Source organism: Diceros bicornis, chromosome 20 (genome assembly GCF_020826845.1).
Source record: "Diceros bicornis minor isolate mBicDic1 chromosome 20, mDicBic1.mat.cur, whole genome shotgun sequence".
Classification (NCBI taxonomy): domain Eukaryota; kingdom Metazoa; phylum Chordata; class Mammalia; order Perissodactyla; family Rhinocerotidae; genus Diceros; species Diceros bicornis.
Genome location: NC_080759.1, coordinates 7,458,518 through 7,530,606, shown reverse-complemented (window position 1 = coordinate 7,530,606; position 72,089 = coordinate 7,458,518). Strand labels below are relative to the sequence as shown.

At 43.5% G+C, this 72,089-nt stretch overlaps 1 protein-coding gene across 1 annotated transcript; it reads left to right on the top strand.

Moving 5' to 3' along the window:
• The first annotated feature begins 55,814 nt into the window (after nt 1–55,814).
• LYPD8 (LY6/PLAUR domain containing 8) lies at nt 55,815–61,725 on the top strand. Its single transcript, XM_058563469.1, has 6 exons — nt 55,815–55,917; nt 56,305–56,415; nt 57,947–58,114; nt 59,449–59,586; nt 61,097–61,102; nt 61,344–61,725. The coding sequence occupies exons 1-6, from the start codon at nt 55,863–55,865 to the stop codon at nt 61,613–61,615; spliced, it is 750 nt and encodes a 249-aa protein (XP_058419452.1). The 5' UTR covers nt 55,815–55,862; the 3' UTR covers nt 61,616–61,725.
• Nucleotides 61,726–72,089: the final 10,364 nt, after the last annotated feature.

The window sequence follows — 72,089 nt, the reverse complement described above, 5'->3', positions numbered from 1 at the left end:
GCTTGCTGTTGGGTGGGGCCACTTCCTAGGGCGGGCTGCCTGCCCTGGCTGAGCTGGATTAAATCAGTGCTCTAGTGGGTGGGGCAGACCCTAGGCTAACAGGCCAGAGGAAGAACTCTAATGGTGTCTTCCAGCGTCTGTCATCACACGTGTACTAGGTCACAATAATGGCTGCTGCCAATGTTTCAGTCCTTGGAGAGCTCTCACCTCTCACCGAGATGCACCAAGAGCTTATCAGGTGAGTCTCTTTTTACCAAATGACTGTGCACCTTTCTGGTGATTTTAGGTTGCTTTCCAAAAAGGGGGAATTTGTGCATGGGCCGTTTAAGGGCTGGTTTTTTTCGCCTCACATCCAATAGCTTTTCTGAGGATATTCCCCATTAAAGTTAATAGCCAGCAAAGTCAGATCTCTGTTATGCTGAGTCCAAATGATGCTTATAGCAGTAATGCTCCCCTGCTCAGGTCCCCCACTCCTCCAGGGAAGGCTATGTACCTTAGGATTGCTCCTGGCTGGCCATGAGGCACTGTGGCTTGTGAAGGTGGCTTTTTTTCTCTCCAGAAAGGAATTTCTGCCTCGTCCACCTCAGTCAGGACTGTCCTTTGTTGTGGGGGTTCCTTTTATCCAGTTTCCAGTTCTTTCTTGGGGGAGTTGTTCCAAGAGTAGTTGTAAATTTGTTGTGTCCATGGGAGGATGTGATTTCTCAGTCTGTCTATGCCACCATCTTGACACCCTCCAGTCTACACTGCCTTTTCTCTCCCCACTTGCACTTATGGCCTCATGGGGAGTTCCCTATGATCAATTGATGAAAAGGAGACTTGAGCCTGGTTTACAGATTGTTCTGCACAATATTGTGCAGTGATGCACCATATGCACCACTCAGAAGCGGACAACTACAACACTATATCGTCTTTCTGGGACATCCCTGAAGGACAGTGGTGAAGAGAAATCCTTTTTGTAGGCAGAACTTTGGGCAGTGCACCTTGTTGTTCACTTTGCTTTGAAGGAAAAATTGCCAGACATGTGATTATACGGTGATTCATGGGCTTCAACCAATGGTTTGGTTGAATGGTCAGGGACTTGGAAGGAACATGACTAGAAAATTGGTGACAAGGAAGTCTGGGGAAGAGATATGTGGATAGACCTCTGAATGGACAAAAAACATGAAGATATTTGTGTCCCACATGAATGCTCACCAAAGGGTGCTCTCAGCAGTGGAGGATTTTAATAATCAAGTGGATAAGATAACCAGTTATATAGATATCAGTTAGCCTTGTTCCCTAGCCACTTCTGTCATTGCCCAGTGGACTCAGCAACAAGGACTTCCACTCACCAACGGTGACATGGCTATAGCCACTGCTGAGTGCCCAATCTGCCAGCAGCAGAGACCAACACCGAGCCCCGGATATGGCATCATTCCCCGGAGTGATCAGCCAGCTACTTGATGGCAAGTTGATTACATTGGACCACTTCCAACATGGAAGGGGCAGTGTTTTGTTCTTACTGGAATACGTGCTTACTCTGGATACAAACTTGCCTTCCCGGAATACAATGCTTTTGCCAAAACTACCACCCATTGGCTTACAGAATGTCTTAGCCACCATCAAGGTATTCCACACAGCATTCCTTCTCATCAAGGAACTCACTTCACAGCAAAAGAAGTGCTGCAAGGAGCCCATGCTCATTAAATTCACTGGTCTTACCGTGTTCCCCATTATCCTGCAGCAGCTGGTTTGATGGAACAATGGAATCACTCTTTGAAGACTCAGAGCCAGTGCCAGCTATGTGGCAATACCTTGTAGGGCTGGGCAAGGTTCTCCAGAAGACTGTATATGCTCTGAATCAGCATCCAATATATTGTGCTGTTTATCCCATAGCCAAGATTTACAGGTCCAGGAATCAAGGTGTGAAATGGGAGTGGCATCACTATTACCCCTAGTGACCCATTAGGAAAATTTTTGCTTACTCTCCTGGTGACCTTATGCTCTGCTGGCCTACAGGCCTTAGTTCCAGAGAGAGGAATGATTTGACCAGGAGATATAACAATGATTCCATTGAACTGAATGTTAAGACTGCCACCCTGCCTCTTTGGGTTCCTCATGCCTTTGAACCAATAGGCAAAGAAGGGAGTTACTGTGCTGGTTGAGGTATTTGATCCTAACTACCAAGGGGAAATTGGGTTACTATTCCATAATGGAGGTAAGAAAGTATCTTAGTTCAGGCTGCTATACCAGGATACTGTAGACTGGATCCTTTAAACAACAAACATTTATTTCTCTCAGTTCTGGAGCCCATAAATCTGAGATCAGGGTGCCAACGTGGTTGGGTTCTTGGTGAGGACCCTCTTCCTAGTTATATCATCACATGGCCGTCCTTGGTGCATGCATGCAGAGAGAGAGCTCGAGTCTCTTCCCCTTTTTATAAAGAGGGGCCATCATGATGGCCCCACCCTCATGACCTAATCTAATCTTAATTACTTCCCAAAGGCCCCACCTCCAAATACCATTACACTCGGGATTAGAGTTTTAACCTATGCATTTTGGAGGGACACAAACATTCAATCCATAGGGAAGACTATGTCTGGAGTACAGGAGAATGCTTAGGATGTCTCTTAGTATTAACATGCCCTGTGATTAAGGTCAGAGGAAAATACAACAACCCAAATGAGGCAGGACTACTAATGGCCCAGGACCTTCAGGAATGAAAGTTTGGGTGACTCCAGTAGGTAGAATCACAATCAGCTGAGGTGCCTGCTGAAAGCAAAGGGAACACTGAATGGGTAGTAGAAGAAAGTAGTTATAAATACCAGCTATGGCCATGTGACCAGTTACAGAACTAAGGACTGTAATTGGCATCAGTATCTCTTCTTTATTTTGTTGTAAATATGTTTTTATGTGTGTGTATGTATATGTATCTATATAAAGCAAATATCTTTGTTTTCTTCCCTATCTTTATTATCCCTTACCATGTAGAATAAGATGTATTGAGTTTATACCATAGTATTTAAGTATTGTTAACATTACATCATAGTATTTAAGTTATGGGATATCAAGGAGAAGAGTAAACATCACCTAAGGACTTTGCTTCCTCTTCTGGGGAAAGGCTTAGTGTGTTTTTGGTTGTATGTAGGATAGTTGTATCATGTCAGGTGGAAGTATGACCTTGCTATTGTCTTTGTTTGGAGATTTAATATGGTTTAAGGAGATACGTATGGGTGCCAACTTGACAAGGGTGGAAATGTGATGGTTTATTGTATATGTCAAGTTGGCTAGGCCATGGTACCCAGATATTTAGTCAAACATTCTAGGCGTTTCTGTGAAGGTATTTTTTAGATAGGATAAACATTTAAATCAGTAGACTGAATAAAGCAGATTACCTTCCATAATGTGAGTGGGTATCACACAGTCAGTTGAAGGCCTTAATAGAAAAAGGCAAACCTCCCAGGAAGATAGAGGGTTCTGCCAGCAGAATGCCTTTGGACTTGAACTGCAACTCTTTCCTGGATCTGCAGCTGGTGGCTTGCTCTGAAGATTTTGGACTTGCTGAGCCTCCACAATCACATGAGCCAATTCTTTAAAATAAATATGTCTCTCTATACATGCAACTTGTTGGTTATGCTTCTCTGGAGAATGTTGACTAATACATCACTCATACAGGCAATCTCTGGTGCCTGATTTTTCTTCAGTGTTTGGGTGATACCCTCTTGTTTCTTTGCATGTCTCATGATTTTTTTGGCAACAGCACATTGTTGGATAATATATGGGAGCAACTCTGGGTACTCCCCCCGACCCTAGGGGCTTGTTATTTGTTATTTGCATGCTTACTTGTGCAGTGACTTGCTGGATTATTTTCATGATGTCTATTCTCTCCCCTAACCTTCCCCACTCCTGCAGGGGAAAGCCTCTAATAATGGTCCCCAGAGGACATTATGTACTTGCCCCTTGTGTATGCCCACAGTCTCCCTGGGATGACAGTGGTTTTGGCAGGTCTTTATTTGACTATCTCTTTTCCTGACTATACCCAGCTGTAACACTACCCCAATTGCAGGCTGATTACTCTATTGTTTTCAATAATGCCCTAGGCATAAATTGCCTCATAGACTCATCTGACAAAATTTAGGCCCCTTTTGTGAGAGAACAGAGAGAAGAGGTGGAGAGAGGAGTGAAGATGCTAATACTTTTTTTTTATTTAAATTTTTTGTTTATTGCAGTAACATTGGTTTATAACAGTGTATAAATTTCAGGTGTACATAATTATACTTCTATTTCTGCATAGATTACATCATGTTCACCACCAAAATGCTAATTACAACCCATCACCACACACATGTGCCGAATTATCCCTTTCGCCCTCCCCCTACCCACTTCCCCTCTGGTAACCACCAATCCAATCTCTGTCTCTATGTGTTTGTTTATTGTTGTTATTATCTACTACTTAATGAAGGAAATCATATGGTATTTGACCTTCTCCCTCTGACTTATTTCGCTTTGCATAATACCCCAAATGTCCATCCATGTTGTCACAAATGGCTGGATTTCATCGTTTCTTATGGCTGAGTAGTATTCCATTGTGTATATATACCACATCTTCTTTATCCATTCGTCCCTTGATGGGCACTTAAGTTGCTTCCAAGTCTTGGTTATTGTGAATAACGCTGCAATGAACACAGGGGTGCATGTATCTTTATGCAATGGTGTTTTCAAGTTCTTTGGATAAATACCCAGCAGTGGAATAGCTGGATCATATCGTAGTTCTATCTTTGATTTTTTGAGGAATCTCCATACTGTTTTCCATAGTGGCTGCACCAGTTTGCACTCCCAGCAGCAGTGTATGAGTGTTCCCTTCTCTCCACATCCTCTCCAACACTTGTTGTTTCCTGTCTTGTTAATTGTAGCCATTCTGACGGGCTTGAGGTGATATCTCATTGTAGTTTTGAGTTGCATTTCCCTGATAGTTAATGATTTTGAACATCTTTTCTTGTGTCTGTTGGCCATCTGTATATCTTCTTTGGAGAAATGTCTGCTCAGGTCTTTTGTCTGTTTTTTAATTGGGTTGTTAGTTTTTTTGTTGTTGAGATGCATGAGTTCTTTATATATTTTGGAGATTAAGCCCTTATCAGATGTATGGTTTGCAGATATCTTCTCCCAATTGTTAGGTTGTCTTTTCGTTTTGTTGATGGTTTCCTTTGCTGTGCAGAAGCTTTTTAGTTTGATGTAGTCCCATTTGTTTATTTTTTCTATTGTTTCTCTTGCCCGGTCAGACATGATGCTTGAAAATATGTTGCTAAGACCGATGTCGAAGAGCGTACTGCCTATGTTTTCTTCTAGAAGTTTCATAGTTTCAGGTCTTACATTCAAGTCTTTAATCCATTTTGAGTTAATTTTTGTGTATGGTGTAAGGTAAGGGTCTACTTTCATTTTTTTGCATGTGGGTGTCCAGTTTTCCCAGCACCATTTGTTGAAGAGACTTTCTTTTCTCCATTGTATGTTCTTGGCTCCTTTGTCAAAGATTAGCTGTCCATAGATCTCTGCGTTTATTTCTGGGCTTTCGATTCTATTCCATTGATCTGTGTGTCTTTTTTTGTGCCAGTACCATGCTGTTTTGATTACTATAGCTTTGTAGTATATTTTGAAGTCAGGGAGTGTGATACCTACAGCTTTGTTCTTTTTTCTCAGGATTCCTTTAGCTATTCGGGGTCTTTTGTTGTTCCATATAAATTTTAGGATTCTTTGTTCTATTTCTGTGAAAAATGTTGTTGGAACTTTGATAGGGATTGCATTGAATCTATAGATGGCTTTAGGAAGTATGGACATCTTAACTATGTTAATTCTTCCAATCCAAGAGCATGGACTATCTTTCCATTTCTTTGTGTCTTCTTCAAATTGTTTCAGCAATGTTTTATAGTTTTCGGTGTACAGATCTTTCACCTCTTTGGTTAAGTTTATTCCTAGGTATTTTATTCTTTTTGTTGCAATTGTAAATGGGATGGTATTCTTCATTTCTCTTCCTGTTACTTCATTGTTAGTGTATAGAAAGACAACTGATTTTTGTATGTTGATTTTGTATCCTGCAACTTTACCATATTCGTTTATTACTTCTAAAAGTTTTCTGGTGGATTCTTTAGGGTTTTCTATATATAAAATCATGTCATCTGCAAATGTGACAGTTTCACTTCTTCCTTTCCAATTTGGATCCCTTTTATTTCTTTCTCTTGCCTGATTGCTCTGGATAGGACTTCCAGTACTATGTTAAATAGGAGTGGTGAGAGTGAGTATCCTTGTCTGGTTCCTGTTCTTAGAGGGATAGCTTTCAGTTTTTCACCATTGAGGATGATATTAGCTGTGGGTTTGGCATATATAGTCTTTATTATGTTGAGGTACTTTCCTTCTATATCCATTTTATTCAGAGTTTTTATCATAAATGTATGCTGTATCTTTTCAAATGCTTTCTCTGCATTATTGAGACGATCATGTGATTTTTATTCTTCATTTTATTAACGTGGTGTATCACGTTGATTGATTTGCGAATGTTAAACCATCCCTGCATACCTGGAATAAATCCCACTTGATCATGGTGTATAATCTTTTTAACGTATTGTTGTATGCGATTTGCTAGTATTTTGTTGAGGATTTTTGCATCGATGTTCATCAGTGATATTGGCCTGTAGTTTTCTTTTTTTGTGTTGTCTTTGTCTGGTTTTGGTATCAGGGTAATGTTGGCTTCGTAGAATGAGTTAGGGAGGTTCCCCCACTCCTCAATTTTTTGGAAGAGTTTGAGAAGGATAGGTATTAAGTCTTCTTTGTTTGGTAGAATTCACCAAGGAAGCCGTCTGGTACTGGAATTTTATTTTTGGGGAGATTTGTGATTACTGTTTCAATCTCCTTACTGGTGATTGGTCTATTCAAATTCTCTACTTCTTCTTGATCCATTTTTGGAAGGTTGTATGATTCTAAGAATTTATCCATTTCTTCCAGATTGTCGAATTGGTTGGCATATAGCTTTTCATAGTATTCTCTTATAATCTTTTGTATTTCTGAGGTGTCTGTTGTAATTTCTCCTTTTTCATTTCTGATTTTACTTATTTGTTCCTTCTCTCTTTTTTTCTTGGTGAGTCTAGCTAAAGGTTTGTCAATTTTGTTGATCTTTTCAAAGAACCAGCTCTTGGTTTTATTAATTTTTTCTATTGTTTTTTGGTCTCTATTTCATTTATTTCCACTCTGATTTTTATGATTTCCCTTCTTCTACTGATTTTGGGCTTTGTTTGTTCTTCTTTGTCCAGTTCCTTTAAGTGCATTGTTAGATTGTTTATTTGAGATTTTTCTTGTTTATTGAGATAGGCCTGTATTGCTATAAACTTCCCTCTTAGAACCACTTTTGCTGTATCCCATAAATTCTGGCATGTCATATTTTCATTTTCATTTGTCTCCAGGTATTTTTTGATTTCTTCTTTGATTTCTTCGTTGACCCAGATATTGTTCAGTAGCATTTTGTTTAATCTCCACGTATTTGTGGCTTTTCTGATTTTCTTCCTATAGTTGATTTCTAGTTTCATAACGTTGTGGTCAGAAAAGATACTTGATATTATTTCAATCTTCTTAAATTTATGGAGACTTGTTTTGTGGCGTAACATGTGATCAATCCTGGAGAATGTTCCATATGCATTTGAAAAGAACGTGTATCCTTCGGTTTTTGGATGGAATACTCTGTATATATCTACTAGGTCCATCTGTTCTAGTGTGTCATTTAAGGCCAATGTTTCCTTATTAATCTTCTGTTTGGATGATCTATCCATTGGTGTAAGTGGAGTGTTAAAGTCCTCTGCTATTATTGTGTTACTGTCTATTTCTGTTTTTATGTCTGTCAATAATTTCTTTATATATTTAGGTGCACCTACATTGAGTGAGTAGATATTTACAAGTGTTATATCCTCTTGTTGGATTGTTCCCTTGATCATTATGTAATGCCCTTCTTTGTCTCTTTTTACAGTTTTTGTTTTAAAGTCTATTTTGTCTGATATGAGTACTGCTACCCTAGCTTTCTTTTCATTGCCATTTGCAGGGAGTATCTTTTTCCATCCCTTCACTTTCAGTTTATGAGTGTCTTTAGGTGCCCAGGGAGGCCGAGTTATGCTCCTGGCCAGCTGTTGTAATGCTCAGCTGCTTGTAGTTGTTGTGGGCCCTTCAGTCTCTTTATCAGGTATGGGGAGCCCCAGCACAGTTGGCTGCAAGTTCTAATATTACATTTGTGTTGCAGTATTTCTTTTAAGTGAGTAGGCCCCCAGCGTGGCAGGTTGTTAGGCTCAGGGCCTTACAATTGCTATAAGCCTCCAGCCTTTAGGTCTCTTGTCAGCTCTCTGAGGATTGCAGCTGGGTAGGGCTGGCCTCAGGCACAGGAGCACCCAATTGTTTCAGGCTTTGGAAGGTGGAGCAAACCCCCTATGTGGGTGTTTGAGAAGCACACGTCTTCTGCAGCTGACAAGCCCTGCTGCCCACAGGTCCACACACACAGTAAACACAGTCCTGCCCCGTGTGCATGCCCCAACCTCCCAAAGTGGACCCAATCTCTCCACAGTGGGAGCCCCACACACTCCACCACCGCCCCACACTCTCCACCTGCTCCTTATGCACATCCTGCCCTGCTGAAGTCGGCTCAGTTGCCAGGCAGCAGAGAATCCAGTCACCAATCTATGCAGGCCCACATGTTGCCTGAGGGCTTGTTGTTGGGTGGGGCCTGTCTATAGGATGGGCTGCCTGCCCTGGCTGAGCTGGATTAAATCGGTGCTCTAGCGGGTGGGGCAGACCCCGGGCTAGCAGGCCTCAGGGAGAACTCCAATGGCATCTGTGTCAGCACGCCCACACCAGGCCACAACAATGGCTGCCGCCAATGTCCCAGTCCCTGGAGAGGTCTCACCCCTCACCGAGATGCACTCAGGGCCTATTAGGTGAGTCTCTTTTCACCGCAGCACTGTGCACCTTTCTTTCTGGTGATTTTAGGTTGCTTTCTGAAACGGGTGAGTTAGCGTGTGGGCCCTTTAAGAGCCAGTTTTAATTTCTTTGTGAACCAGCTTTTCTGGGGGTACTCCCCAATGTTTTAGTAGCAGGCAAAGTGAGATATTATGCCACTCATCTCGATTGTGCTGGGTCCACAAAATGCCCCTAGCGCGGGCGCTCCCCCGCTCAGGGCCCCTCTCCTCTAGGGAGGCTGTGTACCTGTGTGCTGCTCCCGGGCAGCTGTGAAGCACTATGGCTTCTAATGGCGGCATTTTTCCTCTCCAGAAGGGAGTTTCTGCCTCTTCCTCCTCAATTAGGATTTTCCGTTGTTGCAGGAGTTCCTCTTATCCAGTTTTCAGTTCTGTCTCAGGGGTAGTTTCTCCACGAGTAGTTGTAAATTGGCTGTGTCCGCAGCAGGAGGTGAGTTCAGAGTCTGCCTCTGCCGCCATCTAGACTTCCTCCGATGATACTTTTGCTTGCTTAGTGGGGAGCTAAGGGATATTGTCTATAGTTAGTGGAAAATTTAAGTTTGCTGATTATTACTGCAATTAGATGCAATTGAAACTAAAGCTAAAAATATTGATATAACTATATTGGGAGGTGATAGTAGTGGTAAAGGGACCTAAATCCTTATCTATCATAATAGGAAAATAAATAATATCTAAAGTTAGTCAAGAAATAGTGACTTAACTGAAAGATACAGAGGTGATCATAGAAGAACTGAAATCAGAACCAGTTAAAAGTGGCTACCTCCGAGGAGCAAGTCTAGAGGTGCAGAAGGTCATTTAGAGGCCTTCCTCCCTCCCTCTCTCTCTTCTTCCCTCCCTTTCTTTCTTCCTTGGTCCCTACATCCCTCCCTCTCTCTCCCTTTTCCTCTTTCTTTTCCTTCCTCTCTCTCTCTCATCAGCCTTCCTGTACTATTTTATATGTTAAACATGTGCATTTATTACTTTCATTAAAATTTAAAAATTTAAAGGTTTGCTAAGTAAATAAACATTAGACATTATGTCACTGAAGAGAACAAGAGTCTTTTTTTGAGTACTTGAAGGGCTTTCAATTATTAATAGTTTTATGCAACTTACACATCATTCTTATCTATTTGTTAAGGCATGTCCCTATATACCTGGTCTTAGGATATTCTTAATGTTAGTCATTATGGATCTTTGTCTGCCCCTGGAAATATTAAAATTACATTCCTCAAGAAGATCTCCCAAAAAACCCAACCCACCAAAAAACAACCCCTCCTGGCAAAACCAAATTCAGGATCCTTCGAAGAGATAGTTCCCAAAGTCAGTGTTTGAAATTTGTTCTGACCCCAGAAAAGCTCTTCACAGCTGTCTCTTTTTCTATTTCTTTTTGGCAAACTAGTTGGCTTACAATTTAGCCTGTATCTCCAATGAATCTATCAATTGCCTCCCAACTGTCTTTCACCATAACCTTCACTATTTTTAGAGCACCCTTGGGTTTAAACATTTCTACATTCTGTTGCAAAGTAAGTCAGTTCCTTTGGGGAGAACTTTTGGAGCTCTCTGTTCTATGGTCTGCTTCTCTCCCTGGGAAAAATCTCTGAACCATGGCTCTGGTGGGGATGGGGACAATGGGAAGCTTGTCTCTGAGTGACACTCCTGGGTTAGGAGCTGAGTGCTCAGTGGAGTGGCTGGCAGCAGCCTCTGAACTTCTCAGGTTGCCTCTCTTGGCATGGAAACCTGCCCCATGAACTGGGGAAGGGGTCTTCAAGGCCCTAGTATTTGCATTATTTGTAGTATTCTCAAAGTAGAGCCTCCATCCCATGAGTGCTGGCTGTACAGGAGAAGGGAGCCCCCATCTTTCAGCCACACTCCCCTGAAACTTAATATCCTGAGCAAGAAGAGAGTGGGGGCAGGATGAGAAATGCTGACTTCTATCTCTCCCAGTAAGACAACCCTCTGACTGGGAGCAGGGGTGAGAAGATGCCTTGTGTTCTGGGCTATACCAGTCAGGAGTGGAATTTCCATCTCATTGAGCTGGGAGAGGATTAGGGCATAGATCTTGGTTCAAATAATGTTTGAACTGTTTTTACTAAATTTTAGTAGATTTTCTTGAATAACTGTTTCTTCATTTACTGTATTCCCTTAGGACCATTTGTAGAGACAAATATTCAAAAAAAAATTTTTCACTAGTCTACTGGTCTGCAGAGTTTTTCACACTATTGTGCTAGAAGTAGAACGCTCACGTAGGTGCCACTTTAATTTGGTCTGAGGAGTACCCAGAGCCTGTTGGAGCCAGATTCAGAATTAAACCACCATTTTCCTGCTATGGTTATATATGTGGGGAAGGATGGTGTGTAGGGAGAGAGTCTTCCAACTGCCTGCTAGACCCAGAAGATGGCAGGTGACTCTCACACACATGTGCATGGTCTCCTCCTCAGCCACTCACACATTCATGATGACCTGTCCAGCCACACTGACTCACAGCAATCCCACTCTAGTCTGTCACCCAAGTCCAGTCCTAGTTGTCGCCACACACACCAGTTCTATGCTGGCCATAGTGAATGTGATCAAGTGTAAAGTTTCCAGTGAGGAGCCCACCTCCAGACTCCAAGAGAGAACTGAGATTCTCCATCCTGAGCCTTTCTCCCACTCTTGACTGGGTGGTGGTATGGAAAGGGTTACAGGTCTTAGGGTTCTTTCTATGGCTGTGATCCATTATACTGGCAGCTACCAGAGCAGATGAGGACCCAGCTCCCCATCTTCCAGGGGGATACATCCCTGGAAGTAAGTATCCTTGAGTGTTCAGGAATGGAGCACACAGTCTCTTTGAACTCAGATGTCCTTTTCCCCCTAATATGTTAGAAGGCAGCTAGGGACCAATCCTCCTTCATTCATTTCTTCCCAGAGAACCCAGTCTGAGTCCTAGATCATCTCTCAATTTCTGTTGAGAATACTGGCCTCACAGTACACAAACCCTGAGTCAGAGCCAGCCCTTAACACTCTCCTCAGTTACTTCTGAAACCTTCCATCTCCTGTTCAGCTCTACATATAAATAGCTTTTATAACAGAAGTGTGTCAAGGTCGTGAGATGTGGTAGAAAAAGAATGTGTCCAAGGTCATGAGGTAGAGGAGGTAAGTTCTTTCCAGACCTGCCCCTTCCAATTATGTATCCCTGGGCACAAAATAAGGTCTGTTTCTTTATCTTGAAAAGAAAATGGGTGGATAGGATGATTTCAGTGATCCTGCTGGGATAGAAAAACCTGTTATTTTATTCAGTACATATGTGCTTAATGTCTGCTTTGCCCAGGCACTGTGGCTAGGGCAGTAGACAAGACAGGTAAGAAACCCACATTATGGAGCTCACCGTTCCTGGGGGAAACATGGACACCCCGTTCCTTGCCATCCTCCTGCTTTTGCCTGCCCAACAGTCCATCTTCTCACGCCCTGAATCTGGGTTGTCCCCCCAGCTTACAGCCACCCCACTTTCAGCTGCACCAGGTTGTCCATGGACCAAAAGTTACAGGTACACTGTCTCCAGCCAGGTGACTGGACCAAGTGATAGCTCTCTTCCAGGAATGCCCACTTGCACCTCCAAGAGGGCTGGTCTGACTCTAGTCCTGACGGTTGAAGCCCTTCTTACTCTACCTCCTACCTATTGGATGCTGTGAATGGAATTCCAGAGTAGAGTAAAGGTGCCCTGAGCCCATATAGGCCACCTCTACCAGGAGTTCTTTACCTGGGTTCTACTGAACCCCAGTCTATGAATAGCATTCAGGAGTTGGTGAAAGTGGGTGGGAAAAAGTATTTATTTTCCCTAGACTTTATGAGAAATATAGTTTTCTCTTCCATGATGAACAGAGGTAACCAAACAGAAGGATTAAGAGGACCTGGGGATTGGTTACCAAGAGAAACTACAGATGATATCATGCCACAGTTGTTACAGACAACTCAAAATTTCATTTGTACCCATCGTGATTTCAAAATCACTGTGGCTGTTAGACTTTCTGTTAGGCTTATTCTGTAATGAGTTAATAAAGAAGTACATATATTATTTATACTGTATTTCAATATAATTGATTTCCTTTGTATCTTATTTTATGCATTTACAAACATACTTCTGAAAAGGGGTCTATAGGTTTCACCAAATAGCAAGAGGAGTCCATGGCCCAGAAAGGCACAGCTCTTTCCAGCATCTGTGTTGCTTTTCCCTCAGAGCCTCAGAGCATCATCTTTCAAATATGCTGCTGTCACTCACCTGGACCCCCGCTGGTGGTTTTATCTGAAGGCTTTCCTCTGAAAGGCTGTGGACTCAGGCTCTCTGTAGACAGCCCCACATCTTCCCTAGCTTGCTCAGACCACTATCCTTCTGAAATCTCCTCTTTTTCTCCATTTAGGCATCCCTAGTGCTCCAGCCCTGCCTCTCTTCTCCTCCTGCAGCTGAGAACCTTTGTTTCCCACGTGGAGTCACTGCAATAAGTCACACATATCTCTTATCCCTCAATTTAAGGCCACTGACTTCTCTCAGACACACAGAATAACTGGTTGCATTTCCCTCCAGTTTCCCAGCAGACATGTACCCAACCCTGCTATGTTCTAGCTCAGGATAGCAGTGTGGTACGGAGAAGGCAAGACAAGTGAATATTTTCTCCTCTCCACAGCTTCATCTGCCAAAGATGAAATAAAGTTTCCTCATATGTCCCATTCCTTAACCCTCTAAGGTAAAGTCTTCCCTAGAGGTAGAGGTTTGGGACAATTGGTGGAGAGCGCTCTGGCTGCCTGGTTGGGCTTGCATCTTGCACCAGGAGCTGCCTTGATAAGCCATCTTCTGGCAGGTACAGGGATGATGGCTGCCCTGGGGGAGCAGAATCACCTTCAGAAATCCCTGCTGCATAGAGGGATCCACCTGCTCCATGTGTTTCTGAGCACTTCTTATTTTATTCCACTGGGTCTGCAAGAGGTGAGAGGGAGGATCTTCCAGGCCCTTTGCTGATGTATCCACCATTCCAGCACCAACTATACACTCCACACACTCCACTCTGAAACCTTGTGGTTTCAGCATTTGCAGGACCACAGAGTCAAGACAGAACATTTAGATTCAGAACCTTAGGAGTCCTAAACTTTTGACTGTGTTACACAGAACAGAGCCCTCTCTGCTTTGCCATGTCTATCATAACATCCTTGGACTGGCTGATAGTGGGTGCCTTGCCACTGGTGGGGGTGCTATGGGGTGCCCTTGTAGGCTCAGAGAGTGCCATCAGGGATTAATGATGCAGTGATGTATTTATTCACATGCCTCACATTGGTCAGTCTGCTCCATCCCTGTAAAAACTCATAACCTATCAAAAGCAGAAGATAGCCATGTAGATATTACTAGTACCCACCCTTGTCTGGGTCTTATGTCCTTCTGGGGACTTCACTTTCAACCTCTTTTGCAGTACAGTGGAGCCACATAACTAGTTATGCCCAGTGGACTGAAAGGGGAAGTGATATTTGTTTCTTCAGGGTCAAAACATGGACCCAGAGCGGGTATGAGATTTCCATGAGCTCTTTTCCCTTCCTTTGCAACCATGAGGCCTCTTGTTCCAGAAGGCTCAGCTACAATGAGGTCTCCATCAACAAGTCTTCCTGAGTGATTTGGTGGAGCAAGCCTACCCCCAAACTCTACCCCCAACTAACTCTCATTTGATATGTACCTTGAGGAAGAAATAAATCATTATTTGTTAAGACAATGAAAGTTTGAGGTTTACTTCTTACCACAGCATACCTAGTCTATCCTAACTAATTAGAAGGCTATTAAAAGAGAGAGGGAGGAATAAGCTTATGTTAGTCTTGGGGTTTTATTAAGTCAGAGATGAGAAAACTTTTCCTTAAAGGCCTTTAAAATAAAAATATTTTAGGCTTGTGGGCCATACAGTCTGTGTCACAGCTACTCAACTCTACAGCTGTAGAGTGAAAGCAAGCCATAGACAATAAAAAAATGGATAAATATGTCTGTTCCCATAAAACCTTATTTACAAAAACAGGCACTGGCTATGGGCTGTAGTTTGCTGGCTTCTGATTGGCCAGCAGAGCCCTGGTTCTCTCCTGGGCTCTTAGTACCAATGGTTCTCCACCCAGACTGCCTGTGAATTTCTGAAGAAGAGTTAAAGAATAAGGATACTCTAGGGCCCCTCCACCCCTGGCCACTAGATCAGAATCTCTGAGGGTAACCTAGTCATGGGTTTAAAGTTTAAAGTTCTGGTCCTGTTTAAAGTTACCCAGATGGTTTAAATTCAGAGTGAGGGCTGATACCTACAGCTATGGCCCCTAACAATTAATTCCTAAAAATTCCTGCTTACATCAGGAGTGCCAGGGACATGTCTTGGAGCCTTCTGGATCCCCTAACACATGGCATCAAAAAACTAGTTTTTCTAAGAAGAGAGGGATTGCAGGTTGTTCAGAGAAGGCTGTCCAAACCTGCCTCGCAGATTTGAGAACCAACACAAACCTTTGCCCCTGGCTGTTCCTCAACCCCAAGGGGCCCACCCAGTGTGAATACCCTTTATTGACATACCCCTACCACTGCCATCCAGGCCGTGGGATTGATAGAGATTCCCAGAGCATACCACATGTTCCCTTTTTGGCTTACCCTTGCTTGAACTGATGTTCATAACTTGCAGCCAAAAGAATATTAACCAAGGCACTTAGCCAAACCATCCTCTTCTCTTGATTTCTCTGTGTCTGTCGAGGTATGAATATTCACTCAGTCACCTAGGCTCATAGCCTTGAATTGTTCACTGAGTTTTCCTGCTTATTTTCTCACAGCCTTCACCCTGAGTTATACCTGCTCACTTTAAAACCTAAGTCAATGTTGCCAAGATGGTCTCAGCAGAAATAAAAAATGTATCTGATAAAAATTTATCAATGATCATTAAAAATGGTGGCAGAGTGACATCAGCATAATGGCAGAGTGAGCTTTCCTGTAAACTCTTTCCCTGATAAGATACAACAAAAGGGACAGTCACAGACCAACAATGGACTCCTACACAACAAAAAGGAAGATCGGAAAGATCCACACTGCTGCACATCTGAGAGTGGACGTCCTGGGGCCCCCGGAGGAAGTGGGGAGAGGTAAGGAGAACTCCTCTCCCTCCCCATCAGATCAGCAATCCAGGTCTGTGCCACTCCCAGAGAGGGGGGAGGGGCAGCCCTCTGCAGGGAAACTGTAGCTCTTTGAGCTCTCTCAGCCAGTGGGAAACTCCCACACAGAAGACTCAGAACTGCTGCAGGGGTGCCATCAGCATCTGAGCACCCCAGGAGAGTGGATAACGAGGGGCAAGCGAGAAGCCAGCCACACCAGGGGCCCAGCAGGCAAAAGACAGAGCCCCGCCCCATGCCCAACACTGCAGCTCAGCCGACTCAACCAGACAGAGCAACCCAGCCGATCTCAGCAAGCAGCCGGGGCAGAGTGCAGGGGGCTCAGATTACACAGCCCTTAACCACCACATGGTGGCGGCAGGTGAAAACTGCAATCAGATACTTCCAGGATGAGGAAAAACAAAGCAAATACAGGAACCACAATGCAAAGGTATGTGAAATCACCAGACCAGAGGGAAAATGACAAGCACCCAGAAACCAACCCTGAAGGCACAGAAATCCATAACCTGAATGACAGAGATTTCAAAATAGCTATCATAAAAAAAAATCAACGAAATACAAGATAACACAGACAAACAATTCAATGAAATAAGGAGTTTCTTCACAAAAGAGATTGAAATCATAAAGAAAAACCAATCGGTACTGATGGAGATGAAGAACACAATGAAGGATATAAAGGAGAATCTGGAATCTTTAAAGAACAGAGCTGACAATATGGTGGAAAGAATGAGCATTATAGAGGATAGGAATACAGATATGCTCCAGATAGAGGAGGAGAGAGAACTAAGACTAAAAAGAAATCAAGAAAGTCTCCAAGAAATATCCGACTCTATTAGGAAATGTAACATAAGAATTATAGGTATTCCTGAGGTTCTCCCTGAGGGAAAAAGGAACGGAGAGCCTATTCAAGGAAAGAATAGCTGAGAACTTCCCAAATCTGGGGAAGGAGCAAGAAATACCAGTAAGTGAAGCCAATAGGTCACCTAAATATGTCAACAGGCAAAGGCCCACTCCATAGCATATAGTGGTAAGGCTGGCTAAAGTCAATGACAAAGCAACAATATTAAGGGCAGCTAGACAAAAACAAAAAATAACGTTCAAAGGAACTCCCATCAGACTCTCAGCAGATTTCTCAACAGAAACTTAATAGGCTAGAAGAGACTGGAATTATATATTCAAAATACTGAAAGACAAAATCTTTCAGCCAAGAATACTCTATCCAGCAAAAATATCCTTCAAATATGATGCAGAAATAGTAACTTTCCCAGATAAACCAAGGCTAAGGGAGTTCATGGCCAAGAGACCCCCACTACAAGAAATACTCAAGAAGGCCCTCAGGCCTGGAAAAAAGAAGAGAAAGGGAATACAAAGCTTGGAGCAAGGAGAAAAATAGGTAGACAAGATCAGAAAAATAATAGATCTTTACCGGAATAGGTTAGCAACCACTTAAATACCAAAATCAAAGATCAAAGGAAGGAAATCACCAAAAATAAATATAACCTCATCACTGTAAACACACACCCACAACACAAGATAGAATAAGTTGTAACAAGAATGACTTAGAAGGGGAAGAAGAAAGAGATTGAATTGACTTAGTATAAGGAAAAAAGAGGCCATCAGATAACAGACTATCTCATACACAAGAATTTTTATACAAACCTCAAGGTAACCACTAAACAAGTAATTGAAACAAAATCACATAGGATAAACAAAGAGAAAACTAGAAGAGTCATAAGACAGAACAACCAAACTGAATTGCCAGTCCAAAACAAATGGGACAAGAAACAAAGGAAATGCAAAAGAACCAGAAAATAAGTGACAAAACAGCAACGTCAATCCCTCATATATCAATAATTACCCTAAATGTAAATGGATTGAACTTTCCAATCAAAAGATGCAGAGTGGCAGGATGGATTAAAAAGCAAGACCCAACAATATGCTGCCTGCAGGAAACACATCTCAGCTCTAAAGACAAGCACAGGCTCAGAGTGAAAGGATGGAAGACAATACTCCAAGCTAATAGTAAACAAAAGAAAGGAGGTGTTGCCATACTCATATCAGACAAAGTAGACTTCAAGATAAAACAGGTTAGGGCCAGCGCCGTGGCTTAGCAGTTAAGTGCATGCGCTCCACTACTGGCGGCCCGGGTTCGGATTCCAGGCACGCACCGATGCACCACTTCTCCGGCCATGCTGAGGCCACGTCCCACATACAGCAACTAGACGGATGTGCAACTATGACATACAACTATCAACTCGGGCTTTGGGGAAAGAAAGAAAAAAAAGGAGGAAGATTGGCAATAGATGTTAGCTCAGAGCCGGTCTTCCTCAGCAGAAAGAAGAGGATTAGCATGGATGTTAGCTCAGGGCTGATCTTCCTCACATACACAAAAAAAGATGAAACAGGTTAAGAGAGACGAAGAAGGGCAATATATAATGATAAAAGGGACACTCCACCAAGAAGACATATCACTTATAAATATATATGCACCCAACATAGGAGCACCAAAGTACATAAAACAACTATTAACAAACTTAAAAGGAGATATTAGCAGCAACACAATAATATTAGGGGATCTTAATACCCCACTTACACCAATGGATAGATCATCCAGACAAGAAGTCAATAAAGAAAGAGTGGACTTCAATGAAAAACTGGACGAGATGGACCTAGTAGACATATACAGAGCACTCCATCCAAAAACAGCTGACTACACATTCTTCCCACGTGCACATGGAACGTTGTCAAGGATAGACCATATGTTGGGAAACAAAGCAAGCCTCAATAAATTTAAGAAGATTGAAATCATAACAAGCATCTTTTCAGACCATAATGCTATGAAACCGGAAATCAACCACAAGAAAAAAACTGGGAAAGTGACAAAAATGTGGAGATTAAACAACATGCTACTGAACAGATTATTGATGAAATTAAAGGAGAAATCAAAAAATACCTAGAAACAAACAAAAATGAAAATATGCCACACCAAATCATATGGGATGCAGCAAAAGCGGTCTTGAGAGGGAAACTCATAGCAATACAAGCCCACCTTAACAAACAGGAAAAAGCCCAAATAAGCAACCTTAAATTACACCTAACAGGACTAGAAACAGAAGAACAAACAAAGCCCAAAGTCAGCAGAAGGAGAGAAATAATAAAAATCAGAGCAGAAATAAATGAAATTGAGACCAAAAAAATAGTAGAAAGGATTAATGAAACAAAGAGTTGGTTCTTTGAGAAGATAAACAAAATTGACAAACCCTTAGCCAGACTTACTAAGAAAAAATGAGAAAAGGCTCAAATAAATAAAATTAGAAATGAAAGAGGAGAAATTACAATGGATACCATGGAAATACAAAGGATTATAAGAGAATACTATGAGAAATTATATGCCAACAAATTGGACAATCTAGATGAAATGGCTAAATTCTTAGACTCATACAACCTCCCAAAACTGAAACAAGAAGAAATGGAGAATCTGAATAGACAAATCACAAGTAAAGAGATTGAAATAGTAATCAAAAACCTCCCAAAAAATAAAAGTCCAGGACCAGATGGCTTCTCTGGTGAATTTTACTAAACATTCAAAGAAGATTTAATACCCATCCTTCTCAAACTATTCCAAAAAATAGAGCAAGATGGCACACTTCCTAATGCATTCTATGAGGCCAGCATCACCCTGATACCAAAGCCAGACAAAGACAATACAAAGAAGGAAAATTACAGGGCAATATCGCTGATGAACATAGATGCAAAAATCTTCAACAAAATGTTGGCAAACTGAATACAGCAATACATTCAAAAGATCATACACCATGATCAAGTGGGATTTATACCAGGGAGGCAGGGATGGTTCAACATCCTCAAATCAATCAACATGATATACCACATCAACAAAACAAAGAATAAAAACCACATTGTCATCTCAATAGATGCAGAGAAGGCATTTGACAGGATACAACATCCATTTATGATAAAAAACTCTCAACAAAATAGGTATAGAATGAAACTACCTCAACATAATAAAGGCTATCTATGACAAACCCACAGCCAACATCATACTTGACGGGGAAAGGCTGAAAGCCATTCCTCTGACAACAGGAATGAGACAAGGCTGCCCACTCTCACCACTCTTGTTCAACGTAGTACTGGAGGTTTTGGCTACAGCAATTAGGCAAGAAAAAGGAATAAAAGGAATCCAAATAGGCAACAAAGAAGTGAAACTCTCACTATTTGCAGATGACATGATTTTATACATAGAAAACCCTAAAGAATCCATTGGAAAACTATTAGAAATAATCAACAACTACAGCAAAATCACAGGGTACAAAATCAATCTACAAAAATCAGTTGCATTTCTGTATGTTAATAACGAACTAACAGAGAGAGAGCTCAGAAAGATAATACCATTTACAATTGCATCAAAAAGAATAAGATATCTGGAAGTAATCTTACCAAGAAGGTGAAAGAGCTATACAATGAAAATTACAAGACATTACTGAAGAAATTGATGACAACATAAAGAAATTGAAAGACATCCCGTGCACATGGATTGGAAGAATAAACATAGTTAAAATGTCTATATTACCTAAAGCAATCTACAGATTCAATGCAATCCCAATCAGAATCCCACTGACATTCTTCATGGAAATAGAAAAAAGAATACTGAAATTCACATGGGGCAACAAAAGACCTCAAATACCTAAAGCAATCCTAAGAAAAAATAACAAAGCTGGAGACATTACAATCCCTGACTTCAAAACATACTACAATGCAATAGTAACCAAAACAGCATGGTACCGGTACAAAAACGGACACACAGATCAATGGAACAGAACTGAAACCCAAAAATAAAACCACACATATACAGACAGCTAATTTTTGACAAAGGAGCTAGGAACATACAATGGAGAAAGGAAAATCTCTTCAATAAATGGTGTTGGGAAAACTGGACAGCCACATGCAAAAGAATGAAAGTGGACCATCTGATATCGCCATTCACAAAAATTAACTCAAAATTGGCCAAAGACCTGAAGATGAGACCTGAAACCATAAAATTCATAGAAGAAAATATAGGCAACACACTATTGGACATTGGTCATAGAGGAATCTGTTCATATGCCATGCCTACCCAGTCTAGGGAAACTAAGAAAAAATAAGCAAGTGGGACTTCATCAGATTAAAGAACTTCTACAAGACAAATGAAACCAGAATCAAAATGAACAGACAGCCCACCAGCTGGGAGAAAATATTTGCAAAACATATATCTGACAAGGGGTTAAGTTCTGTAATATATAAAGAACACACACAACTGAACAACAAAAAAACAATCAACCTAGTCAAAAAATGGTCAGAGGAAATGAACAGACACTTCTCCAAAGAAGATATACAGATGGCCAATAGGCACATGAAAAGATGTTCAACATCACTACTCATCAGGGAAATGCAAATCAAAACAACACTAGGATATCACCTCACACTCGTTAGAATGGCTATGATCACCAAGACAAAAAACAAATGTTGAAGAGGATGTGGAGAAACAGGAACTCTCGTACACAGCTGGTGGGGTTGCAAACTGGTGCAGCCTCTATGGAAAATGGTATGGAGATTCCTCAAAAAATTAAAAATAGAAATACCCTATGATCCAGCTATCCCACTACTGGGAATCTATCCAATGCACCTGAAATCAACAATCCAAAGAGGCTTATGCACCCCTATGTTCATTGCAGCATTGTTCACTATAACCAAGAACTGGAAGCAACCCAAGTGTCCCTTGACTGATGATTGGATCAAGAAGATGTGGTATACATATCCAATGGAATACTACTCAGCAATAAAAAAAGACAAAATTGTCCCATTTGCTACAACATGGATGGGCTTGAAGGGTATTATGTTAAGTGAAATAAGCCAGAAAGAGAAAGACAAACACTGTATGATCTCACTCATATGTGGAATATAAACCAACACATGGACAGAGAAAACTGTATTGTGGTTACCAGGGGCATTGGGGGTAGTGGGTGGGCACAAGAGGTGAAGGGACACATGTATATGGTGATGGAGAAACAAAAATGTACAACCAAAAATTTCACAGTTATAAACTATTAAAACATCAATTAAAAAAATTTATCAATGAGAAAAAATCAATTGTACTAGAAGTGACTATATATATATATTTTTTTTGGTTTTTTGTGGTAACATTAGTTTATAACATTGTATAAATTTCAGGTGTACATCATTATACTTCTATTTCTGCATGGATTACATCATGTTATCATGTTCACCACCCAAATACTAATTACAACCCATCACCACACACATGTGCCTAATTATCCCTTTCACCTTCCTCCCTCCCCCCTTCCCCTCTGGTAACCACCAATCCAATCTCTGTCTCTATGTGTGTGTTTGTTGTTATTATCTACTAGTTAATGAGTGAGATCATACGGTATTTGACATTCTGCCTCTGACTTATTTCACTTTGCATAATACCCTCAATGTCCATCCATGTTGTCACAAATGGCTGGATTTCATCGTTTCTTATGGTTGAGCAGTATTCCATTGTGTATAAATACCACATCTTCTTTATCCATTCTTCTCTTGATGGGCACTTAGGTTGCTTCGATGTCTTGGCTATTGTGAATAACGCTGCAATGAACAGAGGGGTGCATGTATCTTTATGCATCAGTGTTTTCACGTTCTTTGGATAAACACCTAGTAGTGGAATAGCTGGATCATATGGTAGTTCTATCCTTAATTTTTTGAGGAATCTCCATACCGTTTTCCATAGTGGCTGCACCAGTTTGCACTGCCACCTGCCATGTCTGAGAGTTCCCTTCTCTCCACATCCTCTCCAACACTTGTTGTTTATAGCCATTTTTTATTATCTTGTTAATTATAGCCATTCTGATGGGCGTGAGGTGATATCTCATTGTAGTTTTGATTTGCATTTCCCTGATAACTAATGATGCTGAACATCTTTTCATGTGCCTGTTGGCCATCTGTATATCTTCTTTGGAGAAATGTCTGCTCAGGTCTTTTGCCCGTTTTTTAATTGGGTTGTTAGTTTTTTTGTTGTTGAGATGCATGAGTTCTTTATATATTTTGGAGATTAAGTCCTTATCAGATGTATGGTTTGCACATATCTTCTCCCAATTGTTAGGTTGTCTTTTTGTCTTGTTGATGGTTTCCTTTGCTGTGCAGAAGCTTTTTAGTTTGCTGTAGTCCCATTTGTTTATTTTTTCTATCGTTTCTCTTGCCCGGTCAGACATGGTGCTTGGAAATATGTTGCTAAGACTGATGTCGAAGAGCGTACTGCCTATGTTTTATTCTATTAGTTTTATGGTTTCAGGTCTTACATTCAAGTCTTTAATCCATTTGGAGTTAATTGTTGTGTATGGTGTAAGGTAAGGGTCTACTTTCATTTTTTTGCATGTGGCTGTCCAGTTTTCCCAACATCATTTGTTGAAGAGACTTTCCTTTCTCCATTGTATGTTCTTGGCTCCTTTGTCGAAGATTAGCTGTCCATAAATGTGTGGGTTTATTTCTGGGTTTTTGATTCTGTTCCATTGATCTGTGTGTCTGTTTTTGTGCCAGTACCATGCTGTTTTGGTTACTATAGCTTTGTAGTATATTTTGAAGTCAGGGAGTGTGATACCTCCAGCTTTGTTCTTTTTTTCTCAGGATTCCTTTAGCTATTCGGGGTCTTTTTTTGTTCCATATAAATTTTAGGATTCTTTGTTCTATTTCTGTGAACAATATTGTTGGAACTCTGATAATGATTGCATTTAATCTATATCTTGCTTTTGGAAGTATGGACATTAGAAGTGGCTATATTTTATATTAATTTTTTTAGTTTTTATAAAGCAATTTTTCATTTTTGAAATTTATGACTAAATAAGTGAAAGATTAATTTACGAAAACACAGATGTCACTTAATTTCTTTGATTGCTTGGTCCATACATTACCCAAGTTGCACAATCATATCCACAGCTGTTTTTTTTAATTAATTAATTAATTTTTTATTGCCATAACATTAGTTTATAACATTGTATAAATTTCAGGTTTATGTCATTATACTTCTATTTTGCATAGATTTCATCATGTTCACCACCCAAATACTAATTATAATCCATCACCACACACATGTGCCTAATCATCTCTTTCACCCTCCTTCCTCAGCCCTTCCCCTCTGGTAACCACCAATCCAAACTCTTTCTCTATGTGTTTGTGTGTTGTTGTTTTTATCTTCTACTAATGAGTGAGATCATACGGCATTTGACTTTCTCTCTCTGACTTATTTCACTTAGCATACTACCTTCAATGTCCATCCACGTTGTCACAAATGGCTGGATTTCATCATTTCTTATGGCTTCTTTTTTTGACAAAGGAATTCAACACCTTGTTGAGGTAGGATTCATCCATTTGGAACCATGGGATTTTTGCTGAAAAAAACATCAGTGTTAGGAGATATGTAAAGGAACTGCTGGGCGATGTATTTTCCCATGAGAGCCACAACCACAGTCAAACGTCTTCACTGGGAGATGATTTCTCCCAACTGAACAAACTCAGAGCATCTGGAATTCAGGACAGCACTATTTTATAAGGAAACCTCTCGACCAAATCCACACTCAGGGTTTCCGAGGAACAGCTATTGACCATGTCAACCTGTAAATGGTCTTTCTGCAATGGGAATGCAATGTTTATTCCAACATTTATTATGTTTTTAAATAAAAGTTTGGAATTAAATAAATCTAAAAATTCTTCATTTGTGAAGACTGAGTTTATTGATAGAGTTGTAGAATGTTCCTTCCTTGAAAGAGCACATCAGTCAATATAGAAGAAAGATGCAGGACAACACCTACAGATGATGAGTTTAATAGAAAAATATTCATCAATGATATTTATAGTTTTGATGTTTTTCTGGTTCTGCTTTTTAGGCTAAAAGTGCAGACCCTGGACTTCCCAGTTCAGACAAATACCTGGCCACAGTAACCCGGAAGAGGGTTATGCCCACTCCCTCTTGCTTCTCCTATCTAGAATCTTCCTGAGACCTACTCATCTCACAACCTGTTACACCTCCTCTTTCCTCAGGCCACTCTCCTGTTCCAAAACCTAACACTGACCATATTAAGTTGATTTAATCTTTATTTAATTTGATGTTAACTGGATCATAACTTAATAATTTAATGTTAAGTCAATGATTAATGTTACTGTTAACACATTCCTTAGCTCAGTTTTGAGATCATGGGGCTAAATTTCTTTATTTTCTTTAAAATTTTTTAGACGCCCTGTCTGCCTTTTTAAATACCATGTTGGTGGATAAAAATTATTACAAAGAAGACGTGTTGCAAAAACCCAGACTGTTGAAGTATATAAACAAAAAGTAGAAGTTATCTTCCACCCCATTGGCTTCTACATCCTGTGGTTGGTCTCTGAGCTGGAATTTTCCAGGGTATAGCTTTCCTGGAGAAACAGCTGCTCATGTAGGCAGTAGGGAGGTAGTGGATCTACGATGGACCCAAGATCCATTCCTGGGTTCAAGTACCCACCACTTCTGCTACTGCTCTCCCAACTTGGATATGTTATTTCAGCAATCTGTGCCTCAGTTTCTTTATCTCTCAAATAGAGGACAATGATGATAGTGGTATCTATATCGTAGGGTTGTTGTGAGGATTAAATGATTTCACACACATAGTAAGTCTTGGCTCTTATTATTGTTATTATTATTTTGTATCTTTCTGCCTACTAGAGGTCTTAAGCCAAGGGGCAAGGAGATATTACAAGTTCAAGAATGAGAACTAACCAATGGAAAGACCAATAAGGATATGAGTGCTATCCCAGAGTTGTGGATGGAGCACTTTCTTTCTTTTTTTTTAAGTTAATAAATAAATAATTTTTTCCAGTTTTATAATGATTTGATATATGTATATACTGTGAAATACTGTGAAATGATTACCACAATGTTTAGTTAACACTCATCACTTCATATAGTTACAAAATTTTTTTTTCTTGTGATGAGAACTTTTAAGATCTACACTCTTAGCAAATTTCAAAATATACAATAGAGTATCGTTAACTACAGTCACCATGTTGTACATTACATCCTCAGAACTCATTTATCTTATAACTGGAAGTTTGACCCTTGAGATCAGCTTCACCTGTTTCACTCACCCCACGACTTCCACCTCTGGCAACCACCAATCTGTTCTCTGTTTCTATGAGTTTGGTTTTTTTAAATTCCACATATAAGTGAGATCATACAGTATTTGTCTTTCTCTGTCTGACTTATTGCACTTAGCATAATGCCCTCAAAGTCCACCCACGTTGTTGCTAATGGCAGGATTCCTTAGGTTGTTTTCATGTCTTGGCTATTGTGAATAATGTTGCCTTGAATGTGGGGTGTAGATATCTCTTTGAGATAGTGATTTCGTTTCCTTTGAATGTACATTCAGAAGTGGAATTTCTGGATCATATGGTAGTTATATTTTTGATTTTTTGAGGAACCTCCATACTGTTTTCCGTAGTGGCTGTATCAATTTACATTCCCAGATGGAGCACTTTTCTACAGGAATGGGTGTGTCCCCGGGAGAGCAGTGCTAGCTGCTTGGATGGGCACCTGAAAGGACAGAACTGGAGAGATCCAGGGAGGGGGACTGAAGCACAGAGAGTGCAGAACCCAGGGGCTCGTGTTCTTGTTATGGGTTGAACTGTGTCCTCCAAAAAAGATATATTGAAGTCCTAACCCCTGGTTCCTCAGAATATGCTCTTATTTAGAAATAGGGTGAATGTTGATGTTATTAGTCAACATGAGGTCATTCCAGAGTAGGGAGGACCCCAATCCAATATGACTAGTGTCCTTATAAGAAGAGGGGAGAGGGACACACAGGAAGAACTCCACGTGAAGACAGAGGTAGAGATTGGAGTGATGCATCTACAAGCCAAGGATTGCTGTAGCCACCAGATCCTGAGACAGGCATGGGATGGATTCTTCCTCAGAGCCTCCAGAAGGAATCAACACTGCCAATATTGTGGTTTCAGACTTCTAGTCTCCACAACTGTGACAGAATGCATTTTTGTTGTTTAAGCCACCCAGTTGGTGGCACTTTGTTATGGCAGCCCTGGGAAAGTAAGACAGTTACCTTCCTAGTTTGAACCCAAGACACCTTCCTGCTGCTCACCTTCACACACTCACCATTCTGTCCAAATTTGTTCATTCACAGCCCTGACGTGGACCTTTTATTTTTGACTTCTAGGCTTATTCCGCTATCTGGACAACTTCCACATCTCTGTCCTAACTCTCTTTCAAGTCACAATTAAAGCCCCCCCCCCCTTCTGCCCCTTACGTGTTTATATGGGAGCCAGAAAGCACTTTGGTTAGTGCTTAGTGAGTGGGGAAAAGTGCTTTGAAGCCAGTAGTGAGAAGCAGCTAGGATGACATTTTCTGTCCTTTACTGATCATCTCTCATGTCCTATGGCAGCTGGATCTACAGTCTCTACTCCCACCGAGGGATGGTCTCAGGGAAGCAGCCCAGTGGGGGCCCCAGGCTCCAGCCCAGACCTGCACTGTAACCTTGGTCTCCTTGGGTCTCTTCACAGATCTCCTCCTGCGCATCAGGCCCTGCAGCCCTGCTCATAGTTTCCAGACCCTCTGTTATACATCATTACTCTTACTAGCCCACTTCTTGGATGAGCAAAGGTGGGCCTCAGAACATCACCTCACTCCTGGCCCTCAAGCTGTGGCTTTTGATGAGTTCTTTCTCCGCCTCTTGAATTAACCCATAAAGCTTGGACTTGGGGTTGGGATCCTCATGCTTGGTCTGATGGTTTCTCCACACGTGACAGCTACCTGTTAATTTTCCCTCCAGGCCCCAGGAAGTGGGACTTCCACAGACTAAGGGCCCTTGGCCCCATCTGAATCTCACTTATCTTCCAAGTGCCAGGTTCAGACAAGCCCTGCACATCTTTGCTCCTGGATTAAGAGCATCACAGGAAGTGATGTGTGAGAGCATTGTAGCAGCAGCTACAGCTAAACCCTATTCAGACTTAGTCATGCAGGCACTGTTCTAGGTGCTTAAAGCTCAGGTGCTTTGGCTCCAGAGTCTGGATAAGAAATCTGTAAGCTTTTTTATTTCCCTTATGCCCAGGTTCTTACGAGGGGCATAATAGATATTGGTGGGTCCACCAGGGGCCAAAAGTCAAGGAAGAGCTGCCAAGTTGGTTGCCTCCTCCAGGGTGGGCTCCACCGTGGAAACCACTTGTGCTCAGCCTGACTCTCTCACCTCCAGGCCCTTTCCTGGATCCTTGCACTTTGAACCAAGTCATTTTACATGTTCAGGAAGAGTGGGATATTGATGAATTGGACAGCTGCCAGGTATATAAAATATATAAATGGGTGCCATAAAAAGGGATTGAGTGTGTTTGTGAGGCCTTTATTTCCTCCTCCACCTTCACATGACACAGGTCTGTCCTTGAAAGACATGCAAACACCATCTGTCCATTGTCAATGAGGGGCAGAGGCCTTGGATACTCCAAGACCCTGTTTTCCTGAGTGGCAGGCTGCCAGGGGTTGTGCAAGTGGTGGGCAGTCCCAGGCTGGGGCTGGATAACTTGACACCATCACATCTCTTTGGTCTGTGTCTACCGACATGTTATCAGCAGTGGGTAGCAATAAAACTGCCCAGGATGATGTCAGTGATTAAAGAACCTCTTTCCCCCTGACCTGTCTTCTCTTCCTCCTTGCCTTTCACTTTAGAATGAGGAAACTGAATGTGACACCTTTTATTACTCTAACCTGTCTTAAAATACTCCCTTCTGAAGACAATCTTCCCTCAATAGCCCTGCGGCTCAGGTCATTTGAACATGCCCCACACTGATGGATGTACCTGTTCAGTTGTATGCATTTGCCTTTGCTTTTCAGCTGTTTCTGTTCCTGGTCTGCATTCTGCATCTTGAGGTTTTAGAGGGTAGTAATAGTATCTTTCACTTTTGTACAAAGCAGATGCTCTAGCATGGAACCTTCGTGGTCTTTAGCAAGCAGAGTGGATAGCAAGTTGGAGACAATAGTGGTATTATCCTGTGTTTCAGCCAGGAGAGGCTAGGTACTGCTGCTCTAACAAAGGACACCAAGATGCCAGAAGCTACAACATCAAAGATTTATTTATTGCTCACACTGTCTGAGTCAGCTGTTTTTCTGCTCCATGTCCTCTTAACTTGGGACCAGGCTGATGGAGAAGACCTTATCTGAAGAATTGCTGGTTGTCATGGTGGAGGGAAAGAAACACACACTAGCTTATGCTGGAGAGTGACATAGATACTTGTGCTCACATTTCATTGGTCAGAGCAAGTCATATGACTGAGCCTACCATCAATGAGACAGGGGAGTATAATTTACCCCAGAGAGGGTTCATCCCGCAGCACCAGTTCTGCTTACGAAAAGTGGCCACTAGGAACTCATATTCCATTCCCAGCTCCACACCAGTTAGCTAGGCTTCTTACCCATTTAAAGTTGGAGAATAGGTTGAGATCAGTGAATCTCTGGAAATATTAATACTTCTCCCAGACCTCGCTTGGAAGCAAGAGCAAGCCGTTGGCTAACCCTCTCAGAACTGGGAAGGTGGGGCAGCAGCAGGGTAGAGCCAGGCCTTTGCTGGCTATCCTGATGTTGATGGCAATTAGTGGGGGCAACGGGCATTAGCAGGAATTAGGAGACCATGATCAGCTCTCATTCAGCTTCAGCCAAGTTTTGCATCTCCTCTGAGCCTCAGATTCCTCATCTGAAAAGGAGGAGATTGGATTAAACAAGTGCTGAGATTATGCCAGCTGCAGCTGATTACAACTACGTGGAGAGCCCAGATGCAATAGGGAAATGACTCATGGTGTGTCCTGAGATGGCTGAGCACAGTGTGAAATAGTGGGAACTCCTCTGCATTCCCTCACCAGCGCATGACCCCAGAATCTCCATCTCTTTCCATTCCTTGGCTTACTCTCCCCGCAGCTTGGTATTCCCTTTTCTTTCTTCTCTGCTTCCTCAAAACCTGTCTGTATTCCTCCACAGAAGAATTCCACTCTTTCATGGCAGGGAGAGTCTCTCACAGCTTTCTTGGTTAAGCACTCATGTTTCATCTTCCCAACTGCCCATAACCTTCTTGAAGATTACTTCTATGTCTTCTACTTCTTTTCTTCAGCCTCCTCCTACCCTGCTTCTTCCCCACTTCCTACCATACCTTTCACAGAGCTGGACTCAATTGCAGTTTTTAAAGCACCAACTAAGTTTTGCATACATTGCCTTATTTGGTTCTCACAGCATTACCATAAGGAAGATATTATTTCTCTCATGATAGCACCTGCCTTGTAGCTCTTCTGTCAATCCAGTGAAATGTAAAACGTTTAGTGCCATATTTGGCAAGTAGTAAATGATCGATAAGCAGCAGCTACTACTATTATTATTACTATTACTGATGAAAAAACAGGTTAAGAAAGGCCAAGTGATGAGCATATATTGCACAGTTAGTAAGTAGGGTCTGAGTTTGAATCTAGGTCTTTCTGATTCCAAAGCCCAGTGTGGTGGTTCTTAGAGCCACTCACTAAATATCTGTTTCTGGCCTTGTAGGTATATGTTGGATTGCCCTTCCCCATTATTTCTGTGTAGTAGTATGACCATGATGCTTGTTTTGGTAAGAAGTGATATTTGTCATGTTTAGGTGGAAGCTTTAGAAGCCAGTGATTCTGCACACTTCCTTCTTACTACAGCTGTGGAAGTGAGCTCGGGTGTTAAGATGAAGCCTCTGTCAGGCCTGGTGACTGAGGTGTAAGGATGAGCAGAGTGCTTCTGTCAATGCACGCCCGATATGCAACATGAGGGAGAAATAAACATTCATTGTGTTAGGCCACTGGGATTTGGGAGGTTGTCTGTTACTGTAGCATAACCTAATCCAAGTGACTGATAATTCACAAAGACATGCTTATGAAATTATTGACATACCTTTTGGGGCTCTGTTATATTGACACCCCTCCCACCCACCAATCAGAGCTGATGGTTGCTTTCTTGTTTATTCCAGTCCATACTTATCTTTCCATTAGCCATACCCTTTAGTGGTAGGCCAGTAGTTCTCAATAGGAAGGTACCATCCCTTGGAGAGTGTTTTGGAGATTTATGGAGGTGTTTTAGGATTGTTACAATAATTACTAGTGGCAGTGGTAGTTTGTAACATTTAGTGGGCAATAGGGATGCTGAACATCTTGTGACTTTTGGGACAGTCCTGAACAACAAAGATTTGTTACACATTCGTCATGACTCTAGAATGTCCAGGAGACACTCAGGTCACTCAGAAGTTTATGATTATTGGGGCCTAGGACTTAACTCAGTTTTACGTATAAATACAAAGCATCTAAGAATGCAACTGTCATGTATATATAGAGAGGATTGAACTTTTTGCTCAGAACTTTACCAAGAGCCATTCACTTTGAAAATCCCCATCATCCGTAGTAAAGACAATCGTGGTAATTTGAGGGGCCAAAACATCACAAATATCTGCCCCAGTAGGCTCTTGAATTCATTATGGCTCTATGTATATATACAACTATGCATGTTTAGCCCTTATTCCAAAATGTCAAAATACTATACTTCTCCTAAATTCAGTCTCTTAAATCCAGTCATTTGTCTTCTTTGTTACATCTTCTACTCTAGTTGTGCTCAAGCATTTCCACATTGAAACTTCAAATTTTTCAATTTGAAAAAAATGCAGTATCTGTGAAGTGCAATAAAACAAGGTATACTGTAGAGTATATTTGCAGTACTTCTCACATTTCAGCGTGCATAAGAGGCCCCTAAAGAGCCCATTAAAATGCTGATGGATGGGCCCACCTCCCACGATTCTGCTTCCTTAAGTCTGAGAGGGACCCCAAAACTTACATTTCTAACACATTCGCAGGTGATGCCGATGCTGCTGGTCTGCAGATCACACTTGGGGTAGCACAGTTAGAAGCCAATAGGGAAGATACTCCCATAATCTATGGAATAGAACAGTTATTTCCAAACATGGTTAGCTTTAGAATCATCACCTAATGAGCTTTTTACACAATCTAGATTTTACAAAATGTCTTTATTTTATTGTAAGCGACCTTCATATTGTTGGTCCATTATATAAAAGTTCAGGGCATTGATCTGTTTAAAATGATAATGTTTGTAGGTGGATGAATTTACCCATGAGCTGCATTTCCAGACAGTAATGGGGTGTTGCACAGTAATTGTTAGCGACAGGAGGCTTTAGGCCTGTGTGAGTTATGAGCCATAAGACCAGACCCTAGTGGTTTTACTGGTGTCTCCTGAGGCCTGCTAGACACAGAGGAAGGTAAGGTACCACTTCCAGGCAGGTGCTGATATTCTTTGCCTGAGATCTATGCCAAGGGTGGACAACACATGTGTCAGGACCACTGTAGGTTGTCCTGGGGACCCAAGCTGGGTCTGCCCGAAGTGTGCAGGCACAAGATGTGTGGTGAGGGCAGACAAGGAAACAGAAGTGTGGAGAAGGCATTAAGAGTCAGCACTGGGCAGCACAATGGGTGTTCCTCCACTCAACCTCCTTTCTGGGTCTCTTTCCTTAGCCTCCTCTGTTCTGCTGCCCCAGTGAAGCACATGGGCATTGCAGTTCTGAGAGTCGAAGGAGAAAGCATTAGTAATGAGTGCATCGCAGGGCTCAAGTAACACGAGCACTGTAATGTTTGTGCATTTATCGTTTCAGGAAGCTTTTCCATCCGCTCAACAATGGCAGTCTCTCCTGTCATCATTGTCATGGGACACACACTAAACTATTCCTCTTGCTTGCATGGCTCTGGCTCTTCACAGTTCATGAAGCACTTTGATGGACTTGCAGTATCTCTTTGCTCTGCACAAGCCTCCTGCAAAGGGCATGCTACTCACCACACAGCACCACTGAGTGCTGCTGCCTGGCCAGGTGAGGTAGTGTGTCTTAGGCTGTGGTCAGGGACTGGGGCCAAGAATGGAGACTCTGCCTTTCAGGGTGTTGGCCAGCCAGTGAATCTCAGGTGTGTCCACATCAGTCGCAGTGTAGTGCTGTGTGCTGGCCTGAATCAGTCTGCTCTGGAGGTGGGAGAGGGGAGTGCTTCCTCTTGAAAACCCCCAAGCTGGATGTCCACAGTGACAGGCGAACCCTCACACGTGCAAGTCCTTGGGGCCGGGAGCTCAGCGGCTCCCATTCAGAATGCTGGGAATGCAGATCTCAAACTGCTCCCAAGAGCAGTTTTGGTGGAAGAGAGAAGGTGAAGAGCTTCTATGGTATGGATGTCCATGTGGGTGCGGCCAGTGGAGAGGACCCTACTTGGGTGCAGATTATGGGATGCTTAAGCTGGAGGCCCCAGAGATAGGCTGTTTGATTCCACAGTGACACCCCTCCTGGACCAGCCTTCTTTCATGGACAGGTGCATGAAATTCTCTCACCTGGTTAGATCACAGTGGGTGCTCGCTGTGGACACTGCTGTCCTCTCCCTGATCTTCCAGGCTGGAGGCCCTAGTGGGTTACATGAGCACCCACTCCCTAGTGGGCGTAACTTGAGGGGAGTAACTGGCCAGTATGGGGGTTGTTGCTGCTCAACTAAGGAAGGCAGACAGAGTGGGGCGGAGGGGTGGAGAGGCTGCCATAGAGTGGTACATAAGCCTAGAAGAGAAGGACAGATATATGCTGGCCTCCTTTGGTTCTGGAAAAGAGCCTCTTTGAGCTTCTTCCTTCATAAAGAGATAAATCTCAATGGAAAGTAAAACTGTGGGCTGGTGAGCTAGCTTGGAGCTGTGTATGCCCCAGTTAAGATGCAAGAAGTATTAGTAGGAAAGGGAAGAATTTAAGATGACTCCTTGGTTTCTGGCTTGGTTGACTGGCTGGATTATGGTACCGTTACCTACAATGGGATGGGACATAGGAGAATAAGCAGGTTTGAGAAGCAAAACAAGGGAGGGGTTGAGCCTAGCTGGAGTGGTATTGAGCTTCAGTTCCCTGTCAATATCCTGGGGGAGACAGAGAAACAGGAATGGCACTCAGGAGAGAGAGAGGTCTGGGATGGAGGCACAGACCTGGGGAAGGAGTGATCTAGTCCCCTTCAATGGGGAGTTCTTCAGTTGTTATTTGTTAAAGGTTGCTTTGGACATACCTCACAGCTTATTGGAAACCTGTAGAAAACAACATGTTTCAGAGAGGCTGCCCTAGGAGAAGGCTCAGTTTCCTGGGCTGGATGTGTGTGTTTCTGTGATGTTGATTTTTTCCAGGTTATAGATATCAAAACCCAGCTGAGAGCAGCCCTCTCCTAATAGCAGTTAAGAGGACTGGCTTCCCCCACTCCGCCTTTGCATTCCTCCCACCCCTGCTGTGGTACCTCCCCTTGAGGAAGCTTCATTCCAACCCAGGGCTCCATAACCTGATTGCAATGTTGTTGCCAGGAATTCTCTGGAGGTGGCCTTCTATATGCTGAGACCACTGATTTTCACAGTAACTTCATTATCAATGTACAGGGAAATGCTATTAATGATTAACCTGCTCCTCTGCCCGCCCTTGACCTGTAAGCAGATGTCACCCATATAGAAATGGGAGGAGGGGGAAGAATTGGGGGTGCACCTGGTATGCTTCCTAAGATCCCTGGAGTGGCCTGAGATAGATGCCAAGGGTGGACAACACATGTGTCGGGACCACTAGAGAATGTCCTGGGGACCCAAGCTGGGTCTGCCCGAAGTGTGCAGGTGCAAGATGTGTGGTGGGGGCAGGGTGTGGCTGTGGTCTAGGCAAGGGTTGGAGTTGGAAGCTTTGATGTTGAGTCCCAGCTCTGCCCCTTCACAACTGTGGGCTCTGGAGGCTCCTCTTCTTTAAAGGGGTTAACTTTGTGCCTTTGCCTGTCTACAAGGAAATCTATGTTTTTCAGAGTAGTATTCTGGAGTATGTAGGGAAGAGAGGACATGATAACTTGGATTTGCTATAAGGTGATGTAGCCACAGCTGGAGACACCACCTAGGGTGGAGAGACAGAGGAGGAAATAATCTGGCTTCTCCCTTTGTCCCATCTCCAATATCCCACTGGAGCCTCCCGTTGGCCAAACCCAGCTTGAAGCCGGTGGGCAAAAGATCCCGGGAAATGCCATTTTCAGGGGAAGCCCCTTTTGGAGCAGGAGAAGAGCACAGAATGGATCTATGAGCAAGCAGGCTCTAGAGGATGAGCTTAAAGACTTGGTGATTCGGAGTGATGAATCTCCATAAAGATCTGTTGGAATTAGAACTGGTAACGATAACCTCGTGAAAGGGATGGAGAGGCTCCTGCCTGATTATAGACCATCGTCCCTCAGGGCTAACGGTTTAGAAAGTTGAAGCCAGGGGATTTGGCAACAGAAGACCATGGAGAGATTCACCGTGAATCCCGCCACCAGTCACAGACTGTCAGAATCCTCCTTCCCTAGACACCTGGAGAAGTTTGAGAGTTTCAGGAGAACTAAAAGGTACTGGACTTCCCCATACAGTATGATAATTTGTTTTTATGTCTCTTAATCTTTTGTTAAATTGATTAGATTTAGATTAAGGGATATGCATCCTTATCCTTGGGGCTCCCTAAATGAGTTCTGAACGAGGGGTAAAATTTCAGAACTTGTGTACCTGTCCCCCAGGCAGCTGGAATTGGACAGGTTGTTGGGATAATTGGGACAATGACATCATTTTATAGATGAGTTTGAAGTCCAGAGAGGACCACTTGTGGGTCGAAGGCCACACGGTGAGTCAGAGCCCAATTATGGGGGGAAATGCCCTTCCAGCCTGTAAATTACTGGAGGACAGTCCACAGTCAGCCTTCGAATGGAGTTCAGGGTGTGTGACATGGTGGAGAACAGCCAGGGCTTCCTCACACCAGACCTCAGTGCTGGAGATGGAGGACTGACCCTGAATGAAGGAGCAGAGGTGGGCAGGAGATGTGGCTGCTTTAACACCTCACTTCCAGGTGTTAAAGAGATAAAGGCAAAGACAGATAAAGAGACATTCTCAGAGACTGGATTCACCATAGCTAGGACTGGAAGTCAGCTTGGCTTTCTGGGGATATTGCTGCCCCCTGCCCAGCACTGCCCAGATCTCCCTACCACACCCCTACTCCCAGCCCACTGCCTGGCCCTTGAACTTGGATGGTGCCCCTGAAAGAACACACTATAAGAAGTTGCCAAGTGGGCATTAGAGTTAGGGGCGAGGAGGAGGGGCAGAACCCGGGACCTGTGAATCTCTCTCCACTTGCTCTGCCTAGAGAGAGAAACAAAAAAACCAGTGCTCCACCCTCCCGCCCTGCCCATGGAAGGAGGATCTGGTTCTGGGGCTCTCTCCTCCACCCAGCTGCACGCGCCATTGTCTGGGGGGGGGCTAAGCATAGATGAGCCTCCCCCCATCCCTTTTCCTCTGAACTCTGGAACTCCCTTCTTTCTGGCCCTTCTCTCTTCCTGAGAAGGAAAAAGTAAAGTAGTGTATCATACCTCACACCACTTAAGAGTTCATCATCAGAGAGGTTTCTGTAACACCCTAGGCCCAGCACATGCTATTTAATGCCCATGTCACTAATCTTATGCCATCAGACAGTGAAAATCTTTAACACAGTAAACAATCAACAGTCCTCTAAATCTGCACATTGGGTTTAGCAAATTAGATTTTCCCAAATGTACAGACATCAATTGGAAAATTAACAGGACACCTCCAGGGATGGAATTAGAACCACAGCCTGATGTGTCAGCTTCTTGTTAAGTACTTTAACCCCTTTAGTGCACTGAGAAGCAAGGGCAGCTTTACACGTGTCAACTTAGAAAAAAGAGGCAACTGCAAAACAAAAGGAGAGCATTTAATTGGGGTCTTAGAATTGCAATTCAGGGAACACAGATTCTGGCAGCAACCAGAAAAGTGTCCCCCTGAGGAGTAAAAGTCAGGAGTTTTTCTTAGCAACAAGGAGGTCCCAGAGCAATTACCTCAGTTGTTTGTTGGGGAGGGTCAATTCATGTTACAGTTCATTAGCTTACTCAAGGACACCTTGTTGCTACCAGAAAAAGTATATTTTTGCACAGTCCTTTCTCTGCAAATGACTCCCTTATGGCAAGTCAGCAAGGTCAGCACAGTTTCATATTTTTATCAAGATGGAGTCCAGGGTGCAAAATGGAGTCACTGTTGTCAACTCATTTCACACATGATCACAAAGCTCGCCAGCATGGAGACACCAGCGCTGCTTCTAGTTGCTCTAATGCCAGAGACTGACAATCATTTACTTTTTCTTAGGGTTTGCCTCCATCAGGTCTCAGGAATTTCACTTTTCTTACTCCTTCTCATGGTGCCATAATCCCCGGGGTCTGGGTAACTGAGCAGGTAGCTCTCGTCAGGTCCTGACATGGGTGTGTGGTCCCTGGTGGTTGAAAACTACCCCACTGCTCCTTTTCCTTAGGCGATCCCCACTAGACGTGTCAGTACAACTTTAAAGTCCACACTGTTCTTGTTGGTTGTTTGTCTGTCTGTTTTTTTACAACACAATTTCTTTCCCCCAGTTGGTGCTGCACTCAGCCAGCACTGTGTGTCCAAGAGCCTGATCAATATGATATGGAGACCTGACTGTTAGCAGAATTAAACACCCTGGAACCCTCCTCAATATTTTGTTATAATCAGTGGGGGCCCTGAATCCAATTCCCAGGAGGTGGATTTGTGAAAGATAAACAAAGCTGGACACTAGTTAAAGTGAGAAGGACAGATTTCAATTAGTAATATTCTATGCAACAGAGAAAAGAGTCTAGTGTGAACTGAACTCAACTTTAATTTGTACAGAGAAGACTGGGCATCTTGAAGGGAGAGTGAGGGAATACAGAGGGGGATAGGGAGGCTTAAACAGGGTAGGGAAGTGAAAAATTGCAAAAACAGGGAAGAGAGGTTTGGTCCATGTGAAACCCATCTGGGTTTGCTACCCGGTGCTTATGGAAGTTAGGTCCTCCCCTCACACAGAGGCTGGGAGACAGGGGCCTATCTTCAGGTGTTGGTTGGAACAAACAGTCCATTCTTTTGGCAGCCTTGAGTTTTCTCAGGCAAGCATTTTAAGGGAGTTCAAGTCATCCTAGGGATGCGGGCTTAAACTTTTAGAGATTATGTTGGTGTTTTGTTCAAGTCTTTATAGGCCAGGGATGAATAGTCCAGTGGAGAAGAGGGTTCAGAGAAGCCCAACTAAAGTTGGTTGGGTGAGAATTTTTGTCGGGGGCACTGAGTCTAGACGGTGGGCTTTCCTTTCCAAACTTGGCTCCTTCCTCCCTGTGTAACACACTCTTGAACTCATCTCCTCCTCCTGGTTCATCCTGTTTCATCTGCTGCTATTTGGCACATTAAGAGTTAGATCTTAATCTGACCCTCTCCTCCTGCTTACACAGAAAAACACATGTATTTAGTAGAAGAAACAAAATATCCATTTCCTATGAACATTTCCTTTATTAGCTTTCTGTGGCTGCAGTAACAAATTACCATACACTTGTGGCTCAAAACAACATGAATTTATTCCCTCACAGTTCTGGAGGCCAGCAGTCTGAAATCAGCTTCATTGAGCTGAAATCAAGGTGTCAGCAGGGTCATGTTCCCTCCAGAGGCTCTAGGGGAGAATCCATCCTTCGCCTCTTCCAGCTTCTCGTGGCTGCTGGCATCCTTTGATTTGTGGCTGCATCACTCTAATCTCTGCCTTCATGGTCACGTAGCCTTCTCTTCTCTTCTTTGTCACATCTCCTTCTGCCTCTCTCTTTTAAGGACACTTGTGATGGCATTTAGCACCCACCCACACAATCCAGGATAATCTCTCCAATGCAAGATCCTTAACTTGATCACATCTGCAAAGTCTTTGCTGTCTACAGTAACATTCATAAATTTCAGGGATTAGGAACTGATATCTTTGGGGGCTGTTATCCAGGCTACTACACTTCCCGACTTGGTAAAAATTGATAGAAATCAAACATATTACCTTCTCACTGGCTTTTATGCTATCATTAACTTTTTCCTTTTGAGTGTCATTGTGAGCTCTTGGTCTTTCAGAGTCTTACTGAAGTATTAATATTTGCTGCTCAGATTGTCACATTGTGGCCAGTGGGTCCTTATAGGTTGGCTCCTTTGTCCTTTTTATATGACCCTGGTATTTGTGAGAAAATTTCTGCTTTTTGGATGACAGGCGATCCCAGAGCCATTGTGAATTTTCCTGCCCAACACACAGAATGGCTACCCTCCATGGACTCCTGCTTCCTCGGAGTTGAGTCAACATTAGACTCCAATGCCTGGGCACTGGGGAGGGGGTGTGAGTTGGGAGGGTGCCGAGCACTGCTTTTGGGGCCAAGTGGCCACTTTCAGAAGTGTCAAAGATGGAAAAGATGCAACTTTTTAAGGTTCGCCTTCCCCCTGGTTTGTCTGTCATCACACGCAATGCTGCCAGGCCTTACTTTTCTCATAGAGTGAGGCTCCATCAACATCATGGCCTTCTGCATGATCTGACGTCAGCAGTGTTCCCTAGCAGCAGCGCCTGGAGGATGGCCCTCTTTGGCCCCTAGCCTTTTCCATTGTGATGAGGTACCCCTTTCCCTGGAAAAAAAAGTGAGAGCAGATTGCAACAGACCTCCCCTCCTCTGACTGTAGGCTCCCAATTCCCTGTCTCTAGCTCTAGTTAGCAGAAGAAGGAAATCTTACCACTGATGTGTCCCCATTTTATTTTATCATCAGGAGCAGCTTATTTTTCACTGATGCAGCCTCTTCATTCCAGAGCGGATTCCTTGTAGGCAAGCACTGAAAGATAGCAGATGGTCCTCAAGTGTCCCAGCAAGATGTGAGTCAGAGCCATGATGTGAGGGTGCGTACAGCCTAGTCCACTGACCGTGTGATGGGGTCCGGCTCTGCTGACTGCTTGCTCAGGGAACCTGCTCACACTGGCTGCAGGCACTTTCCTCCTTTGGTGCTGTGTGGCTGGGCAGCCTCTCCTGATCTGAAGCAGTCAGTCCAAGTTATAGTCTAGACTACGGTTTCTTAATTGCTGGCTCTGATTCATTACTGGGTCTTGACATCTATATAGTGAATCTTGACTAGCTTTGAAAAATTTTAATTATTATTGTTATGACAAACATGTAAACATCCCTCACTACCAAGATCAGTCTGAAGTGTTCTACATATATTTCCTCATTTAATCTTCACATCCACACTATGAGTGGGTGCTATTGTTATTCCCAGTATACAGAAGGGAAAGCTGAGGCACAGAGCCCTTAAATCACAAAGCTAGTACCTGGCAGAACAGGGATATTTATTTATTTATTTATATAGAAATATATTTGACATATAACATCGTGTAAATTTAAGGTGTATAACGTGTTAATTTGATACATTTATATATTGTAATGTGATTGCCATTGTATTGGTAATTATCATCTCTATCTCATTACATAATTATTGTTTCTTTTTAGTAGTTGGAATAATTAAGTTCTAGTGTCTTAGCAAGTTTGATGATTATAATACAATATTGCTATCTGTATTCACTGTATTATGCATTATACTTTAGGGCCTATTTACTACTCATTGTAAGTTTGTACCCTTAAACAACATCTGTCCTGTTTCCCCGTCCCCCATCTCCTGGTAACCACCATTTTAATCTCTGTTTTTACGAGTTTGGATTTATTTATTCATTTATTTATTTATTTATTTTGTGAGGAAGATCAGCCCTGAGCTAACATCCGATGCCAATCCTCCTCTTTTTTTGCTGAGGAAGATTGGCCCTGGGCTAACATCCGTGCCCATCTTCCTCTACTTTATACGGGACGTCACCACAGAATGGCTTGACAAGCGGTGCGTTGATGCACGCCCAGGATCTGAACCTGCGAACACTCGGGCTGCCGAAGCGGAGCATGTGCACTTAACCGCTGAGCCACTGGGCCAGCCCCAAGTTTGGATTTTTTTTTAATTCCACATATAAGTGATATCATACAGTACTTGTCTTTCTTTGTCTGACTTATCGAACTTAGCATAATGTGCACAGGTCCATCCATGTTGTCACAAATGGCAACATACCTCCTTCCTTTCTTGTGGATGAATAATATTCCATTGTATATATGTATATACAACATCTCCTTTATCCATTCATCTGTTGATGGACACAGGCTGTTTTCACATCTTAGCTATTGTGAATAATGCTGCAATAAACATGGGAGTGCATATGTTTCTTCAATATCCTGTTTTCATTTCCTTTGTGTATATATACAGAAGTAGAATTGCAGGATCACACATGGTAGACCTATTTTTAATTTTTTGAGGCATCTCCATATGGTTTTCTGCAGTGGGTGAACCAATTTACATTTCTACCAACAGTGGGATAACATATACCAACAGTGTATAAGCGTTCTTTTTTCTCCACATCCTTGTCAGCACTTATCTCTTGTCTTGATCATAGCCATTCTAAAAGGAATGAAGAGATATCTCATTGTGGTTTTGATTTGCATTTCCCTGATGATTAGTGATGTTGAGCATCTTTTCATGTACGTGTTGGCCATTTGGATGTCTTCTTTGTAAAAATGTCTATTTAGTTCTCCTGCGCACTTTTTAAATTGGATTGTTTGTTTTTTTGATTTTGAGTTGTATGAGTTCTTCATATTTTTTGGATATTATCCTCTTATCCTATATATGGTTTGCAAAAATTTTCTCTGATTCTATAGGTTGCCTTTTCATTTTGTTTATTGTTTATTTTGCTTTGCAAAAGTTTTAAAATTTGATCTAGTCCTATTTGTTGATTTTTGCTTTTGTTTTTTGTGCTTTTGGTGTCATATCCAAAAAAATCATTGCCAAGGCTAATGTTCAGGAGATGCTTTCCTACGTTTTCTTCTAGGAGATTTATGGTATCAGGTCTTACGTTTAAATCTTTGATCCATTTCGAGTTAATTTTTGTGAGTGGTGTAAGACAGGGGTCCACTGTCATTGTTCTGCATGTGTTTATTCAGTCTTCCCAACACCATTTGTTGAAGAGACTATCCTTTCCCCATTGGGTGCTCTTGGGTCCCTTGTCAAATATTACTTGACCATGTAAGCCAGAGTTTAATTCTGGGGTCTCTATTCGGTTCCATTGGTCTATGTGTCTATTTTTGTTCCAGAACCATACTGTTTTTATTACTGTAGCTTTGTAGTATAGTTTGAAATCAGGAAGTGTGATAACTTGGCTTTGTTTTTTGTTTTTTCTTAGGTTTGCTTTGGCTATTTGGGTTCTTTCATGGTTCCATACAAGTTTTAGGATTGCTTTTTCTATTTCTGTGAAGAATGCCGTTGGTATTTTGATGGGGATTGCATTCAATCTATAGATGGCTCTGGGTAGTATGGAATTTTTAACACTATTAATTCTTCCAACCCATGAACATCGGATGTTTTTCCATTTGTTTGTGACTTCTTTGATTTCTCTCAGCAAATTCTTGTAGTTTTTGGTGTACAAATCTTTCATTTTCTTGGTTAAATTTATTCCTAAGTATTTTCTTGTTTTTGATGTATTGTGAATGCAATAATTTTCTTTATTTATTTATCATATGTTTCATCCTTAGTGTATAGAAATTCAATTGATTTATGTATGTTGATTTTGTATCTTGCAACTTCAAAACTGGGGTTTGAACCTGGTTGCGCTGGCCCTAGAATTTGTGATCTTGGTTGCTATGCTTTCTGTCCTCTGTATAGGAAAAACAACAACAAAAACAGAAGAGGAAATAGAATAGAGTATCTCTGTTACATGTAGTAAGAGTTAAGAATTATCTTGTGAAATTTATTTCCATTGTGTCTGTGTATGTATTGGATCACAATGTGAATTGGCCCAAAAGATATTCTGTCTGATGTGAATTTACAAATATCTTGTTCAGTCCATTGCAGACTGAATTTATTATTTAACTCCCAGGGGGCAATATTGAACAGTAATACAATGGAACACAATGTTGTATGTTATACAGTGCTAGCAGCTAAAATTTATGAGGCACAGTGAGTGCTAAGCACTTTGATCACATCTTCATGAAGTCAAATGGGAATGGGAGGCTGAGATGAGGATGGAACAAGGGGCTAACCTCATCTGAACACCAGGGCCTGCCTTTTATGGGGCCTTCCTCACCAAGCTCATGATTTCGCTCCAGAGATGATTCAACATCTTAAAACTCTCTTGCAATTTCCTGGAAATTGACTTGACAGAAAAAAATGGCCATAAAGTAGATCATCTTAGTGGATAGGCTTTCAAAGTTCAGCATAATCAAATATGCCCTTATTGACTTACTCTCTTCCTCCTCTTCATGTTCTGGAAAACCCCTACCAGCCTTAGGAGAGGAGGTCTGGCATTTTTCATTTTCCTCCAGGATGCTGGCTCCTCCCCTCCAAGTTTACTGTCTCCTCTGCACCTTTATATCATTTACATTCATGCAAGTTACCTTACCTCTGTGAGCCCCAAGTTCATTTATCTTTACAATGGGGATGATGATAATGCTTACCCTAGAGTTTTGCTATGAGTATTTACTGAATATATATAATCTATGTACAGGCTCCCAGCTAACAAATGTGAACCGCCCTGGAGAAAAATAAGCACAAAAATACTGGTTATTATCAAAACACAAGATCTCTTCTGCCTGACCAAGCACCCTGAACATAAAGATGTTACTGAGAACATCGTTGATTTATTGATGTAAATCCTACTCTGACCATTTTGCTTTCCCATCAACAACTGAATGAGTTCCTGTTGCTCCATATCCTTGTCAGAATTTGGTGTTGTCAGTGTTTTGGATTTTAGCCATTCTAAGAGGTGTGTAGTGATATCTCATTGTTGTTTTAATTTGCAATTCTCTAATGACTTATGATGTTGAGTATATTTTCATTTTTGCCATCTGTATATCTTCTTTGGTGAGATGTCTTTTCATATCTTTTGCCCATTTTTAAATTGAGTGGTGCATTTTCTTATTGTGGAGTTTTAAGTGTTCTTTGTATATTTTAGATAACAGTCCTTTATCAGATACGTCTTTTGCAAATATTTTCTCCCAGTCTGTGGCTTGTCTTTTTATTCTCTTTACAATGTCTTTTTCAGAGCAGAAGTTTTTAATTTTAATGAAGTCCAGTTTATCCATTTTTATCTTTCATGGGTTGTGACTTTGGTGTCGTATCTAAAAAGTCATCACCAAACGCAAGGTCACCCAGATTTTCTCTTACGTTATTTTCTAGGAGTTTTAGAGCTTTGCATTTTACACTTAAGTCTATGATCCATTTTGAAATAACTTTTGTGCAAGGTGTAAGGTCTGAGTCTAGATTCATTTTTCTGTATGTGAATGTCCATGTTGTTGGTATTTTATCCTATTAATATGATGTATTACATAGATTGATTTGATTTTCCTATGTTGAAGCAACCTTACATTTCTGGAACAAATCCTGCCTGGTCATGGTCTGTAAGCCTTTTAACATGCTAACAGATATAGTTTTCTACAATTTTGTTGAAGGTTTGTTCCATCTATATTCATAAGCAATGTTGATCAGTAGCTTTTTTCTCCCTTTATGGTGTCTTTGGCTGTCATAGCAGGGTAATACTGGTCTCGTAGAATGAATTCGTAAGTTTTCCCTCTTTTTCTATCTTTTGGAGGAGTTTGAGGAGGATTGGTGTTAATTCTTTAAACATCTGGTAGAATTTACCAGTGAGCCATCCTGTCTTGGGCTTTTCTCTGTTGGAATTTTTTTGATTATTGACTCACTCTCTTTACTTGTTATAGGTCTATTCATATTTCTATTTCTTTTTAAATCAGTTTTGGTAGTTTGTGTGTTTTTAGGGACTTATACATTTTATCTAGGTTAACTAATTTGTTGGTATACAATTGTTCATAGTATTCTCTCTCAGAGAAATTGACATTCTTACAGAAAGAGAGAGAGATTTTAGGGAATGGGCTCATGTAATTGTGGAGGCTGGCAAGTTCAAAATGTGGGTAGGCCGTTAGGCTGGATACCTGGGGATGAGTTGATACTGACAGCCCAAATCTGACGGCAGTCTGCTGGCAGAATTCCCTTCTTCAGGGGATCAATCTTTTTCTATCAAGGCCTTCAACTAATTGAATGAGGCCCACTCACATTATGGAGAGTAATCTGCTTTACTCAAAGTCAGCTGATTTAAATGTTAATCTCATCTAAAAAGTACTTTCACAGGAACATCTAGAATAATGTTTGACCAAATATCTGTTACCATGCCCTAGCCAAGTTGCCACATAAGTAAACCACAGCTGTTTAGAATTGTATTGTTTAATTTCCACATATTTCTGAGTGTCTCACATTTCTTTGTTATTGATTTTTAAATTCATTCTATTGTGGTTGAAGAACTCACCTTATATAATAATATAGCATTTTATCATTTAAAATTTATCGACGGTTGTTTTGTGGCCTAGCATATGCTGTATCCTAGAGAATGTTCCACATGCACTTAAGCAGAAAGTATATTCTACTGTTGTAGGGTGGAGTGTTCTATAGATGTCTATTAGGTCTAGTTGGTTTCTAGAGTTGTTTAGGTCTTCTATTTCCCTGTTGATCTTCTGTCTAGTTTTTCTATCTATTATTGAAAGTGGGATATTTCTCTCTTCATTTTGTGAGTTTTTGCTTCATGTATTTTTTAGGTACAAATCTCTTCATAACTGTTATATCTCCCTGATGAATTGACCCTTTTATCGTTATAAAAGGCTCCATATATCTCCAGCAATATTTTTTTATTTTAAGTCTCTGTTGTCTGATACTGACATAGCCACACTCCAGCTTACTTGTGGTTGCTATTTGCATAATATATATTTTTTCTATCCTTTTACTTTCAACTTGTATTTTTGAATCTGATGTGTTTCTCCTTTAGACAACATATAGTTGGATGTGTTTTTATTAATCAAATCTGAAAATCTCTGCCTTTTGAATGGATTGGTTAATTAGTTCACATTTAATGTTACTCCTAATAATTGGTGCATAAGGGGAGGAAGGAAGCCCTTGATCTCTTAGCTGCACCTGCCTGGAATTTAGTCTTAGCAACATGTAACTGTGGGGAATGAGAAATGCTGGCAGCCTGCCCCTCTCAGGAAAACACCAGAGCCCTCAAATGAGACCTCGAGGGTAATAGAAACTCTGTGTTCTTGGTTGTACCCACCTGGAATGGAGTTTCCATCATGCCAAACTTGGGGTGGAGGGAGCAAGTGGGTTGTAGTTCAAATGCTGCAGACACCCACTGTTCTTATAGTTTTAGTAGATTTTCTTGAATAAATATTTTGTCATTTACTATATGCCCTTAGTACAATTTCTGAGATTTTATATATGTTTTTAAAATATTTTTTAATAATTTCAATTAAATTTTAAATAATCAATAAATCAATTTAATCTATTAATAAAATTTAATCTAGCAATTAATAATTTAATTATATTTATTAATAAAATTCAATTAATTAATAATTTGATTTAATAATAATTAAATTTTATAATTTTAATTAACATTTTTATAATTTTTAAAATAATTCTCACCAATTATGCTTATTTCATTAGGGAGTGGGTCCACAGAGGGACTAATGTTCCATTCCCAAAGTGGAACCTACTTTTTAAAATATGGGTTTTCCAAAAATAAACAAACACATAGAGATAGAGATTGGATTGGTGGTTACCAGAAGGGAAGTGGGGAGGGAGGAGCGTGAAAGGGGTGATTACACACATGTGTATGGTGATGGATTGCAATTAGTCTTTGAGTGGTGAACATGATGTAATCTACACAGAAATCGAAATATAATGATGTACACCCAAAATTTATATAACGTTATAAACCAATGTTACCACAATAAAAATAAAATAAAATATTTAAAAAATTGAGTTTTCTTTGACCAGGTATTCTTTCTTTTTTCTTTTTTTCCTTTGGTGAGGAAGATTGGCCCTGAGCTAACACCCACCCCCAATCCCCCTCTTCTTGCTTGAGGAAGACTGGCCCTGAGCTAACATCTGTGCCAGCCGTCCTCCACTTTGCATGTGGGACGCCTCCACAGCATGGCTTAACAAGTGGTGTGTAGGTCTCCGCCCAGGATCCAAACACACAAACCCCAGGCCACTGAAGCAGAGCACGACAGCCTAACCACTATGCCACTGGGCCAGCCTCCGGGTTTTCTTTTGACCAGGCGTTTTGTCTTTATTTTTCCCTTATGAACATTTTAAGCACATTGGAACCCATGAGATAATTTTAAAAGGCTTTGTTGATGGGTTCGCACATGTTCTACACTAGTTCCTGGTCGCCCAATCTCAATGACCATATTTGGACTCAGAAAGAGACTTGAAAGAGACAGAAGCATCAGAGCAGTTGGTTCTGTTAGAAACTAGACTGAATTCTGGGCTTATCCGTGTTTTTCCTGGAGTACAAGAGGGGGAAGGACTTTGGTCAAAGTCACACAGCCCATGAAAACCAGAAACAGAAACCACCCTATATTCCATATGCTCTTATTGACACCAGCATCAGTATAGGCCCTTCACAGTTTCACTCTTTAATGACTCATTTAGTATTATACTTAATACTAAATATTAGTATTTAATAACTCATTGAGTATTTCTGAAACAGCATGATACCCCCTAACGGAGCATGCCATTTGAGTAGGTCACAAAGGCATGGGAAGCCTGTACCTATATCCATGAGCAAACAGACACAGCCTAGAAGCAAGAAGCAGGACATAGCCTCATGCATTGCCTGTCTTCAGCTGTCCTTGTACTTCTTTTTTCATCCTTTAGTCCTGCCAGTCCTTCTTGATTTTTCCCAATTCTAGCTGCTGTCTTTAGGACAAACTGAGTAAAAGTATGAAGTGTATGCCCTAGGGGTTCCCAAGCAAATATTCGGAACTGCCATTGGGTTTCTAGATTCTATTTTGAAAAGTAAGTATTGTAAAAGAAAAACACAAACAAAAATAGCACTACCATCTGTCATCACCATCAGAGGGACTGGAGAGTGATTGTCGCACGCCTCTGAAGCAGGCCACTTTTGCGCACTGGTGGAGGTTCGCTGAGTGACAGGTCGGTGGACGCAGCAGAGCGATACATCCAGAAAGAGCCTGAGTCAACTCACTTCCATCCTGGATCTCACAGAGGAGGGACGGAGGGTCCTGGATGATCCTTCTTTCTTCTGAGTCTACCTCTCCTCACCCCTCCTCACCCCTCCCCAATTTCTCTCACTCTGTTTCCTTCTATGAAGCCTCCACTCTTGTCTCTGCTCTCCCTTCTTCCCACTTCCTAGGGAAACTCAACTTCACTACATCCCAAGCGGCACAGAAAACTCCATTTCTTGCTCCCTTCCGTAGTCTCACCAAAGCCATCACTGCAGGCTCTGGCCAGCTGCTAATGGAGGCTGTCCTCTGTTCAGGGTTGCTGATTCTGAAGTGTGGAAGGATGAGTTGGGGGGCAGGTAACTGGATCCAGTTCAGACTCCTCAACAGTGGAGACACTTGCAGGTTACCTCGCTCATTGCCCAAAAAGCAAAAGTGAGTTTTGATATTCTTCTCAAGACAATATAATTCAATCGTATAACAAGAAAGCACATTCTTCCTGCCCGCATGGCTTTGACTTTGCTCCACATGCACACAATAACTTTGGCATGACCTCTAAGGGATATTGGACTTATTCCTGAGACTGGCTCATCTACCACATTCGTTAGGAATGGTGGAACCCGTGGTAAATCGATTATTACCCATTCTATTTCATAGAGGATGGCAGGAAATCACCATCCATTTTCTCGCAGGTAGGTATTACTAATTTTACAATTTTATAGATAAGAAATTGTGATTCATGGATAAATTTTAATACACAGCTAGTAAATTGCAAAACTAGGTTTTGAACACCCATCTTCTGCCAGCAAGCCCAGTGCTCTTTGCACTTTGTCTAAGCTGCTTATGAAAAGAACCAACATAAAATGTTGAGATGAGCTCAAGAGGGTGTGAATATTGACCCCGTAATTCTTCAATAAACTAGTGCTCCTTTACTCAATTTCTTGAGCAAGGCGTGTTCTTCTTCACTGATGGGTCTTTTTTGCTCATGCTTCTTGTCCTCTTCTGGGAGATATCTGACCTCCTTCTTCCCTTGCCTGGTTCCTTGTCATCTCTCAGAGAGGTCGCTCCACCTCAACCCCATCTTTTCCTATCTCAGCAACCATCTTGTTTCCATCACAACTCTTCAATTTGCATTTATCTTGATTTGTCTGTTTACTTGTTTTTTTAAAAAAATCTGTTTCCTTGTTTGTTTGTAGTTGTTGTTATTAGCTTAAAATCTTAGGGAGGGCAAGGAACTCATCTGTCTTGTTAACTTTGTATCTCCACTGCCTGGTACCTGGCATAGAGAAAAGGCACAAACACACATCTGTTGAATAAAGAGGACATTAAGGCTCAACTCTCAGAGAAAGGATGGGGGAAGGAAGCAGCCATTCTAATTGAGTGCTGTTTGTGTGTCAGCCACTGTGTGAGCCGGTATCCATGAGAAATAGGCATCTCTATCCCTTTGTTATGATGGAGATACTGGGAATCTTAAACAAGGTTGCATGGCTAATACCTGGTGTAGACAGGTGTCAAGCCAGTCCTGTCTGTTGTTTTTTGTCCTTCCTTAGCAGCCCAGTGGAATCCACATTGGTAGATGGTGCAGGCAAACTGTTTTTCTAATGTTAGATGCAACAATTCTTCAAATATGTCTTATATTTAGAACCTGGAGTATTTTCTGAGATGAATACCTGATTTGACCCTAGACACGTTGTCTGCCACAAAGGAAGCCCAGGTAAACCATCAGTGACTGAGTTAATGATAATAATCCCAAAACTTCCCTGGGCCAAATTTATAATATTGTATGCTCTGTGCAAAGCGCACCATGTGTTTCTTCTTAATCTTTACAACAAGTTGGGTATTGTGGATGTCTCTTTCTCTCAGGTGAGGAAACTGAGTCTCAGAGAACATGTAACTAACTGTTCAAGCTCACTCAATTGGTCGGTAGCAGAAGTGCGCTCTGAGGCCAGCCCTCACCTTATCCCCTGCCCTGTGTGGCCTCATGTGTCCCCTCAGGCTGTGGTGTCACTGGTGCAAGGTCACGGAGCAGTGGCAGCAGTGGAGCCACCCTTTCTGGAGCCCCTACCACATGATAGGTGCATACTAAGTGTTTGCCCAAGTGAGCTCCTTTTAATCCTCAAAACAACTCTGAAGAAGTGGCAGGCATTGCTTTTCCCACTTGACAGATGGGGAACCCAAGACTCAGAGGATCATCATCTTGCACAGGGCATGGGTGTGGACTTTTGGGAAGGCTAATGTCTCAGGGCATGCACATTCTCCCTGCATGGGGTCTGAGGATCGGGAATGTTGGGGACAGGACTTGCATTATTTTTAGCCTGTTCTCCCATTTCCAAGCTGGAGGAACAAGCCAGTCAATGAAAGCTTCCTAAAGCAAACACAGATGGAGAGTAGGTGGAAAAGGGGTGGAGGTTCTTGACTGGACATTTTGCTGAGTTCTCAGCTTGGACCCCTGGTGGAGTTCCTGCTCTGACCATCCTGCCCCAACCCTGCTCACTTCTACATGTTTATTCCAAAACTAAGTGAACTCCTCTGGGAACTCACCTCCAAGCTTTGCTGATGATTGAGGAAAACTCTGAGAGAAGCCCATTTCCCACAGTGGTTCCAGTTTCATACCCCAGGATGACTCTTTGGAATCTGAGTGAGTCTCAGTTCCCCCCTGCTGAGTGGTCATGAGCAAAGCCAGCTTTGTCCTCTTCTAGGAGGATAAGGGAGCCAGGGTGCCTGAGGTGTGTCCAGTGTCCTTTAGTTTAAGAGCAAGAGTTGGGCTGTGTGTTGAGACTCTGCTTCTCTTGGGTCCCTGGACTTTTTGGCTAGTCAGAAGGAGAATCTGCTTTAGGGGGTGCTTTCTTATAATGCTTTGTGACTGATCCCAGCCCTTGGACCCTGGCAGCCCCATGCTGACCACAGAGAGGTGACTCCAGAACAGGGAGGAGGAAAGCTGGGTCAATGTTCCCAACCCTGTGGGCAGAGGCTGGTCCCACATGAATTGTGTTGGAATGGAAAAATTGTTGGTCCTGGTGTCTGTAGGCCTACAGGAGAGGCCTTTCTTGGGGTCAGTCTCCTCATCTGTCAAGGGGGATAAGGATATCCATCTGCACACTGTCTGGGCCTGAGGAAGGACAGAACCAGGACTGCTATAAGCAGCTGTGCACTGCCTATCTCAAGGGCTGCCATTACATCCCACATGGTCAAACCCCTCCGCAGCATTACTGTTAGATGACATTGGAAAAAACACAGTGGAATGGGGTGAGGATTCCAGAAGGAAAGAAATAACCAACAGGCATTGCTTCAGGGTCTGATGTTCCCGTTTTGCAGATGGGGAGCTCAGGCCCAGCAAGCCAGGTTAATAAGTAACTTACATGATGTGAGGCGCAAAGTCTGGATTCAGAACCAGACCTTCCTGGTTGCCATTGGCCCATTTGCCTTGGTATCTAGTGCCTTCTGAGAAGGATTAATGTCGCTTTTCCTGATTTTTCTGGCCGTTCTCAGCCTATCAGAGTGGCGCCTGGGACTGTTATCTCAAAGGCAGTGTATGTGGGCCCCTCAAGTCTTCCATTCTTGGCTGGGGGAGGCCACATGCAGGGGACCCTTCTCTCACCCACATCCCACCTTGGCTGCTCCTGCTCCCACCTCTCCCACTGGGCCTTGCCAGGAGGCTGGAGTGAAGACATAACAGGATTCTGTTAGGGAGGGAACTGCTTTTGTTTAGAAAAATGCTGTCATAGGCAGCCTGAGGGCAGAAGGGGAGGAGAGGAGAAAACAAGAGATGGCCAGAGTCTCTCCTTATAAAAATGGCCCAAATTTCACTTTCTCTATGAGACCAGTGCAGACCTCCCTGTTTAAAACTGAATCTTGTGCCTCCCAGCACAAGTCGATCCCTCACCCTTGGTCTTTGTCTTTTTGCCAGAGTAGTCACCACATTCTAATCTATCCTGTAACTTGCTCATTTATGACTTTATTTGTGTTGTCTGTCTCCCCCTCTAGACTACACTCCAGGAGGGCAAAGTCTCTGTCTCTTTGCTCAGACACCTCCCAAATGCCTGGAGCAGGCCTGATGAATGATGGATGCTCAAAAATATGTTTGTTGAATGAATGCGTGAGTTTGGGGAAGGGAGAGAGAGCTGAGCCACAGACCAGGGCAGAGTGGGCAGCAAATGGACAAGGGGTGTTTTTAAGAGCAGGGAATTTCAGGGTTTATCTTGCTGCTGGGGGTGTTGGTGTGAGGTGCACCCCCAACCCTTGCATTATAGGTCTTCACCACCCATCTGCCTGCGTGTGTGGTGTGTGTGTGAATGTGTGTGTGGTGTATGAGTGTGTGATGGGTGTACATGTGTCCCAGTGTGTGCATGAATGTGGGAGTGAGTTTGTGGTGTGTGTGTCTGAGGTGTCAGAGACAGCAGAAAGATGAAGAGGGCAGGGAACTCAAGTCCACACTCAAAGCCAGGAGCCCCTACCACACAATGTGAGCCCTCACCTGGGCCCTCACCAACAGTGGCTGCCCAGATAGCTAGGGTGGTTGAACCGCCTGGAGTGTGGGAGGTGACAGCAACCGTGGCTGTGGGCCCCTCACTGAGGTACGTAGAGCATGCTGCAGGCAGGATTTATGGCCCCTCCACCCTGTAAGTCTACACAGCAGGTTTACCCTCATCTTGGCTGGAGAACCCTGAGACTTAGTGAGGTTAAGACACTTGCCCCCGGGGACCTGAGCCCCCTTCCTGAGCTGCACGGACCCCATGTGGCCTGATTTTGAGTTCTGACTTTGCCCCAGGTGTGAAATCTTGGGCAAGTCTGTTAGATTTCTCTTCTGTGCCTTGGTTTTCTCATCTGAAAATGGGCTGATCAAGGTGACTGCTTTACCGGGTTGGTATAAGGCAAAGCTTGTGACTCACTATCAGGTCATGAAATCCATTCAGTGGGCCAGGCATGATGACATAGCATGATACCAGGGACACATCTTGCTCCCTATACATTTTGCCAAAAGCAGGCCTTGACCAAAGTTGCTCTCAATTCCTGGATGCCTCAGAGAGTTGAAAAATTGCACAGCTGCTAAAGGGTTAAGTCGCCTATGGTTCTTTGGTTGGGCAGGGCCCAGGCTGGCCGAGAAGCCCCTCCCCACAGTCAGCTGTGCTTTCTGGTTGTGTAGCCACCTGCTCTATAAAGCCCTTCACACATCTGCTCCAACACACCACCAGGATCCACCTGCTACAGGGAAGCCTCTGGGCCAGATCCAGAAGGTGAGGGGCTGGCATCAGGCTGCAAGGGGGGGTGCCTAGCCTGGGAGAAACTGAAGCCAGAGGAAGGGCATTCAGGGCTGGCTGGGGCCTGGAGCATTTTTGTGGCTCTTGCTCCTTTGGCAGTGCTCAGGAGAGGGAATGCTGGCATGGAGAGGTGCATGGTCTGGGGTTTGGTCTGTGAGTGTGTGGTACTGTGTCCTTCTCACAGCCTCTCTGAGCTCTGGCTTCCCTGAGTGTAAGATGACAGCAACGGTGGCAGGATTCTTCCAGACAGTTGAAAATATCCAATGATAGAACAAGTGGGAAGAACTTTGCAAAGGGAACACTTGTTCTCGTTTTCCATACAGGACCCCCTGCCCCGACTCCCACCTTGCCAGTCCCTCTCTTCCACAGTGGTGGTGAACAGGGAATCTGGTCCCACCACCCTGGCTCTGCCTCTCTACTGTGTGTCCTTGGGCTGGGTCCTGACCTCTCTGGTCCTCTGTTATTTCCCTCTGAAAATGAGGCCAATCATCAGGTCTACACCATAGGGCTGAGGTGATTTGTGCACTTAATTGACATGGCTACTGTGGCACATCCTTCTCTCCCTTCCCCTCCTCCTCTATACTCACAAGGCTTGAGAGGCCCTTCCCAGGAGGCCCAAACCCTGAACCTCTCTCCCTACTGGGGTTCTGGGCCTGGAGGGGTGACCAGGCATAGGGAGATGCAGGGTGCAATGCTCAGAGTATCTGCCACAAGCTCAAAACCAGACATACTTTATTTTTCTCCTTGGATCTCTAAGTGGTGTGGCCATTAGATCACAGAATCTGTCTGCTCTAATTGGACTAGTTTTTCTTTCTTTTCACTGACCCTTAATAAGTTAACCAGTGGGATGTGTGTGTGTGTGTGTGTGTGTTTGGTGTGTGTTGTGTGTTTGCTGTGTGGTGTGTGTGTGATATGTGTGGCATAACTACTGTGTGTGTTTGTGTGGTATGGTGTGTATGTGATGTGTGTATGTGTGTGAGGCATATGTGGTGTGTGTGTGTGATGTGTATGTGTTTGTGTGGTGTGTATGTGTCTGTGCTATGTGATGTGTGTGGTGTGGTGAAGTGGAAGGCAGGAGGGGTGCTTCAGCTCCCAGGTTAAGATCAGTTCTCCCTTAGTAAGTAGCAGCTATCACAGTGCAACTCAGCTTTGGAGCTGGAAGCACCCAGAATGGAGTCCCAGTTTGGGCCTTATGAGCTAAGTGAGGTTGGGCAGCTTTCATTATCCCTCCATCGGCAGGCTTCTCCCCTGTGGAGTGGGGCAACACCCTTTATAGCAGCACTGTGCCCTGGGACCTTCTGCAGTGAAGGAAATGTGTCATACTTGTCCTGGCCGGTACAGCAGCCACTGAGTCCTGGTACATGGCTGGTGACTGAGAAACAGAATGTTTCCTTTTCATTCTTTCAATGAATCTAAACTTAAGTAGCCACATGTGGCTTGTGGATGCTATTTATAGGATAAATGGGCTAACAATCAGGAAGGACTCAGTGAAGAGCCAGACACTTCCATCCGTGCTACTTTGATACACAGGCAAGTTGAAATTCTGGGAGCTCTAGTTCAGGATCCTAATGAATACAGCTAAACTTTACTGATCAGATGATTCGCAGGCATAGTGAGACTGGTGACACACCAGTCAGAGGTGTGCCGGGGCCTCTGATTCAGCCTTGCAGGTCAAGTGTGTCCAGGCCCAGGGGTCTGGGAGTTGCATCTGTTGGAGGCAGTGTAGAGTGGTAGTTAGGGGCTTGGACCAACCCCAGCTCTAACACCTCCCAGGAGTACACCTTGACTTTGAGTGCTTTATTTAACCTCTCTGGGGTTCGATTTCCCTTATGAAATGAGGGTGATGCTAACAATAGTACCTGCCTGCTAGGGTGGAGGAGTTACATGAATTAATGTGCATAAAGCGCTCCGAACAGAGTAAGTGCTCAATTGGTGTCTGCCTATCATGATGGTGATGGCAGCAACAGAGCCCCTAAGTGCATTATGTGAATGTAGCAAGATACCAGCTAGAGGATGGACATTACACTCTGAGAGAGGAGAGCCCAGCTTTCTTCCTGGACCCCCATCCTTAGTGGGGCTGGTGATCGTCTGCCTGCCTATTTCGTACCTGAAGTGGCTCTGGAGGAAATGCCCTGGGCTGTGTTTCCTATCTGTGTGTAGATGGTTCTGCAGTCATTCAGGATTGGGAAAACTCAGACTGATGTAGGCGTAAGGGTAGGGTGGAATCTGCATCACAGCTCTGTCTTCCTGGTTGAGGATGCTGAATCTGTCACAAGGACGGGCTGTGAGCTGGGCTTGTCAGAGTGTGATTACAACGCTAGTGGATGTCACACCCCAGCATCCTTCCCTCCCAGCCCCCAGACTGCCTTCTTTGTGTCTCTTCAGGCTCAAGGCTCTGCAGCCATGATCCTTGTCCCTGGGAGACATCAGAGCCGGCACCATGAAGGGCGTCCTTGTTGCTGGTATCATCGCAGCACTTTCAGTGTCAGCTGTAGGTGAGGAAAATCACGTAGCTCCCTTTTGGGATGAAGACCGTTTTTTACACCTGATCAAAGTCTTCTTGCTTTCGGTCTCTGGGGTCCTCTCACATGGCCTCTCACTCAAGGTGTGGTCAGTGGAGAATATGAGACCCCTCTGTGCGCACCGCCCTCAGTGGAGCCGCTCTGTGTCAAGGTTGGGTCTTCCCATTGGGGAGTGGTGGACAGTGGGGAGAAACTAAAGGGGATAGCTCCATCTCACAGCTTCAAGTTTGGGTGGCCCCAGAGGGAAGGGATACCATCCCAGCTATTCTTTCATCCTGAGAGAGGTGCAGTACTTTGCCCAGAGTACACTGTATAAATGTCTCCTGAATGTTGACGATTCTGGGCGTCTTATCTCTCCAGAATCCCTGAACTGTATGCAGTGTAATTCATTGGCAAACTCCTGTGTCAACAGCACCATCACTGAGTGTCCCTCAGAGGCCAACACCAGCTGTACCAGTTTCTTGACCTTAGGTGAGTGTGGGGTGCTCATCACCCCTATTTCCGGGATTTTCACAGGACAGGAGCTGGAGAGGGTGGCCAGGGAGTAAAGGAAGGCTGAGATGGGGTCAGGCTGTGCAAAGAGAGAGATGGGGTCATGAAGGTGCCTCCCAGGAGAAGCAACACACAGGACTCAGATGGGAATGCAGGGGCAGACCTGGGCAAGCAGAAAAGCCCCTGTGGCTTCTTGGAATTGCTGCTCTTGACTGAAATCTCATTCTAGACCCGTATTAGTGGACGTGAAAAGCAGGGGCAGCTCTTAATTAAATTACAAAGCAGGCGATTTGCTCTGGGTCCCTGCATTCTTCAATTTTTCTGCCCTCCTTTTCTCCTCCTCAGTTCTCCTTCCCATTCCGGATCCAACATACTTTCACTCAAACTTCTTCCCAAGGTGTTTTACTGGCATGAATGTTACCTCTCTCTCAAAGCACTTACATTTCTTTTTAACTTTTTTATTATGGACATTTTCAAACATACACAAAAGCAGAAAAAGAATATAATGAACTGCCATGTAACCACCACCCTGTGTCAACAATTTGCCATTTTTTTCCCCTATAAATACTTCACTATTTATCTCTAACAAGGACTTTTTTTTCTTTTTACATAACTACCATACCATTATCACATTGAAGAAAATTAGCTATAATTCTTTAATTTCTTCTAATACCCAGGCCACTTTAAAAATGTCCTAATTGTTTCAAAGACGTCATGTTATAGTCAATGCACTGGACTTTGGATCAGAATAAAATCCCCACATTGCATTTTGCTGTTAGGTCTATTATGTCTAATTTGTTTCATAACAGCTACCATAACGTTTTTTGTTCAATCCCATTTTTTTGTTGGAGAAATGGGGACATTTGTCCTGTAGCTTTTCCATATTCCAGCTTTGGTTGATTGCTTCCTTGTGGTGTCACTTCGCTTGAACTCCTATTCCTGGTATTTCTTATAAACTGGACTCATGCTGTTTAGTAGAACTTTCTTCAATAATGGAAATGTCTACATCAGTGCTGTCCTATATGGTAGCCACATATGGCTAATGACCACCTGAAATATGCTTAGTGTGACTGAGGAACTGAATTTTAAATAGCCACATATAACTAGTGGCTACTATGTTGAATAGCTCTGGTCTAGAAGCTTGACTGGATTTAGGGTCAGCATCATATTGCACAAAGGTCCATCATGTCTGCTTGGCTATTTTTAGAGATGCTAAGATGGATCAGTGGCCTCTGGGGGTGTTGTCCTGGAAACCACCCATTTCCAGGCTCCACATCAGCCTTTCACCTGGAGTTTAACCTGCATCTCTGATCATCTCCTGCTGAAGGAAGGAACTACCTCATGGGAAAGGATTTTTCTTTTTGCAGGAAACCCTCTCCAGTGTCTCCAAAATCACATTGAGCTGAGGGTATGTTTTCTGCCCTTGCCTGAAGCAGTTACTATTCAGGGTCTTCACTCTCCCCAAAGCCTCCTCACGCGGGGCTGACAGTCTGTGTTTACCTTTGTTTAGCAGGGAGCATCACATTGCACCAGGATAAGGCTTGCTCTGCAGAGAACTGCAGTGAGGAAAGGAACGTGTTTGAGGCCTTCACCATTCACGTGTCTGATGGAGAAAGCTTCTATTTTGCAAGTCAGTGCTGTCAAGGAAGGGAGTGCAACGACACCAATGATGCCTCGGGTGGGTGCTGGTCATGCGCCATCCTCCCTCTGTCCTCCGAGCTCCGTCCCTTCCTTTGCCACCTGAGGTCCTCACCCTTAGATTGAAATCTCAAGCCCAGGTTCTTCAGTGCATGTCTGGGTAACATTAACAGCTGACTTACAACAATTACTTGATAAACAAATGGAGAAAACCAGCACTACTCCCATGCTTTCCCCCTTTCTCAGTAAACACAGAAGTAACAGTACTTCAAGTTGTGTGGAAGGGCAGTAGACGCTCGTCAGTAGTTCTCAAATTTTGTGGTCAGGCCCTCTTCTAAGACACTCAGTCTTAAAAATTATTGAGGATCCCAAAGAACTTTTGTTTATGTGGACTATATCTATCAATATTTACTATATTGAAATTAAAGCTAAGAAATTTTAAAAATCCTTATTAGTTCACTAAAAAATAATAAAACCCATTACATGTTAACATTAATAACATTTTTGCATAGAAATAACTATATTTTCCAAAACAAAAAATATTTAGTGAGAAGAGGGGCATTGTTACATAGTTTCACAAAGCTCTTTAGATTCTGGCTTAATAGAAGACATCGGGGTTCTCAGATTTTTCTGTGCATTTAGTCTGTTGCAATCTCACACATCATGTAGCCTCTGGAAAATTTCACTGTATGTTCATGAGAGAAAGACAGTAAAAGCGGCAAATAACATCTTAGTATTATCATGAAAATGGTTTTGACTTGATAGTCTCCCTGAAAGGGTCTCGGGGACCCCCAGAGGTTCCTGGACCACAATGTGAGAATTGCCAGTCTAGATCAAAGCCCCCTTTTTGAAGAGGAGAACAGGTGGCCAAAAAAGGCAAAAGTTATTTGACCACAGTCATAGAGCACAGTTCACTAATAGCAGGACTGGGTCTCAATATAATGTTTTTCTACTGGTCACAATGTTAAATATGTCCTGCATTCTTTTGTTCAGAGCAAGATTTAGGGATAGTCACACATCTGTTGGCTAATATTCAGAATAGCTGGCTAATATTGACATTGGCTATAGGTTCGTTTTAGCTCAAAATCTTACCTTTCCTTTCTCAGCCCAACACACTCACAGACCAGAGTTCTAAAGATTGGATGGTCTGTAAGGGCAGATCTGTGGGCTTGTACACCGTAAGCATTTTGGCAGGACATGGGGAGGGATGACTGATGTCTTCAAGGCAGGATCTGAGACTTCTGAGCATGCAATTGCTCCGTTCTCAGGATCTCTCTGACTAGAGTCTTTGCCTGCCTATCCCCTTCTGCCCAGGGCAGTACCATATTCTGCGTGATAACACTGTTCTAAGTTAATAACTCTTACTCTACCCAGTTCCTCCACTGGAGAATACGTCCAGCAACGTAGAGTGCCCTGCATGTTATGGATCTAACGAAACTTCCTGCAGTGTGAAACTCCGGAGATGTTATAATGAAGAACGATGTGTCAGTCTAGTTGCAGAATTTAAGAATGGTACATCTTGGAGTTCCAATTTCCTTTTATGGGACTTGAATTGAAAACATGTCAAGCCTTGGGTCTTAAGTTCTGGATTAACAAAGAAGGGCTGGGGGAGGTTAGTAGGATAAGGCAATAAGATTAGAATGCCTTTGAGATCGCGAGGCTGTTAATGCTATTTCTGCCTCCTTACTCCAGAGCCATTCCTCCCAGGCTGTCTATCTCCTGAACTCTGTTCTCTTACGGCTTTTAATCAAGCCAGGCTTGTTTAAGTGTATCGTGTCATTCCTGGCATGTACTTCTTTGCTAGGTTGCGTCATTCTGTAGGTGTGAGTGAGTGTCACTTTTATTACCTTCTATAGCTACACTTTCTTCTTCTCTGCCTGTCGCTGAGAGGTGCTGGCTCATGACAGCTTGGGTCACCTGGAAGAAAGAGTCAAACTGGGCTTTAATATCCAACCAATTTTTTTTTCTACAAAAGTAATTTCATGTTAACCATTATGAAATACAAAATAATGATTATAAAATACAAAACTTATAAATGTTCAGGCAAATGTTGTGCCTGAATGTTTAAAGAATAATACCTTTGTTAGGGTAAGTTACTTACTGTTCAAGAGCAAACTCCAAATCCTATGGCTTAATGCAATAGATGTTTATTTCTTGCTCATGGAGCTGTTCATTGTGGAGTCCAGGGGCCTGGGTTCCTTCCATCTCAAGGCTCTGGCCCCCACCCACTCTGGACTTGGCAAGTCTCTGCTGTATTCTTTGCATCTCGCCAGCAGGTGGGTGAAGAGAGGGAATGGAGGAAGGCAGGAAGGTTTTTACAGGCAAGGCCTAGAAGTGAATGCTTCTAGGATTTTTTGTTTGTAAATTTTGTTCAAGGTCATTTTTTTTAATATTGTAGACATGTTCCAAGCAACACCTCTTCCTAACTCAATCTGTCTCAAACTCCAGCACCTATATTTGCTATGAAACAGCAAAAAATTGCTTTCTTCACTGGGGTTTGGAGGTTTCTCTCTCCTTCTGAGAGCAAGTTTGGAGTTAGCCTTGGACTCAGACTGCCCTGCCTCTGACAAGTAGACAGTTGCCTCCTCCAGCCCCTTCCTCCCCTGTGAACTGCCTGTCCTCCAGGGCTGTTTGAGTTGTATCCAACAGAGCAATACTGAAACGTAGTAAGTGCTTGATAAAAGGTAGCCACACACAACCATATCTTTGCAAATTCCCTTGGCTTTTTCCTAGGACTTTCACCTTTAAACAGGGTTAAACACAACCCAAGCCAGATTTAGAGTAAAGGCACGCATGGTCTCGTTGCATCTCCTTTGGTTGTTTTTCCCTCTTCTCAGGGAAAATTCAGGCAGGGAGAACACAAGTTCAAAGAGGAGTTGGGGTGGAAAGCAGAGCCTGGAGGAGGAGAGCCCAGGAGGAGTCTAGAGTGCTGACTCCCTCCTGGATTGACAGCAGAGGGCTGCGGAGGGTCTAAGCCCATCCCTAGATTTCACCACCTGCCAGCTACTCGGGAAAATGGGAGATTTGAGTCGCAGGTCCAGCTCTGGCCCTCACCTGTGATCTCAGGCTCTCATCCACCTCCTGGAGCCTCAGTTTCCTCTGGGGTTAGGTGGGAGCAGGAGTCTAGGCCCTGACCTCCATGGTCCTGCTACCATTACCATTTGGTGTTCCTGATCCTGGGCTCTTTCCTGCCAGCTCCTGTTTCAGGAGGCCTAGGGAGGAAGGGCAAAGGGGCTTCAAAGTCCTTACTGTCTCTTTTGCAACCACAGAGACTCCTAAGCTCGTGCTGAAAGGCTGTTCCAACATCGATAACTCCACCTGTCAGTTCCTGTCTGCTGAAAACCGGACAGTTGGAGGAGTCACCTTTCAAAATTTTGAGTGTGTAGATACCTCCAACTCCCCCTCAACGCCCAACTCCACGAGCCCCCCCAGACCACCACCCGCAACACCGGCTTCAAAGTCTCCTTCACCCCCACGGCCCTTGCCACTCTCCTCCTGCTGGAGTTGCTGCTCTGAGATCCACCCCTGCCTCCCCGTTTAACTGCCATAAGTGGCAGTCACAGCCCTTCAGGTCATGCCCTGTGACAGCCACATTGTTCTCCATTATTAAAACATTGGTTCATTCGCTGGCCAAATCTGTCCTGATACGTTCTGGGCTGGGCTTCCTTTGAGTGCTGTCCAGCACCACCTCTCTGTTCCTTGCCTTTGAAATCTGTGCACCTTTGTGTGTGGCCTCCCAGGACCTCCCTGATCCCTGCCCATCGTGCTTCTGAGAAGAAGACCCTTCCACCTGGCTGGCGTCCTCTGCCTGCAGCCCTGCACTTCTAGGAACCCACGTGCCATTGTCCCCAACCTTACACTCAGGTGCCCCAGCTGTGCCCCATAATGCCCTGTGTTGACCCCAGTGCTGATATCTAGCTCTTCAGCAATTGTCTCAGCAGTGGTCAGAGGGCCACAGTGATGTTTTCTGGAACCCTGTCACCATGGGGCCCAAAGTGGGATGTAGAGGGGCTGCTGAGGCCTGGCAGACTCCACTGCCCAACCTCCCAGGCACGGAGGTGACCAACACAATGCTTGGCTCGCTGTCTCGGGTGACCAGGTGTCCTGTAGCCTTGCACAGAATGGAAGGTGGCTGCAGAGCCCCAGTCCCTCCCCTCAGGGAACATACAATCAAAGGCAGAATTCTTGACTCCATATCAGATACCCCAGGAGCAAGAAAACCATTCAATCCAATATGCACAGAAGTCCCAGTTTAGTAAATAAGGCAGGCCTTGAGCTGGACTTGGAAGAATGGGGTTTTCTGAAAAAAAAATTTTAAAGATATGAACCAATGTGGGTCTTTATTGTCCAAGCTTGCTGACAGCACACCAAGAGCAAAGCCACCAGAGAGGCCATCTTACAGTAGCTCATCAGCATGTTCACTCTTATTTATTTTACTTTTTTATTTTGAAATAATTTGGGGCTTACCTAAAAGTTGCAAAAATAGTACAGAGAGTTCACCCAGCTTCCTCTCATGTTCCTGTCTTACATAACCACACTATAATTACTGAAAACAGGAAGTTAATATTGAAACAATATTGTTAACTAATAGACCTCAATCATATTTCACCAATTTTCACCAATGTCCTTTTTCTGGCCCAAGATCCAATTCTTTGCATTTAATTGTTATGTCTCCTCAGTCTCCTACAATCTGTGACAGTTCTGGAGTCTTTTTATTGGCCAGTTATTTTTCAGAATGTCCCTCACTTTGAGCTTGTCTGAAGTTTTCTCATCATAAGATTGAAGTTGTGCTTTTTTCTCAAGAATCGCACAGAAATGACGTGCCCTTCTCACTGCATCTTAACAGGAGATACATGATGTCAGTATATTGTATCACTGGTGATGTTAACCTTGATCACTTGGTGGTATCTGCCAGATTTCTTCACTGTAAAGTTACATTTTTTCCCTTTGTAGTTAATAACAGGTTAAGTTATGCTCCTGTAACAAATAGATCTTAGAGTTTAAAACAATGAAAATTCATTTCACAGTTACTTAAACCCATACAGATGTTCCTGGGTGGACATGTGTCCTTGTTAGCAACACTCCAAGAATGAGGAAGGGGCCAGGCTCCTTCCATCCAATGCTTCCCCCATACCCTGAGACTCCTTAGGATCTCAGTTAAGTGTTTTTTGCTTGTTTGTTTTGTTTATTATTATTATTTTGTGTGTGTGTGAGGAAGATCAGCCCTGAGTTAACATCCATACCAATCCTCCTCTTTTTGCTGAGGAAGACTGGCCCTGAGCTAACATCCATGCCCATCTTCCTCCACTTTATGTGGGATGCCGCCACAGCATGGCCTGACAAGCAGTGCATCGGTGTGCGCCCGGGATCTGAACCTGGGCCACCAGCAGCAGAGCACGCACACTTAACCGCTATGCCACGGGGCCGGCCCCCTCAGTTGAGTGTTTTGCATCCAGCTGGCTAACGAGTAAAGAGAGAGAGCCTAGAGGACCCCACAGCACGCTCGAGGGGCCAGGCCTGGCAGTGGCGTCTATCACGCTCATGTCTCATTGGCCAGAACTCAATCATGTGTCCTGGGAAGAAGTAGTTTATCCATCTGCATCTCAGAGGCTCTGCCTCAGAAGCAGTATGGCTCAGTGGTCAGTGGCATGGCCTCTAGAGGCAGAGTGTGGCTTCGAATTCCAGCCTTGGAACCTTGGGCAACAGATGTCACCTCTCCATGCCTGAGTTTCCCACTTGAACTAAGGGAATAGTGATAATCCCTGCTACATGGTATTGTGAGTGCTGCCAAGATAGTTCTCCTTGACAAGGAGTAAATACTAGCCATTAGTGGATGATTCCAGTTTGAAAGCGGGTCCCCGTCATGCTCTAGAGTAATGTGGAAGGCATAGCCCTGGCCCACTTTCCTCAGACCATGCCAACATCACTGAGGTTATAGCTGCTTCTGTGTTTCAGGATCCCCACTCCGTTTTTACCCCCTCCCCAGACCCTCTGTAGCTGCTACTACCACAACCCCACAAACCACGGCACAGCTCATCTGCATCTCCATGTGGCTGCCGACTCCACGTAGCCAAGGGCACCACCACCAGAGCTGATCGGCTCTTAGAACCTCCTGGAAGCCCCCATGCTCAGCATCAATGGGAGGAAGCAGTGGTACTTTGGGGGAACTGCAAAAGGTCACACAGGAATGAAACCAGGGTAGCAAGGATTAGGCAGGTGGCTGGAGGATGAGCAGGGCCAGATCCCAGGAGGTCTCCACACCTTGCAAGGACTCCTCAGGCTTCAGACTAAGTGCTGGGTGGTGGGGTTGGGGGGACACAGCAGAGGCAAGCACGAGAATAAGAGTGGGATTGGGTTTCTATTCTGGGAGGCTCTCCTAGACAGCAGGGTACAGGTGGAAAGACAGCACAAAGACAGACAGAGAGGGAGTTTAAACGGAGAAGCAGTGGGGACATGCCCAGGGCAGATGCTCTGTCACCCTGCTGTAATCGAGAGTAATTTGTACCCTAGAAATGCGCTCTAGTTGCACTGCTGGCTCCTGCCTCCTCACTCAGAGCAAGGAAGAAGGCAAAGTGCCACTCCTGCTCAATGTCTACCTTTCTTTCCCTGCTGTCCATGCTTAACTCTGGACGCCTGTCCTCTGTGCAAGAGTCTTGGACTTCCCACTGGGATAAAGCCCTCTCCTGCCAATTCTTCCTTAGTCCCAGCCTGGGCTCTGGGATAAGCCCTTATGTCTGAAGAGATCCACAGAATTCCACACTTACACTGTAGCTCTGGACCATCACAAATCATTGCCTTGTCTTTCCATAGCACTTTAGAGTTTGTAAAGCTCTTTTGCCCAGGATAATTTATTTTATTTAGAATCAGCTTTATTCAGGTACAACTTACATACAACAAAATGTATGTGTGCAGACTGATGAGTTTTGACAAATGTGGCCATGTAACCACTCCTTCAGTCAAGATATAGAAGCGCGCCCCCCGACACCCGCCTGAGTTCTCTCAGTCTCCATTGCAGTCCACCTCACTTTGGTCCCAGGCGTCCACCTGCATGTCCACTGACACCTCGTAGAAGTGACAGGAAGCTCTTCTGCTCATATTCCATAGAGCTGAGCAGTTACTTGGCATCACCTGGAGGCAAGGCAACAGACAGCATAGGCCCTGGGGGGTCAGCTCTTCCAAGCAACAACTCTGCCCCATGGAAGGGGAAGGTCAGGGGACCTTTTCCACCAGACTCCAAGCCCTTCCACCCCCTCACTCACTGCCTCAGCAGGGAAGACAGAAGGAGGGTGTGGATTTCTCTTCTTCATGGGCTGGATATAGCACCTCTCAGTTGAATTAAGATCTGAATTAAATCTCCAAATAATTCTTGATCTGAAATATGAAATGAACCAAAGCTAAAACCACTAATCACCATAAGTCTCTTTAACATCCATTTTTAACTGGATGAGTGAATATGTCCCAAGGGGCTGTGAGAAGGATGCTGGTCTTGAGATGTTCTACAGGGGCCTTAAGTTTCTGAGTGTGACTGTAGATCTGGGCGTGAGAGGGAGGGGGCTGAGAGAAGAGATGTCCCAAGCAGGATGGGCAGTGGACTTGGGGCATGGTTGCTCTTCAGCTGGAGAGACCAGCTGCTTGAGTCAAGTGATTCTGGGGGTTCCGGTGTCCCCAAAAGTGTTCCCACCAGCCGAGTTACGGAGATAAATAAGGCTTCAAATACAGCATCCCAGGAAAAGGGAAATCCCAGTTGGAACTCTGGTGCTGGCGACTCATAGTGTATCATTTCTAGAAGCGGATTTTAATGGAGGGTGATGTGGGAGGCTTCCCTGGCCCCTCGCACACCGACACTAAAGCAGGAGGTAGGTCCCTGACCCTGGCTCCAGAGGTAGAAGTCACACACAGATTAATAGTGGTGGTGGAGCTTTGCCAGCACAGAGAAAGCAAGTCTCCCCGCTCCCCACATTTCCCCAGGACTGTCATGGAGTCTCAAATTCCAGCCAGTCTCTTGGTCCTTGAAGTGCCACCTATTTCCCATGAACTAGCTGTAGTCACTGTCAGCTGACACCTTATTGGGAATGCTGTCTAGAGGGAGGGCTCGTGAGCAAGCTAAACCAGAAGCTGGGTGAGAAAACCAGGAATGGTCTGTGAGGGTGGCAGACAGGGAGACTGAATCAGGAGGCCGTGGGCCCCTAAGACACATCAACAAACCTCCGCAGGCCCAGGCCTGGGCCCTGATTCTTTGTGATTTGGAGTCAACCCAATATCAGAACCAACAATGATGGTTACAGTGGTGACAATATGGAAATCCATGCTTCCTCTGAACAGCTGGCTCTGTGCCACTTTATTCTCGTGGCAATTCCTTGAAGGTAGGTTTTACTACATCTCTGTTGTCCAGATGAGCAGACTGAAACTTGCAGAGGTCAGGTGCCTTGCACACAGCTGGTGAAGTAGGTCCAGGGGTCAGATCCAGTTCTTCCCAACCACAAAAATCGAGGAAGAGCCCCAGTGAGGGGTCGCTGCTCTGCGTGGGTGGCTGGGTACGGTGGAGAATTGGCTTCCCTGCCTTCCGGATCCCTCAGGTTCCTCCTCAGCTGTCCCTTTAGGACCTCATAGCCATGATGAGGACTTGGGATCAGGCATCATCCTCTGCAGGCTTCAAGGCGGGTGTGAAGGGGCAACATGCAACTTGAGAGAACTGGGAGTCTCAAGTGAGCACAGTGGCCTGTGGGTCTGGAGATGGCCATGCTTCTTCCTCAACCAAGGGACAGGATTGGGGTCCCATGCCCCAACGCTGGGGCCCTCAGTCTTGGTGTCTTTCTTCCTGCCTCCAGCTCTTTGTGTAACTTTTATCTTTTTTTCTTGGAATCCACTGTCTCATTTGTGTTCTCTGAGCCCATCTCACCTGTTTCCACTTTTTCTTCCCCTCTGAACTGGACACAGTATAGAACTAAAGTTTGTCTTTCTCATTTCTTACATGGAATAGTTTCTACTGTTTCTCTGTAAATTAGTCACTTTTTACCCGGGTGAACCAAGCTTTTATTTGTTTGTTTGCTTGCTTACTTACTTACTTTCCTCCAGAGGGTCAGAGACCTTCTTGACAAAAGGATTCTGTGCCCTCAACCCCAAGGCCCACCCCTTTTGAGACCTGAGCACCCCAGGGAGCTCAGAAATGGCCCAGGCTGAGCTGCAGAGGGTTTGTGCTCTGCTCGAGGGCCCACCATCCAGGGTGTCCTTCCAGGAGGAGTCTGCCTGCACTTTGGTGGGGGCACATTCCTCTCCAGTGAAGGGCCCCCTGGGGTACTGAGGCCTCTGTTAGACCTATCGGTTGTCCAGGTCGTTCCGTCTGGTCATCTCGGCTTTGCAGACACCAAGCAGTTAAGAGCAGCCCACCCGGAGTAGCCTACTCTAGGTATCCTTATGCAATTTGGCTTTCCTCACCTCACAGTATATCCTAGAAACTCTCTGCACCCATTCATGGGAGCTCCCTCTTCTACTCTAGGGCTGCTCAGTCTCTGGGGTGTGGCTTTTCAACCTTCCTTTCCTTCTATTTATTTAGGCCTTCTTTACTTTCTTTCAGCAATGTTTTGTAGTTTTCAGTGTAGAAGTCTCATGCCTCCTCGCCTGTTTATCTGTAAGTTTTTAAATCTTTTTGATGTTATTGTAAATGGAATTGTTCTCTTACTTTCTTTTTCAGATCGTTCATTGTTAATGTATAAAAATACAACAGATTTGTGTGTGTTGATTTTGTATCCTGAAATTTTGCTGAATTTATTTATCAGCTGTAAGATTTTTTTATGAATTGTTTAGGATTTTCTATCTGTGGATAAAATTTTACTGTGAATAAAGAATTTTACTTTTTCCTCTCCAATTTAGATGCCTTTCATTTCCTTTTTTGTGTCCCTCAATTTTAAGAGTTCTTTATATATGAGGCCCTTATTGTGATATATGTGTTGCAAATATTTTCTCTCTGTCAGTTATCTTTGGCTTTGTGTATTTTTTTTCTTTTTAAAATTAGCATTAACTAATATTATATTGTCTTAAAATCTTGAGTATTGTAATTTTAGTTTTGTTTCTTCTCTTCACACATTTGGAAGGCTAGATACTCTAACATGTAAATGTGAATATCACCATGTAGGTCTATAATTATCTGTGTTTAAATTGATTTATTTAAATTCATACACCAATTTCAGTTTCCTAGTTGGAGGTTTCTTCAAAGAAAAATAAAATGTAAAACAGAAATAAACCACATACCTCTGAACAAGAGAGTGTGAAAACTATCATTTGTTCTGTTGAAGTCAAAAACAGTAAACTTTTACTTTTTTATTTTAAGATGACATATAATTTTTCAAAACTTACCTTTGTACTTATAGCATTTTACTTCTTCTCCATCCATTTTTAGGCATCTAATTTATTTTTCTTGTCTAATTGCATGGGCTAATACTTCTAGCATGATGTTGAATAGATCTACTTGGCTACTATTTTAAGTGTTTTCAGACTTAGGACTCACTTAGTCTTTGTGGCAGTGGTTTCAGAGCAATCTCAGGCCTCATTGTTAGCTACTCTCTTCTCCCTTCCCTTCCTACCCTGTTAACTACTCACTCGCTCTTCCCTTTTTTCCCTTTTTTCATCTGCTTTGCTTGGTACAGAGCATTATAGCAGAGTGGGGCGGGGTATGGGAATTTTTGTCTTGAGATCTGGTGATTTTTCTGTTTTGGTTTACAGTTCCTTTGAAGTTTTGACATTCTCTGCCTTCAAGTTATGCTGATGGCATGGTTTTGTGTAGGTTTCATTTTTTCTTGCTCTGTATTGATAGGGGAAGATTTGTTGGGAGACACATAGCTACATAGCACCATTGCCTTTAGCTACATGGAAGTCTGTATTATTAAAAATTCAACATTAAGTTATACTTTGTATGCAATAAAATGAGATACACAGTTCAATGAATTTTGACAAGTGTGTATAGTCATGTAACAACCACCGCAATCAAGATGTGGAAAATTGCCAGCACCCTAGAGGATTTCTTCATATTCTTCCAGTCAAGAGCTTACCCAGACAGCCCTGATTTGCTTCTCGACACTGTAGCTTAGATGGGAGGTCTCGACCTCGCACTATTGACATTTGGGGCCAGATAAGTCTCCAAGATGGGAAGCTGTCCTGTTGTCTCAGGTATTGAAGGATGTTTAGCAGCATCCCTGACCTCTTCTGACTAGAAGCCAGTACCACCCCTAGCTGTAAAACCCAAAATGTCCCCAGAGAATGTCACACGTTCTCCAGGGGACTCAGTTGTCCCCCTTGAGAACCACTGGATTAGACAAATTGGGCTCTACTTGGGCTTCATATAAATGACATCATATAGTGTGTACTATTTTGTGTCTGGCTTCTTTCCCTCAGTATAATGTTTTTGAGATTCACCCATATTGCTACATGTATCAGAGGTTCATTCATTTCATTCTACATGGGCATACCACCATGATGTAGTGTTTCTGATTTTTGATCAATAGTCAACACACTTAGATTTTTGGAGTGTTCTGCCCCAGATTTTCTCTGGGACAACTCTAGCGAATATGACAATTTTTTTGTGTGTGTGTGTGAGCAGGACTAGCCCTGAGCTAACATCTGATGCCAATCCCCCCTTTTTTGCTTGAGGAAGATTGGCCCTAAGCTAACATCCATGCCCATCTTCCTCTACTTTATGTGGGACACCGCCACAGCATGGCTTAACAAGCGGTGCATCCGTGCACTCCCGGAACATGAACCTGTGAACCCCAGGCCTCTGAAGTGGAGCGCGCCCACTTAACTGCTTGCACCACCAGGCCGGCCCCCGAATATGACAATTTTATGATCAAGTGTCCATTTATGTGAACATTCTGTTTCCCTCTATGTAACCCTGCTTTTCCACCCTTTCTGAGCCACTCACCTTGTCAGCTTGTTGCTAGCAAGTCAGCCAGCCTTGACACACGCTTGGGGTCATTGTCTAGGAAACACTGATTGCTCTGTAACTTACCTCATTAAATACAATCAGCAAAAGTCAGGCAGAACATTTGGCTGGAGTCTGAGCTCTTAGCTGGTGTGCTCTCCTTCCTAGTGGAGGAGGGTCTGGCCAAGGACCAGACCCAAACCCTGCTTCCTTTCCCATCTGTGAGGTGCTCCCAGCTTCTGCGGGGATGGACGAATGGGGAATGGGAGAGGAGAAGGAGCAGGGAGGTCTGCCCTGCTTGCCCTTCCTCCTGAAAAATCTGTATCCACACTGTAGGGGGTTCAAGGGATTTGGGGATGATCAAGGAAAACGATATGACCACGGGAGGCATTATCATATAACAAGCTTTATTGACAGTGCATGGATAGGGCTGCATGAAAGGAGAAGTCCCTCCCAGCATGAGATTGTCCAACGGTTTAAGGCACAGGAGTCCTGTCCAGAAGGGGAGAAGGACAACGAAAGTCCTGGGGGAGAAGGGATCAGAGGAGAGACTTATCTGTTTAGGTGATGTCAATCAGCAACGTGATGGAGAGTCTCTAGGTCAGAGAACCCTAAAGGGCATTAGCAGCTAGGGGTCTTATAACTGCAAGGCCCTATCTAAATCCTGATGGGTGAGGCTTTTAGGAGGTGTACAAAAGCATCTCTAAATGGCTAAAAATTTTCTTGTTTGGGCTATTTTAAAAATAAACATTTAGGTTTAGTGATGGCAGGCTTTTGAGTTAATGGTCTCAAACCTTCTATGAAGAAATAAACAACCTAGGGGTAAATGCACAGAGGCCATCTTTGGCTTATTCATATAATACACACCCAACACTCAGGTGCTCTTACCTGGTGCCTTTGCCACAACTTCCTTCAGGGATTTGTCCAGTGAGACACAAAAGAATGCAGCCATCTATTTCCTGCAGAGGTATGCTGGACACTTTTGCTTCTAGGACTGGTGAAGGCTGAGACAGACAGAAGCAGAGAAAGAAGGAGATGAGACTCAACAATGGAGAGGAGGTTCCCAGATTCTTGGTTTTAGGGACTGGTAAAGAGAACTTTGGGGGAAAACTACAGGAAAAAAGGGACAAAGAGTGAGGTACTGGTGCCAGATCTCCAAGGCGATTGCTGTGAGCTCCCTACCCATATCCTCCACATAGCTCTCTATCTGAGGGCTCAGCAGGCCCATCCCATACACAGTCAGGGCTGGCTGGAAGTGCTGGGCACTTCATTCTGGGACCAGCCTCCATCAGAGTGGGATGAGAGCTGGTAGATAGATGCTCCTCAGTGGGCCTAACTCTGAAGTGGGCTCTGCACAGTGGTAGCTGGCTCAATAAAAGTCACCCTTTACCAGCGACTCTCCTTTCCCTGTATTACTCCTGCCCTCCCCTACTGGTGTTTCCTAATGAATGCGTCTCAGGTTCTGCATATACCAGATGCTCAATAAATGTTAGTTATAAGGATTATTGTTGTTAATGTGATAACTTTTTGTTTTGCCAAGTAAGGACATTAAAACACAAAACCACTACCATCCACCATTACCATCTAGCATCTCACAATCCTTGCCTCCAGCAATCCGTTCTGCATAGACCAGCCAGATCCTTCTAAAGCCTGTGGTGGTCAGAGACACTCGCTTGCTCAAAACATCCCAAAGATTCAAAATAAAATCCGCATCTCCTTCCTTGGCCCATGTGGCCCTGACCTACTGCCATGAGTCTCTCTCAGACCCCTCCCACTCTGCCCCTCAGTCTCCTTGGCTGCTCCAGAACACACCACGCTTGCTCCCTCTTCAGAGCTCTGTGCTCACAGTGCCGCTGCTAGAACATGCTTCCCCATGTGTCTGTAAGGCTCACCCCTTCATTTCTGCAGGTTGGCTCAAATGTCCCTTTCAGAGAGGCCTTTAGGAAGGATACTGTCCAGGGGACCCCCTTACCCTACTCCTCTCACTCAGTTTCCCTCCCCTGCACTAGGCAGCCTCCAGCATATCATGTATGCATTTGGTTCTGTGTTCATAGCTGAGCTCCACCATCCCTGGGGTATGATTAGCCCACAACAGGTAGGA

Bases quoted from the DNA above. Each gene is read 5' to 3' on its own strand.
- LYPD8 (XM_058563469.1), top strand. From the start codon at position 55,863: ATGAAGGGCGTCCTTGTTGCTGGTATCATCGCAGCACTTTCAGTGTCA. The intron at 56,416-57,946 runs GTGAGTGTGGGG...ACCTTTGTTTAG, and splicing joins TACCAGTTTCTTGACCTTAG to CAGGGAGCATCACATTGCAC. The intron at 58,115-59,448 runs GTGGGTGCTGGT...TACTCTACCCAG, and splicing joins CGACACCAATGATGCCTCGG to TTCCTCCACTGGAGAATACG.